The sequence below is a fragment of the Panthera onca genome, chromosome B4 (genome assembly GCF_046562875.1).
Source record: "Panthera onca isolate mPanOnc1 chromosome B4, mPanOnc1 haplotype 2, whole genome shotgun sequence".
Classification (NCBI taxonomy): domain Eukaryota; kingdom Metazoa; phylum Chordata; class Mammalia; order Carnivora; family Felidae; genus Panthera; species Panthera onca.
Window position 1 is genome coordinate 93600981 of NC_138345.1, and position 72089 is coordinate 93673069.

A 72089-nucleotide genomic window follows, 5' to 3' on the forward strand; every position below is an offset into this window, starting at 1 on the left:
ATGAAAATATGCACTGAGAAATAGGGTAAAGTCACACAAGGATAATATATATGCATGAAAGTGATACACAAGAATATTTGATATAAAAAGACATTTACATTATATCATTGGGCAAAAATGGGGGCACACATCATGACACCATTTTTTAAATGTATTTATTACTTTTATTTGTATTTTATTAAAAAACTTATTTATTTATTTATTTATTTATTTGGAGAGAGAGAGAGAGAGAGCGAGCACAAGGGGGGGTGAGGGGCAGAGAGAAGGAGAGACAGAATCCCAGGCAGGCCCCACGCCATCAACGCAGAGCCCGATGTGGGGCTCAAACTCATAAACGGTGAGATCGTGACCTGAGCCAAGGCCAAGAGTCAGATGCTTAACGGACTGCACCACCCAAGTGCCCCTATGTTTATTTTTAAGAGACAGAGAGAGAGAGAGAGAGCGCACGCACACACCAATGGGGGAGGGGCAGAGAGAGAGGAAAAGAGAGAATCCCAAGAAGGCTTTGCACTGTCTGCACAGAGCCCAATGTGAGGCTCAAACCCCTGAACCATGAGACTGTGACCTGACCTGAAATCGAGAGTCAGGTGCTTAACCGACTGAGCCTCCCAGGAACCCCATCATGACACCATTCTTTAAAACAAAAATGTATATTTCTGCATGTGCATCAAAATCTCTGGAAAGATACACATGAAATGGTAATAGGATTATCTCTAGTTATAATGCTAATTTTTATTTTCCCCTTTTTACTTTTAAGCATTGTCTAAATTTTTCTATAATTATCATATATCAATTTACTATGGCATATAAAAAAATACACAGTCACTTCCAGTCAGGGAGAGAAGCAAAGGAAAATATTCAAAGAAAATACCCAATATGCAAATAGCAGTTGCCTCTACACAGTTATTTTTTCTTTTACCTGTTATTATTATTATTATTATTATTTTTACCCTTTACTTTTTTACTCATTTCAACATTACTTTAAAGAAGATACATTGTTAGGTACAAACTTCCGGTTATGAGTAAGTACTGAAGATGTAATGTACAACATGATGACTATACTTAACACTGCCGTATGGCATATTTGCAAGTTGTTAAGAGAGTAGATCCTAAGAGTTCTTGTCACAAGAAACAAATACTTCTTCTCTTTTATTAGTATCTATATGAGATGATGAATGTTAACTAAATTTATTGTGGTAATTCTTTCACGATATATAGAAGTCAAGGTATTATGCTGTCCACCTTAAACTTATACAATGCTGCATGTCAATTGTATCTCAATAAAACTGGTAAAAAAAAAAAAGACATTGCTACCATTATTTTTATTAATGGCTAAATTCTCTTAAATTCTTTGATCTGATATTAATATGCCAACTTTTTTCTGCTATGTGCTTGTCACACTTTTTGGTATCCCTTTATTTTTAATCTCTCTGTGAGTCTTTGTTTAGGTGTATCTCCTATGCGTTCTCAAAATCATATTGACTCTGATAATCTAGGTCTTTTAACTGATGAGTGTAGTTTGATATACAATGGTTGTGTCCTCATGTAAACTGTCCCGATATAAACTACTATCTTAATTTGTGTTTTCTTTTTATACTTCTGTTTTTCTTTCTTTCCTCCTTTCCTGGCTCCTGTTAGATTAGCAAAAGCTTTCCATCTCCCCACTACCTTCTTCTCCCTGGTGTGAAGGCTATACATTGTTTTTCTGATTTTGGAGGCTACCTTTAATTTTTTTTAATAACATATTTAACATATATAACAATTTACTTTTTTTCTCTGACAGAGTCTGAAGTTATTCAATAGTTCTATCATACTCCAGAACAGAACCTTAGCATGGGCTATTTCTATTTTTGCGTCTTTATCATGCAGGCTTTCCCCCACATGGCTATTTCCTCATGGTTGCAATATGATTGCCATAACTCCATTAGGTATCAAGTTTACATTCAAGGCAGAAAAAAAAGGAGAGGAAGAGAAAGGTCTTATCTATCCTATATGTTAAGAGAGCAAAAATTTTCCCATATTCTACCAGCTAAATTTCAACTAAGTTGTATTGCTATCCAACTCATGATGCTATCTTAGCTGCAAAGGAAGCTGGGAAAACTAGGGCAACAAGGTGTTTGCCCATAGATCAGGATTCTGTTCTTACTTTAGGCAAAAGTTGAAAATGGCTCTTAAAGAGGGAAGGAGATGCATCCATTACACCATGATCTAGAGCAAGTCACTTTCCTACACTGTAAAATTAGCACATTGGATTAGATTATCTCTGTTGATTATTTGTAGGGGTGACGGTCTGGATCAGGATAGTAATAGCAGCATAGAAAGTATTTAAGAAATATTTAAAGGAAAATTCAACAAGTCTGAGATTGAATGAACCTAGGCTTTTCAACAATTCGCACTGTTTCATTTTCTGTCCACACCATCTAGTAAACCCCTATATCTCAGTTCCAACTGCTTTTACTTGTTTATTCAAAGATTTGTGTGGTGGCACTGTTTTACCACCAACCTGTTTAGGATTAGGTTTCCTCTTTTGTAAAAAAAAAAAAAAAAGGTGGGGGGGGGGAACTTGGATTCTGTATCCCTTGACCTCAAGGAATTCACAGTAAAAGTGTGATATAAGGATTTATCATCATTATCATCACTACTACCATCATGACCACCTATGTTCTCTTTCTTCAGGCCTGCTTCTTCCAAGGTCGATCTTAACACTGTTGGAGCCTAGTGGAGAGACAGTTTGTAACTCAACCCTAGGTATTTCTGTTCCTGGATCCATGTAATTGGGGTTGTTGTGGATTTTTTTTTAATGTTTATTTATTTTTGAGAGAGTGTACATGCGTGCATTCAAGCAGGGGAGGGAGGAAACACAAGATCCCCAAGCGGGCTATGTACTGACAGCAGAGAGCCCAATGCGGGGCTCAAACTCGTGAACTGTGAGATCATGACCTGAGCAGTTGGGTTTGTTTCTTGCTGAAGGAAGACAGCCTACAGAATAAGGAGTGAGTGGCAGAATTAATTTCATTTTGGGAGGGTCTAGGAAAATGAGATGGAGTTGCGGATACAATAGCTTGATAGTCAGAACCCATGCTCCATAATAGCTTACCTAGTTATTAGGGGTAAATGAGATGAAACATTTCTTCTTGACTCTGAGTGAAGAAGAGGCATTTTAAGAAACTGGTTATGCTCACCACTGAACAATTTAATCACTGAATTGGCCATGTGGAAAGCTTACCCAGAGTTGACTAATACACTTAAATCTCATCACTTTTGACCCAGAATTTACAACAAGGCTGGTTCTGAAGTAAGACTGGCCCGAAGTTCCTGCTCTTCAATAAGGTGGATTACAGCTTTTTGATACCATAAGTGAACATACGTGGGAAGCAACATTTGCTTATTTCTATACTTTCTTTTTTAATGTTTTATTTTTGAGAGAGTGTGCAAGTGGGATAGGGGCAGAGAGAGAGGGAGACAGAGGATCTGAAGCAGGCTCTGCACTCATAGCAGCAAGCCCAATATGGGGCTCAAACCCACGAACCACGAGATCATGACCTGAGCAGAAGTTCGACACTTAACTGACTGAGCCACCCAGCCGCCCCTCATTTCTATACTTTCTGTGCTAGATACCCTCCTTTGCTTCTCCAGATCTGCTTTCCACCCTTTCTACCCTGCTGTCTGCTCCAGTGGGTGACCTTTTTTGACCATACCAACGGTACCTCTTACTCTCTGACTTCCAGTTGGGTTCAACCAGTGGGAGGCCCTACCAAATCTAAGGTCAAGGGAGATGTAATGTCAGGACTTATTTTCCAGACTCTCCCCTGTATGCCTGAAGGCTACAGCTGATTCAGGCAGCCTTCACCAACAGCTACAGATCTCCCTGTCTGAGTTTGAGTAACTGATTGTTCCCTTTATCCCTTCGGGCTTGCCCTACAGTGCTTCATCATCTTCCATTAGTTTCTCTCAACCTTGTCCAAACTGTCATAAATGGTTATTCCATCACATCCTACTCCATTTCCCCGTTGTGTGTGCCATCTCTTTCCTGCCAGGTTCTGACTGACACATATTCCCAGAGATTCCAACGTGATATCTGTACTCTAAGGATTACCAGCTCACCCATCTCTCACACTGTACCTATACTTTCTAATTTGAGTTGATGTATATAAAGTATATATCTCAGGGACTGGCACATAATACTATGTGCACAGTAATTGTTGGATTCTTTCCATTCTTCTATTTTAGGTGGATATTATTATCTCTATTTTTTGCAACAGGTCCCATTGAAGTTCAATAACTCTTGCCCAAAATGACACAATTGAGTCTCAACCGAAAGAAGTGGGTCTCAAACCAAGATCTGTCACGTTACACCTTACCATGCCACTTCTCACTACTCACTTCTCACTTCTCACTTTTCACGATAGTGAAATCTTATTTACATTTGTATCATTCATTCCTACCTATTACAGTGGCCGCCTTGCAGCAGTTGCATTAAAAATACTTGTTGGTGGGGCGCCTGGGTGGCTCAGTCGGTTAAGCGTCCGACTTTCGTTCAGGTCACGATCTCGCGGTATGTGAGTTCGAGCCCCGCGTCGGGCTCTGTGCTGACTGCTCAGAGCCTGGAGCCTGTTTCAGATTCTGTGTCTCCCTCTCTCTCTGACCCTCCCCCATTCATGCTCTGTCTCTCTCTGTCTCAAAAATAAATAAACGTTAAAAAAAAAAATAAAAAAATACTTGTTGGATAGTAGAATGAATAAATTTTGTCATCACTTATACATTTATTTAGCTATTGTAGAAGTTGTAGGAAAAAAACCTGTATGATTACTAATTTTAAGTCCCATTAGCTCCATAAAAAGTGGTTTTTGATGTTGAAAAATACTTTCACTCATATTAATGTTATTGTATTTTGCTCAAGTCCAGCTCTTAATATGGATTTTACATTCATTTCACTTTCAGTAATTTCCAGAAATAAATCATTCAAAACACAAAGACTAATGCATTTTACAAAGCACAAAAGAAAGACCACTTGTATCAAACAATACACTTTAAAACCATGGTGAGAAATGTCTGTTTTTAAAACACATTTTCACACAAGTGCTAAAAAAAGTAGTTCATAGCAAACTACAACGTAGCCTTCATATGTTTTTATTTTTTTTAAGTTTATTTATTTTTGAGAAACAGAGAGAGAGAGGAGAGAGAGAGAGAGAGAGAGAGAATGCACCAGCAGGGGAGGGGAAGAGAGAGAAGGACAGAGAGAATTCCAAGCAGGTTCCTCTCTGTCAGTGCAGAGCCCGATCCAGGGCTCGAACTCACGAACTGTGAGCTCATGACCTGAGCTGAAACCAAGAGTCAGATGCTTAACCAATTGAGCCACCCAGGTGCCCCAATGTGTTTCTTTTTCTTTCTTTTTTTTTTTAACGTTTTATTTATTTTTGAGACAGGGAGAGACAGAGCATGAACAGGGGAGCGTCAGAGAGAGGGAGACACAGAATCTGAAACAGGCTCCAGCTGTCAGCTGTGCTGACAGCTCAGAGCCCGACGCGGGGCTCGAACTCACAGACCAAGAGATCATGACCTGAGCTGAAGTCAGACGCTTAACCAACTCAGCCACCCAGGCGCCCCTGTTTCTATTTTTCAATCAGATATGTGACTCGTTATTATTACAAGTTTCTAAATGTTGGGGCACCTGGGTGGCTTAGTCGGTTAAATGTCTGATTCTTGGTTCAGCTCAGGTCATGATCACACAGTTCATGAGATTGAGTCCTGTGTCAGGCTGCACTGACAGAGCAGAGCCTGCTTGGGATTCTCTCTCTCCCTCTCTCTCTCTCTCTCTCTCTCTCTCGCTCTCTCTCCCTCTGCCTCTCCCTTGCTCTCATGTGTGTGCTCTCTTTCTCTCAAAAGAAATAAACATTTAATAAAATTTGTAAAAAATGTCACGCTCCTTCCTGAGTGCAAGGTATGGCCATACTGCATAAAAAAATCTTAATTCTATGCTTTTCTATTTTTTAACATTTTATTTTTTTTAAGTAAGTGCTATGCCCAACGTGGGGTTTGAACTCATGACCCTAAGATCAAGAGTCCCTTCTCTACCAACTGAGCCAGCCAGGTGCCCCTATGCTTTTCTATTTAAAAATGAAGTTGAAATTTTTTCTTGATTGTAAGGTGAATAAATACAGGTGGTAGCAATATTAAAAACACACAAAAAATGTATGAATTAGAAACTAAAAATATTCATAATCCCACTGCCCAAAAATATTAACATTAGAACATGTTTCTACGCAATAGAATATAGACAAAAGTCTATATATAGCTGAGGTGAACTTTTTTTAGGTCAGTAGCTGATCACCCTGGCAGGGTGCACCTGACCATGTGCTGTAAGTTTTATTTTGCAGTTCTGGACTTTGAACCTTGAGGGAATGCACAAAAGAACACTTAGATTTGGTTATGAGGCGACTGGAGGTGATCCAAAGGTGTGGCAGTCTAGCAATGAGCTTAGCAACCATCAATGGTGGAGTTCAGCAGAGTGATAGCAACTGTCTAGTGGCAACAATGCCAGCAGTAGCTTCCGAGGCAGTTGATCTCTGTAGCGTGATCCTGACTCGATTTTGCCATCTTTGGTTTCTGCCTGTTTTCCAAACGTGGTTCTCAGGCCTTCAGTCAATTGTATGAGTTCACGGATATCCTCAGAATACATTTCCTTATTGTTTAGGTCAATTTGAGTTTTGTTTCTCTTACTTGAAGCCAAATGCGTTCTAAATGATATGTTAGGGTGACTCTATGAATTTGCCAATGTTAGACCATTTATGAACTATAAAACCTACACCTTGATATGGTTCAGTCTAACAAAATTTGGTAATAGGAAATGCAGTGCTTGAAGTGTGGAACTGGGGGCGCTTGGCTGGCTCAGTCATAGAGCATGCGACTCTTGATCTCAGGGTTATGAGAGCAAGCCTCACGTCAAGCATGGAGCCTTCTTAATAAACAAAAAAAATGTGGAACTACCTGATTCAAGGAGGGACAAGCAGAGAGTGTGATGCCTCACTTCTCTGGGGTTGAAATAAGTCTTTCTTATTCAGCATCGCAATTGGTTTAACCAATTGTTTCTGGAGTGTGCAAATATATGTATAGGCATATGGAAAGATAGAGCATAGTATTCTATTTTTTTGTTTAAAAAGTTGAAAAATTAAGGTTAACTAATACTTATTACATGAATTGACCCTAGTGTCCTCACTCAATTCATATGTCAAATGATTTCAAGTTACTAAGGTATGTGGCAGGCATAAATCTAGGCTTTCTGGGGATTGATATACCCATATTTTGAAAGCTTTCTTAAAGAAAAATAACAAAAAATTATGAATACAAAATAAGGTATGAAAGCAAATTGTTATCGAAGACAAAAGACACAGGGATTTCAATTTCATGTGATTTTCTCATTAAGAGAATATATGGTGAGTTGATAATTCTAAATGCCTCATTATTTAGTGTATTCCTGTCAGGAGAGACTTCCATTTTGACTAGGCATTAATGAGAACCAAATCTTTCACATGTAATTTTGCATGTCTCTTTAGACTAATTTTCTAAAGAATAATACCTGACTTCATACATTTCAAACTTTGTTTCTCTTCCACTACCCACATACTTCTAGTGCCTAGCACAACTGGACACACTCAGATCACAATATGACCTCTGGCTTTGCATTTTCACGTCACAGAAGCTGGATGAGTTGGCATAGTGGCAGTAAAGATGTTTCTGGAAAGCATTCCTATGTCAGGATGGTTACCAATAACTTATACATAAATATTTTCCATTAAATCCAAATTAAATGTAATCCCCCTCATTCAGCTTCTCATTAGATCCAAAAAGATGGCTGCTGCCACACCACACACACCTATCCAACACAAAGTGGGGGATGTATGACAGAGAGGAGAGAGGAGTGGAAGGGAATGATGGCCTTAAACAAGTTACGGAAAGAGCCCATGAATGAGAGGGACTTTGAACCATTAACTTTTTTTGCTTCTCACATAATTGCCCCTATTGGGGGCAGTCCTGAGGAAAGAGGGGGACAATGCAGAGGATTCTTTTTATTATTATTTTTTTTAATGTTTATTCATTTTTGAGAGAGATAAAGAGAGAGACTGAGCACAAGCGGGGGAGGGGCAGAGAGAGAGAGGGAGACACAGAATTTGAAGCAGGCTCCAGGCTCTGAGCTGTCAGCACAGAGCCTGACGCAGGGCGCGAACCCATGAACTGTGAGATCATGACCTGAGCTGAAGTTAGATGCTTGACCAACTGAGTCACCCAGGCGCCCCTGATACAGAGAATTCTAAAGGGATTCCTTCACACAGGCACTTACTACACTTCATGTGTAGTGTATTACGATACTGTTTATGAGAGCCCAGTTATATCGACTTACAGATTACACTTTCTCACTTTAAATTAACCATCACAAAATGCCCGAGTCTTTTTTTTTAGAAGTATGTCAGATTGATTGATTGATTGATTGATTGATTTAGTGCAAGTGAGCAAGGGGCAGAGAAAAAGAATCCCAGGAGGAGCAGAGAAAGAGAGAGAAAGAAAGAGAGGGGGAGAGAGAAGCAGGACTCATGCTCACTCAATGTGGGACTCGAACTCACAAACCATGAGATCATGACCTGAGCTGAAGCCAGATGTTTAACAACTGAGCCACCCAGGCGCCCAAAGTGCCTGAGTCTTAAAAAGGAGATTCTAAGAAACTATGGCTCATAGTTAATACTAATAATGAAAGTGATAGACAAGAAAGTGTCTGAGCCAACACCTATGTATTTCTAGTATAAATTCTTGTCAGTCCCATAAGGGATGAAAATAAGGATGATGTAATCAGATTTGACAAGAGCAGGACCAAAAATTTCAAGACTATTTGAAATATGGATTTATATCCACTAATGATAAAATGAGGCATTTTATGATATCATTGTAATGATATCATAGCCAGACATTTAAAAAATCTTTATTTCATCCTTCAAAATGATATATTTTATGTGTGTTCATGGTATTAAAATGTTAACATGAAATAATATTTGCATTTATGTATACTATGGCTGCATTTTTTAAGTGTTAGGGGTATAGGGGCACCTAAGTGGCTCAATCAGGTGAGCATCCGACTCTTGATTTTGGCTCAGGTCATGATCTCACAGGCTGTGGGACTGAGCCCTACATAGGGGTCTTTGCTGATGCTGAGGAGCATGTTCAGTATTCTCACTCTCTCTCTCTGCCCCTCCCGGGTCATGCTCTCTCTCTTTCTCTCTCAAAATAAATAAACTAAAAAAAAAAAAAAAAAAAGGATTCGTTAAAAAATAATAATAATAAAATAAAATGCCAGGGATATTTTTTAAAAGTTTGGGGAGCATAGGGCTAAACTATGAGCTGTAGTATGTTAGAATCAAACTCACGTTCCTACAGAGATTACGGCATTGACTGACTTGAATGAAGTAATCAAAATGACAATATGTGTTAGTATTTATGGATTTGGATTTGCCTTCTCCAACCATAAGGTCTTTGTCTATGTGTTGTCATCCAACAGGTGGAATGTGTTAGACCACCTTTGGGGTATCACATTAGTTCAAAGCAATCATCTTTCACTGATAATTCTCCACCTTTTCCTAATTCACAGAGTAGATTTTGTAAACTACGTCTTACTCTGTGACTCCACCCACTTAGACAAACTTGATTGGACTAAAAGTAGACTCCTATAAAACCTGAGCTAATCAGTTGCTTTCTTTTTAGATTTTGTAATTGAAACTAAGACAGATAGCCATTTTCTTGAATGGTGCCTATTTGAATGCTGGAACTGAGGTTGCCATTGCTGCATACACGTGTGTATGGAAAAGGACGGAAAGTTCTGTATAGAGAAGAAACAGATGTACAGAAACCTTAGAACATTAGTTACCTCCTTTCCAACCTCTTTGTTACTCTTTGAAAATATCTTGATTTTATATTGTTTATATTGTTGGAGTGATATGATTGTGGGAAGGGAGGGTAACAGACAAAGAACATGGACAGCCTCTAGAAGATGGAAAAGGCAAAAAAATGTATTTGCCTCCAGAGCTCCCAGAAGGAACGCAGACCTGCCAACACCTTGATTTTGGCCCAGTGAGATCCATTTTGGACTTCTGATCTCGAGAACTATAAGATAAGGAATTTTTATAGTTTCAAGCTACTACATTTCTGGTAATACCATTATCAAATTCCTCTCAAGGCACTCTGGACTTTGAATTCTGTATAAATTTGAATAATAGCATTTCAAAACTGAGAGGGACCTTCATTGGGGGACTTGAGGTAAAGAACTTGCCTAAGGTTACCTGGCTGGTCAGTAATGTCGGGATGAGAACCCAAGTCTCCAATCTTTCATCTATGTACACTGATGACTATAAAATGTCTAACAAAGAGGTTGGTATATAAAAGTACTCAATAAGTGGTAGAGTTTTTGCTTATTGTTTTCATTATTATTATGCATTTTCTTTTGTAATCTACAATAATATTTCATTTCTTGAACATTGCTAAGTAAGCAGGTACCCTGTAACAACCTGTTAAAATCATCAAAAAGGCTAACCAGGAAGTAAGTGAGGAATTAGCTGGTCAAGAAGTAGAAGAGGATAAGGCCTACACATTCAGAGAGCTTATGCACTTCAGATTCCAAAAGAGATGGCTGCAAGGTTGAGCTGCACTCTTGACATGCACGGAAACACAATATGGAACTTAGGAACTGTTAGTGACTCTGGTACACCATATTTTGAGGTGGTCTTCAGAAGGACAGCACCCTGCGAGGTAAAGGAGGACCAAACTATATCCATCCCCATAAGGTTCCAAAGTCTAATATAAAAATCTTAAAAGCAGCCGCCGGGGGTGGGGGCGGGAGAGGGGGCAGAAACCAATGCCCTTCAAAGAAACAGTCTCAATGGCAGTTGACTTTTTGTAGGCAACAGCAGAAGTCAGGCCCTGGAATAATTTTTAAGTGTACTGAAAGAACCTAAACCGCTTCTCTCATCACATCTCCCCTACCCACCTCCCTCTTTCACTTATAAGGACCCTTGTGGTTACTTTGAACCTACCAGGAAATCAAGGATAATCCCAGATCCTTAATGTAATTGTACCTGTGAAGTTCCTTTTCCAACGTAAAGTAATATATTCACAGGTTCCGGGCATTGGGATGTGGACATCTATGATGGGCCATTATTATCCTTACCCTATTACTAATCTAAAAAAAGGTCTCACCCTTTATCATGAGTAGCTCTTTCCTTCTATAAAGCCCCATGGAAAAAAGAAAATCAGTATTTTCAAGAAGAGGATAGGGCATTTTGCATATTACCTCATTTAAAACACCATCAACTTTCAACCTTGGTGAGATAAATATTATTACCTGGAGTTTACAGATTCTGCGATTGACCATGAAAGAGATTAGGTAACTTGACTGAGGTCATCTAGCTGGTAAAACTGTCTGACTAGTAATTGTATCCACAGCACCAGATTGGTCTATCAGACTCCAACTAAGCTTTTTCCACCATACCAAGTAGAGGTGGAATGTATACTGTTTGGCTTACCATTGCGTGAAAGGTTTCTGTATCTTAGCAAGCACACTCTAATTTGGTGGGCTTCGAACTGGGTGAAAAAGAAATAAAGAATGGAGTAAGGTTTCAAACTGGAGAGACATCTTCGACTAAAGTATTTATGACAAAAGCTCTTTGGGTATTGACCATGTGATCACGTTTAAATCACTTACTTTGTATTTGGCCTCAGTTCCCACATTTGTAAGATGAGATATTTGGACCTAATGACACCTTTTCCAGTTCCCTTCTCGCTCAGACATTCTATGGTTCTAAGACAGAAGCCACTTTCCTCAAGATGCCTCCACGTTTTGGGGGGGGGGGGGGTGGTGGTCTCTAGAATGACCGCATTCAAGTTAGAAAACCAACTGCGATCTAAGGAGGAAAAAACGGCGGGCAAAGAGCGGGGAAAGAGATGAAAGGAGCCGGTGACAGGAGATAGAGATGCAAACATAAACAGCATGCAAAAAAACCTAAGTGGCTTGCAAATTACTCAAGATAACAATCCGCGGGAATCCAACGTTTACTAGGCAAATAAAACTGCGGGTCTCTGAGGATGCAGGGTTAAGAACGCTGTTTTCACTCTCAAGGCGCTCACAGAATGCTGGGTTACACTTCGTATTTAATCGTGGACATAAAACTTCCACCTCTCTAGAAGCCTTGGCCGTGAGAATTGTAAGAAAAACTGAGAAATGACAATATTACAAAACGGTGGAGTGTGCTAGAGGCAACGTGAAAACACAGTCTCTGGGAACAGCTGGGACGTGCCCCCAGACCCCAGGCCTAACACACAAAAGAAGCCGCGTCTGCCCGCAGGGACGCAGGCTTTTTACTCCGCGCTGCCGAGCGGGCGGGCTGCAGAGGCGACCGCCGCCCCCGACCGCCCCCGGTCGCCCCCGCCTCGTCTCTCGGGCCTCGGAAGTGACGCAGCGCGCCCCGCCCCCGCCGCTAGATCCGCTGCTGCTGCCGCGGCGGGCAGACCTGCAGGAGGCGGCGGCGGCCTCGGCCGAGGGAAGATGGCGGACGGTGTGGACCACATAGACATTTACGCGGATGTAGGCGAAGAGTTCAACCAGGTACGTGAGGGCCCGGGCCCACGCCGCCGAAGCGGGCGGCGCTGCGGTCCGGACGCTGACCCTGGGCTCGCCGTGGGCTGTGAGCCGGCGCGGCTGCAGACCGTGCGCCCTTGCCTCTTGTGGGCCGCGCCGTCCGATCCCGGCTCTGCGCCCCCCTCGCCCCTCGTTCTACCGCATCGTTTCGCGGGCCGCGGGCGCTGCGGCCCGCCACGGGGCCCGGAGCGCGGACGCGGGCCGCCGTGCAGCCGCCGCCGGCCCCTCCCTCGCCGCCGCCACCAGCTCCATTGTTGGCGGCGGCCGGCAGGCGCTTCCCGCCGCGCTAGGCCCGGGCGGTGGGGCCGCGTGTGCGCGGCGGGGAGAACGGGCCGCCGCCGCGCCCCCTCCCCCGCCGCGGGGTCGAGGAAGAAGCCCGGCGGGGCGCGCGCCGGCCGCCGCCTCTTCCCCGGCCCTGCAGCTCGGGCTCCGATTCCTCTCGTCGCTCCATTTTGTCTCCCCGGCCGCGCACGGTCGCCTCATGGAAGGCCGCATTCATGGCCCTTTGTATCCCGCGCGCCCAGTTTCCTGGGCTCCTGCTCGAGTTTGCGACAGGTTTCGGCTTGGCGCCTTCCTCCTCCTCCCTTCACACTTTCTGAAGGCGGCTTAGGTGTGGGCACGTTTGCAACAAGTCGTCGTTTGACTTTTGGACCATCGAGCGTGTTTAAAAATCGGTGCGTGGGCCGTGCTTCGGTGGTTCAGGTCTTGCAGTGCCGTTGAGGCCCAGTTGTTCTTGGCTTTGTGATGAAAATACGTGTGAAGATAGGTGGCCTGAACCAAAAGGAAGACTTGGAAGCGTAGTGGTTGGATGGGAAAATAAGATGGTTGCTCACCAAGAAATAAGAGGAGTTGCTAAAATGAAGAACGTTCAGCCGAAATTCTTTAGTACGGTGTAAAAATAAAGGGTTGTAAATAAGACCCGATTTTCAAAAAGCAAAATGTTAGATGTCTTCCCAGGGATTTGCTTTACGTTTTGAAAGGTAGGAGAAAGTGAGAATGCAAGGTTTTTCCGGTATCTCACAAGCCACAGTTGACTAGAAGAACTAGCCGCGGAGCTGTGATGTCTGATGTTGGGCATCTTTGCAAAAGATCTCGTTTTTTACTAGAGTAGTGACGTGTAAGCTCTAAACCTGCTGTTCACATCTTTGCTGCCTTTATGTAGTAACACATTTTTAAAAATTAAATTGTGCCTAACTGTAGTGCACCTAAAAGCTTGTTTTTTTATGTTTTCCAGGTCTGTAAGAGAAGCTTAATACAGTGCTATTGGTTAATGTGTTTTTCTTTTTTGTTTTTTTTTTCCTCCTACATTAGAGACTTATTTTTTTTTAATGCTTATTTATCTTTGAATGAGAGAGAGAGAGGGAATGAGAGAATATCCCATGCAGGCTCCCTGCTGTCAGCACAGAGCCAGATGCGGGGCTGGAACTCAGGAACCTGAGATCATGACCTGAGCCTAAATCGGAGGCTTAAGGACTGAGTCACACAAAAGCCCCTACATTGTTTGTGACTAGGGGCTGAAGAGTATTTAAAAGATAGGGAAAGCTAGAAATCCTTACTGTTCTTGTTTTCACTAATGACTTTGTGCCCCAGGTTTAAGTATTAGAAAAAAAAAATTTTTTTTTCAAGTAGCTTTAAATGTGTGCTACTCCCTTAAAAACTGGTTAGTGTAATCAAACGTTATGTTTTAAATTCTTCGTGCCTTTTATTGTGTTTATATTTTGGACATGTGATGCCTGAGTTGTGTCAGTGACAAATTAGAAAATTATCTTGAGTGCTACAGTCAGATTCTAATGCTTTTAAGGTCAGTAGACACAAGATCTCTAGGAAGTTTCTTTTTATTTATCAAATGGGCATAACATTCCATCTAAAAGAGGGCCATACCCACAAGTAAAGGAACAATTAAATGTTCAAGATTTCTTCATTAGCTTTTCCTACAAGAAAATACATTTGCTTTGCCTTTTTCCTTATGATAAAAGAAGAATTTGGGTACAATTTTAGAAACTGAACTTTCTTCAGGACCTCTCCATGAGAGATTTTTTTTTTTAGGCGTTCACATACTTAATTTGGGATGGGCATTTCTCTAATACATATAGCTGGAAGGAGTGATAGATACTTGTTTATCCCTGTGCAGTAACTAGTGCTGACTGAGCAGGAGGTAAGAAGAGATTAAAATTTTGTGGCCCTGATGAGGAACTATTTGTAGGGTTCTCTTAAAAATGTAGCTTTTTGTTGATTTGAACTTCTAGCATTTTATTTCACACATAGTTGTATAATTTTACCAGTAAATTTTTATACAGTACTTTTGAATACATTAATGGGATTAAATAGAGGCTTTGTTTTTGTTATTATTTTGCATAGCATTGACCTTTGTTATCTATTGCTTGCTGTGGTAATTCTTGCACAAAAAGATGGTTGGTCGTTTTCAAGGTTAATCCTCTTTTTGAAAATGTTACTGTCGTTGAAATATTTTTCTGAAATTTGATCAGAATCAGATGTAATACAGAATTATTCCTGATTGATTTTTCACTTTATTGTGAGCTGGCAACCTTCTTTCTACTGGTTGCTAAAGTAAATTATGACTCTTATACTGACTAAAGTGTTTTACTAAGTATAATCAATCTTGACTTATTTTGGCTTCTAAACTGCTGTAAACCTTCAAAAAAAACTTTATTCTTCATGTGAGGTGCAGTTTTAATTGCATTTGTATACTTTAAAATTCTCTGTAGTCTATTTTCCATTTTCTTCTGTTTGAAGTGATACTTATGAATCCTTTTTCAGGTGTATTTTATGAAGCTTTCTTTCTTTCATATTTCAAAAAATAGGAGACATCCAAGTGTCTTAGAAGAAACTTCAATTTGGGGATGGGGTTGAGAATAAGTTTAGTGAGACTATCGAGTTCCTTTCTTCACCAGATGAATTTAAGAATGGAAAATAAAGTTGGAGAAAGGGAGAAGGCATAAGGGACTTTGCTATTTTATGGGTGCTCTTTAGTTCTTAAATTGAAGGTCTTTGGATGTAACCAAATTGAGAACAGTTGCTCCAGTGGAAAGAGAATTTGAACTACTTCCAAACCTCTACATTACTTGATCTGGAGTTGAGAAGAAAGCAGTTCTGTTTCAGTCTCTATAGTATATGTCAGTCCAGTTTGAACTGGGATTTGTGTTCTAATGTGGTAGTTACTAGCCTACTATTTAATATAATTATAGACTTTTTTATTTTGACCAAGACTAAATAAATTTTTAAACTCGGTTGTTCAAAATACATTTCTTGATTATTTGTTATATGCCAACAAGGAGGGTTACAAAGTTCAGTAATCTCTACCCTTAGAATGCTCTGTAGTGGGGGTGAGGGACTCTACATAATTATAACACTCTGGCAGGTCATGTATTGTAAAACCCACTCCTTTATGTGTATCTTTATAGCTTGTTTGTTGGTGGGGGGGGGGGGGTAAAAAAATTCTAGAAACCTCAGGAAAGTTTACACTGTATACATTGAAGTGTGTGTTTTGCTTGTTTGGAGATCAAAACCTCAGTATAGAATTTAGTTACTGATCTGTCTGCCGGTAGATCACTGATAGCAGTGCTTATTTAGTAATCTGACCACCCAGCTTTAAAATGAAAATGTATATAGGTTGTGGCTAGGGAAAAATTCGTGTAGAAGTTAAGGACCTAGACATCCTCGTAAGTCAACTTGCCTTCATTCATGAGTCATTATACTTTATATTTAATCATTGTGTATCTGCTTTAGCCAGTTGTTTAGCCCATTTTGAAAAATAAGTTTATTGGACAAATGTCAGTGAAATCTTGTCTCTGATAAATTTATGTTTAATAGAATATCCTCTGAGATAAAACTGTGGTTGAGAATGAGGTAGGTAGAGATTGAGAAACCATGGGAGAAATATTAGGGGAACTAGAACTCTTAGTTTTATTATTTATCAGTGTAGTTTATCTTTACTTAAAAAAAATTTTAATGTTTATTTTTGAGAGAGAGGGACAGAGGATGTGCAGGGGAGGGGCGGGGGGGGGGGTGTGTGGGGACACAGAATCTGAAGCAGGCTCCAGGCTCTGAGCTGTCAGCACAGAGCCCCGACCCGGGGCTCGAACCCATGAGCCTTCGAGCTGTGAGATCATGACCTGAGCTGAAGTCGGCCACCCAACCAACAGAGCCACCCAGGCGCCCCATTTTATCAGTGTAGCTTTATCAGCTGCCTGTGAACTGTCCACTTTGTGGTTTATGTGGCATATTTTTAGTACCAAGTTGGCTTCCTTACTGTTAGTTGAGCTTTTTACAGGGATTACAGACGAATTTTCATATCTCCTCATACCGTAAGTAGATAAAAATCAGAAGATGATGTATTTTTTATAAAGATAAATATGTATTAGATTATCTGCTGTTGGATTTTGCATGCTAGTATTTTTCTTCCGTGGTATGGGATACATTTTGTAAATACGAACTGTAAACCTCTCCCTCCTTTATATTTCTCCAAATGGAAATGACTATTAAATTCCTTCCTTTTTGTTTTTGTTTTTTTAATAGAGGGGCTTTGAAATAAGTGGCTCTTACTGTACCATGACTGGTATTTATATAATGCAGGAAAGGTATTATTACAATTTCAGATCACCAAAGGCCATGTTGGGCTTATTAGGGAGAGTGAAGAGTGTAATACTGTTATTCCATGGTCATCCCAGTAATAGTATATACAGTATATACATAAAATTAAAATTTTATGGGAGGTGATAAGGAAAGTATGTCTAAAGATAAGTCTTCGGAAGGAAGAAGATGGTGGTAATGAAAAAGTTAAGAAACATTGCCTTTAAAAAGGACCTAATAGAATTTTCGTTATTTTACTATCCATGTTATTTTAATGTTTTCACTGATGTGGCAACAGCTACTTGTATATCACGTAGACTATAATCTTGAAGTATAAAATCTTGAAAGGATGCCTTGCCTTTATAATGCTTGCAGTAATTTAGAATGTAGGAAATGGAAAAAAATCACTTGGATTTTTTAACAAATCCGAAGAACTTTTATTTTACTGGAAGTTATATATAATGTGCAGCTCTGTTAGTAGATTAATTAGTATGAAAAATAGATAAAGACTGGGCAGTGTTTGGCATCTGAAATATTTCGAGGGGTTGTGTTGATTTGGGTTGGTTGGTTGGTTGGTTGGTTGGTTTTTGAATGCCATTAAAACTCGCTAAAGGTAATAATTTGAAAAGATTCTTTCCATAGTGGAACTTGACACTGTTGACCATTTCTCTATGACAAAGTAGAAGCTATTTTTTTTTCAGTAGACATTCAGAGCTCACCTTTTTTTATATGACCTGTGATATTATGTTGCATAGTTACAGAATATGCATGCCCCCCCCTTTTAAAGTGGGAACAGAAAGTAGATGTGGTGTTATCTTTTTTTATAATGAGGATAGATGTGATATGCTGAAGCTGAAGGAAGATTACTGACATTAAAAGAGTATATGCTGAGTTGCATTTTTAGTAATGGTAGCAAATGTATTTAGATTCATTAATATTTTTTCACCACATTCAAATGCATACTGTTGGGGCTAGAAGTACAGGCTGTGGCCTTGAAACAAAGTGAAGCTAACTATTCCACGTGGATATCAAACCCCAGGACCCTGATCTCAATTAGCATCATACTTCAACCAATTGGAAGCAGTCCAACTACCAGACAAAATGGCTGATCCTAAATATTGATAGAATCATATCAATATGGAAAATTGGTTGGTGTCAACATAGCAATTTGTGGATGGACAAAAATAGTAAGTGATTGTGATTCACCAGGTCAGTGTAGCTGCGATTATGCTAATAAATTATTGTCTACTTAAGTGTGTGTACATTTTCCAAGATTTACAACTAATGAAAAATCAAATAATGTGTTTATTTCATAACCCTTTAAATAATCCTTGCATTCTTTTTGACTCTCCCTCAGACCATATATTGTGACTATAGTTTCTGCTAAGGAGGATGGAAACACAGCTCCCTTTGAATAATAATAGTAATAATAATAATTCCATTTGATAAAGTACAGAACCGGATTGCAGGAGTTTAAAATGCCCACTACCCCTTGTGGGAATCTTTTTAGTATCTTAAGTGTATGGAACCACTGCTGCCACCAAGCTGCCTGAAGCTTCAGCTACACTGAAACTTGATAACAAAAATTCATCCTCTTTTTTTCTAATTTTCACTGTCACTGCAATTGGAACATGTTACTTTAAGAAAAACTCAGTTAAGAAAGATTATTTTGATATTGCTGTACAAACAAAATAAAATTATGGCATAATTTAGTGACTTGTGGTCTTAGTTTCTGCCCATTGCTAAAGATGGCTTTGTTGTTTAACTTACCTTGAGATCTTGGATTCTTTATTAAGTAAGTCTTAGAGACATTGTGCCTCATAACAAAATGTTATGTAAAGATGCTGTTATATAATTAGTAAATTGGTTAACTCGGTTATGCAGAAGGTTACCTGAAGATGACTTTGTAAATTTCAGATCCCTTTGACTGTGCGTATAATTGGTATTTCCCCTTTTAGGTTTTTTTTCTTTTTCTTTTTCTTTTTTCTTTAAAAAAAAAAAAATCTTAATTCTGATGCCCTTCTGAATAACAAAACAGCTATTGAGCTCTGTTCCCATGGGGCCTATGATAACAATATTTTGTTGATCTGTTTACAGTCATATTACAAATCCTGTCTGTGGGTCATTCTCTATTCTTGTAATAGTCCTTAAAACTATTAGAACTATTAGCTTCTCATTATGTGCCATTTATATAACATTTCATCCTTAATAAGTTATATTAATGAGAGCATATAGCTTATGTAGCTTATATCTGAACTCAAGTTTGTTGTTTTATAATTGTAATTGCTTCTCTTTTTATTATCTCAAATATTCTACCTCCTAAGAAAGATAAAATAGTTCACATTGATTTAGATACTTAGTGTTGGAAAGGAAGGAAGATAATAGTTTTTCTTCGGATTCTGGCTAGTCAAGCCTGTGGCCTTTACTAAAGGCAATTTAAGTGGGGATGAGTGTTCTGCCAATGTCTGCATTTCATTTTTCTTGTACTTACTTAGGGTAGAACCTGCTTTTTTCCTTTTCTGCTATTTACATATGTTTTTTTTTTTGTTTTCTTTTTTTTCTTACCATTTAGGCTTGTAAGGGGCATTCTGTTGGTGACACTCAATGGCAGAGCTTTACTAGATCCTTGTTCATATCACTTTTCTCTTGCTAATTGACTAGATATCTTTTGCTAAATTGACTGCAGATCTAAGAAGTCTAGTAAGCATTAACTCTTTATTGACTGAGAATAATGGAACTATCACTAGATACTAATTTGAATAGTCTTACTCATTTTATTTATAGTTTCTCTTTTCCTGTTGATTTGTTATGATTTTGGAATAATTTAGGTACCCACATTTCTTCATCCCTTCCTGTTGGCTTAGCTCAGTGTGCTTTTTTCTAAAACTAACATCTTTCACAGAGTTGAAAAACAAGATTCTGAGTATCATAGAAAATAATAGTTGTATTTTTCTGCAGTTAAAGATTTATAATGGATTTAAGTTTGTGATATTTTTGTATTGTTTTTTAAAGTCCATCTATTTGCATTTATGTATTGTTATTTCTACTTTCAGAATATTGTACTTCCAAGAAAAGTTTTATATTGTTACTGTATTTTGTCTACGTATTCTTTTCCCTGAGGAACGTTATTTCCTGTATTATAACATATATCAGTGGGAAAATAGCATTTATTGTGTAAAAATTCACTTTAGAGGCACCATTCAAGATTACATCTATGGCCTAAAGATTTGTACAGAGATCTTTGGGGCTTTATTTTCTACTGGATTTTTAAAACAAAATAGTTGAATGAATTTGTATTCTTATTATTTAGTGGTAGTCTGACTGTTGTATAATCTAGGGCATTATTTCTGTGTCTCAGGAAGCTGAATATGGTGGGCATGATCAGATAGATTTGTATGATGATGTCATCTCTCCATCTGCAAATAATGGAGATGCCCCAGAAGACCGTGATTACATGGATACTCTCCCACCAACTGTTGGTGATGATGTGGGTAAAGGAGCAGCACCAAATGTTGTCTATACGTATACTGGAAAGAGAATTGCATTGTATATCGGAAATCTGACATGGGTAAGTAAACTTAATGTATGAATTAAATTTATCGGTAGTTGGTTTTGAATTGTTCACGTAGTTAATCTGTTCCATTTTTATAAAATAAAAATTTGTAGGGGAGCGTGGGTGATGGCATTGAGGAGGGCACCTGTTGGGATGAGCACTGGGTGTTGTATGGAAACCAATTTGACAATAAATTTCATAGTATTTTAAAAAATACTAATAAATTAAAATAAAATAAATTGTTGATTTGTTGCTCTATATACTTGTTTATGCAGTGAGGAGGGAAATACAAATATGTTTAGAACGTTATAAATTTTGTGGGTTTTTTTGGTGTTTGTTTTTTTTTATTAAAAAAATTTTTTAACATTTATTTTTTGAGGGAGAGAGTAGGAGCGGGGTAGAGGGAGAGAAGGGGACAGAGGATCTGAAGCAGGCTCTGTGCTGACAGCAGAGAACCTGATGCAGGGCTCAAACTCATAAACTGTGAGATCATGACCTGGGCCAAAGGCAGACTCTTATCTGACTGAGCCACCCGGGGGGGGGGGGGGTCCCTATTTTTTTTTTTTTTTTTTTAATATTTATTTATTTTTAGGAGAATGCAGGCCGGGGTGGGGCACAGAGAGAGGGACAGAGGATCTGAAGTGGGCTCTGCACTTACAATCTGACAGCAGTGAGCCTGATGTGGGGCTCAAACTCACAAACCACGAGATCGTGACCTGAGCCGAAGTGATGCTCAACTGACTGAGCCACCCAGGTGCCCCTAGAACATTATAAATTTTAGATCTAGTTTTGAATTTTGTGGTCATTCAACTTGTTTTGGTAGAGATTCCAGTTAAATATAGTTCAGTTGTCTTGAGTTTAAATGTAATATTCTATTACTACTATACTTACAGTATCCTAGTTTTAGAAAGAAGAATACTCACATAAGGTCTGAAATCAGGATTCAGAACTGTAGGGAAAAGCACAGTACGACCCTGGTTTTTAAAAGCTTTCATTATTAGGGTCTCCTGGTTGGCTCAGGTGGAAGAGCGTGCGACTCTTGATTTTGGGGTTGTGAGTTTGAGCCCCATGTTGAGTGGAGAGATTACTTTAAAAAAAAAGTTTTCAGCATCTAATTTATATTTCAGGCTTGTTGAGTTTCTTTCCTGCTTTTAATGTTTATTTATTTTTGAGAGAGAGCGTGCGTGTGTGCGTGAGCAGGGGAGGGGCAGAGAAAGAGGGAGACAGAGAATCTGAAAACAGGCTCCAGCCTCTGAGCTGTCAGCACAGAGCCCAACATGGGACTCAAACTTGGGAATGGCGAGATCATGACCTGAACCAGCCAGGCTCCCCTCATCTCTCTTAGAAACATTTACTGCATAATTTGAAAGTTCAAAAATCGTCTATAAATTAACATTTGTCACCCTTCTTAAGTAGCATTTTATTTTTAAATGTTCACATTTTTAAAAAACGAACCCATCTCCATAATCATTCAGTCTGAGCAATTTTATAATATTGGAGACTGTAGCAGTGTAGTTGTGAGGAGTGTGATTGCTAAATAAAACTGAATCTTAGCTCCTCCATTTATTACTTTTGTGATCTTAGACAAGCCTTTTAACTTTTGCACCATGTGTGAAATGGGAATACTAACAGGACTTAATATAGGGTTGTTTTAAGAGTTAAATATCTGATATAAAGTACATGATAGGTACTCAATACATGTGCCCCCTTTTTTTTTTTTTTTTTTTTTTTTTTTTTTTTTTTTTTTAAATCTTATACTCAAACATAAGGTGGACTTTGTTTCCCAAAGTAATTTTCCTTTAGGGAGAGAAGTGATAAGTGAGATTGGTTTTATTAAAAATGTAATGTCATAGCAGTTTGAAGTTGGGAGAGACCAGAAATTCTTTAAAAGTAAAAAAAGTCTATTTTATCTCTAAGGATATATACCTTCTAATTTCTGAAACTTACCAAAGGATGAAGTTAATGTCCTCAGGTGCTTTTGTGTCATTTAAAAATTGGAGACCAACTGGCAAAATTGCACTTAGATTTGCACTGTTAATGGTCTTTTGTTTGTTCTGAGTTTACCCTTAAAAACTAAATTGAAACAATAAACATCTTGGTTATATTTCGATGGTTAATGAGGGGGAAATATCTTGCAGTGGACAACAGATGAAGACTTAACTGAAGCAGTTCATTCTTTGGGAGTAAATGATATTTTGGAGATAAAATTTTTTGAAAATCGGGCAAATGGCCAGTCAAAAGGGTAAGAATCTTGTTTTCATTTTTTTTCCTAATACGTTAGAAACTAGAGATTGTAATTTTGGTAGTAGCTATTCTTAATGTTAACCATTCACACGCTTTATTATCCACATTGGCAGAGGGTTCTTGGGCAGAGATATGTACTGATTTTACTTACCTTGTGATCTAGGTCACTAAAACTAGTGAAACTGGAAGTGTGGACAGATTAGGTCTATTTAATTTTCCTGAGTTTTCTCTGTGGTTGAAATGATTTTTGAAATGACAGTTTGAAGAAGCATTATTATCCTGTGATTAAGGGATGGAGAAAGATGGGCAACTGGAAAATAATGTAACGTAAATGTTTTGCTCAATTTTTTAAACTATTAAATTATATGAATGAGATAGGATCATTATAGGAATATTATAAAAAACAGATACCCAGAAGTAGGAAAATAAAAAGCTACAAGCTCACCATCCATAGATAATCACTCTTAACATTTTAGTGAATATACTTGCAGGTTTTTTTCCTTGTGCTTATATTTTTAGTGGAAAAAGAAGGAACAGGATTACAATTCACAGGTTTTAGAACATGTTTGGTAAAATGAGTTAAACGTACTTATCCATAAATGCACATCCTCTCTAATGTCTTAATTCTTTCCATCATACCTTGTGTGTTACAGTAATTATTTTACCTGGCCCAAGCCATTATTATCTCTTACTCGAACTTTTGTAATAGCCTCCTACCTGTGTTCTTGCTTTCACCCCAAATCCCCTATGGCTTATGCTATTAAAAAATGTAAATATTGGAAAAAAGTGCCATCAATATTTGCCTTTTCAGATCTTCTAATGGCTCTCTATCACTAAGAGTAAAAGCCAGAATCTTAACTGTGGCCCTATAAGGCACTATATGATCTGTTTCCCCACCACCTGCCTGACCTTATTCCTACCACTGTTCACCTTCCTTATGCTGTTTCAGCAATGTTTGTCTGTGCTGTTCCTCAAAAACACTCCTGCTTAGGAGTTTTACACCAGTTGTTTCTTATTTTTGGTTTGTTATATCCCCCAAATATCCACATGGATCTCTTTCTTTCTTTTTTTTTTAATATGTTTGTTTACTTATTTTGAGAAAGAATCCAAAGCAGGCTCCACACTCAGTGCAGAGCCCGATGCAGGACTCAGTCTCAAGACCATGAGATCATGACCTGAACTGAAATCAAGGGTCAGATGCTTAACCAACTGAGCCACCCAGGCACCCCTCTTTCACTTCATTAAGGACTCTCCTGAAAGAATTCCCTTCCCTCATCACCCTATGCAAAATATTAGCTTCTGCTCATATCACTATAGGGTAGGAGCAGATAAAATTGAAATTTTATCCCCAGTTTATTTCCTTTCTTTATTTTTCTTTATTATAGTGTATTTTACTTATTTGTCTTGTCTCCAATTAGATTGTAAGCTCCACAAGAGGAAGGATTTTTGTTTTGTTCACTCTTGTATCCCTAGCCCTGGATTGTGCCTGGCATGTAGGAGTTGGTGCTCAATACATATTTGTTAAATTAATAAATACATTAAATTGTAAAAATATCCAATCTGATGATTTTTAGTATATTTACAGTTATCACTAATTCCAGAACATTTCATGACCCTCAGAAGAAATCCCATACCCATTAACAATTTGTCTCTATGAGTTTGCTTATTCTGAATATTTTCTATAAATAGAATAATATAATATGTGGTCCTTTGTGACTTCTTTCACTTAGCATAATGTTTTCAAGATTCAGCCATGTCTCAGCATGTATCAGTACTTAATTCTTTTTATGGCTAAATACTATTCCATTATATGGTTATATCACATTTTTATTCCATCCATCATCTGATGGGCATTGAGGTTGTTTCCATGTTTGCTTTTGTGAATAATGCCCCGTGAATATTCTTGTACCAGTTTTATATGAACATATGTATTCCAATTCTGGTAGGTGTATATATATACCAGTAGTGGAATTATTGGATTATATGTTAACTGTATATATATATTACATATACGTATATATGTATTATATAAGTATGTATGTAAGTATATATATAAATACACATAAATATATATATATATCTTTAATTTTTTTAATGTTTATTTTATTTTTGAGAGAGACAGAACATGAGCAGGGGAGGGGCAGAGAGAGAGAGGGAAACACAGAATCTGAAGCAGGCTCCAAGCTGTCAGCACAGAGCCAGACATGGGGCTCGAACTCATGAACTGTGAGATTGTGACCTGAGCCAAAGTCGACGCTTAACCAACTAAGCCACCCAGGCACCCCTATGTTAAGTCTATATTTAGCCTTTGAAGGAATTGTCAGATTATTTGTCAAAGTGACGTACCATTTTACATTCCCGTCAGTAGTGTATGAAATTTTCAGTTTCTCTACATCTTCAACAGCACTGTTTATCTTATTAATTATAGCCATCCTAGTGGGTATGAAATGGCATCTCATTGTGGTTTTTGACTGACATTACCCTTCTGGTCAGTGATGTTGAGCATGTTTGCACAGTGGCATTATTCATAATAACCAAGAAATGGAAACAACCCAAATGTCCATCAACTAATGAATGGATTTTTTTAAATGTGTTGTATCCATATCGTGAAATATTATTCAGCCATAAAAAGACATTGAGTAATGATGCATACTACAACATGCATAAATTTTAAAGCCATTATGTTAAGTGAAAGAAGCTATTCATAAAGGACCACATATTGTATAATTTCATGTATATGAAATGTTCAAAATCGGTAAATTCATAGAGATAGAAAGTGAATTAGTGCTTTCCTAAAGTTGGGGGTTGGGAGGAAATGGAGTCACAGCTAATGAGTATGGGCTTTCATTTTGAGATGATGAAAATGCTCTAAAATTGTGATCGTTCTAAAACTCTGAATATACACTTATTGTACACTTTAATTGAGTGAATTGTATGGTAGGTTGTTATTTTGAAAAAGCTAAGGATGAAAGTGTGAACTTGTATAGTTTTACCTTAAAAAAATATTTTCATTTTTCTTAAAGGTAAATTCGTACTATTTCCTTTTTAATAACAGTAGCTTTGTTAATCCCTCCTCACTTTCTGTCTTTGCCCCTTTAAACATCTTTTAGGTTTGCCCTTGTTGGTGTTGGATCTGAAGCATCCTCAAAAAAGTTAATGGATCTGTTGCCTAAAAGAGAACTTCATGGTCAGAATCCTGTTGTAACTCCATGCAATAAACAGTTCCTGAGTCAATTTGAAATGCAGTCCAGGAAAAGTAAGCAATCCCTCAGAGGCCTTTATTAAAAGATGTGCATTTTTAGCCAATGTTGCTAGCATTTGTTAGATGTTACACTAGAGAAGTCATTTTAATGTTTAGTTCATTGGAGAATCCATTTTAGAAAGTTTATCCCTTAAATTTGATTTGATTACTGGTTTATGGCTATGGTCCTATATACTGGAAACTTATTCCCATTTTTCTCTAGATGTCACAGACCCAATATTATACAACAGTGTGCAAGTTCTATAGCTCTGCCAGTCTTGTCCTGTCATTCCCATCCTAGAGAAAGGAAGAAACTACATTCTAATCTTTAGATTGAAGGGAAGTTATGTGGATGTGTGTTATGGTGGGGGAGAAACCACTGATAACCAGAAAATATTCATTGATTTTCTGCTTGGCACCAAGATCTTTCACCACTTGGTAAAGTGAATATAGAAAAGATTGGCCATTAACAACACTTAGAAATGCTCTCACTTAAAGAGATAAGGTGGATAATCGTGTAATTAACAAATTCAAGTGGCTGTTTTTCTTTTAATGTTTTAGCAGTTAAGACTTAACTGAAGAATATGATACGAAATTTAAATAATCTGTGCTTACTGAAATTCAGATTTCTGTTGGAGAATTTTAGTCTTGGCTGCTGCTGAGTATTGGTATTTTGAAAGTAACTCATATTTACCCACTGGAAATACATTTAACTCTGGATATTTTGAGACTTCAAAAGAACTTAAATAGATGTGAATGTTTCCATCCAGTACTTCTCATGTAGTTTGGACAGGCCCAAGACATCTGCAAGTTAGTATATAGCATATGTGAACTTTGAAGTAGAGTTATTTCTAAATAACAGTGGTTACATTTCAGAGGACTATTTTAATAAATGCTATTTATGAGTATTTGGATATTTACAGCTACACAATCAGGACAAATGTCTGGGGAAGGTAAAGCTGGTCCTCCAGGAGGCAGTTCACGTGCAGCATTTCCACAAGGTGGTAGAGGACGGGGCCGTTTTCCAGGGGCTGTTCCCGGTGGGGACAGATTTCCTGGACCAACAGGACCAGGAGGGCCACCCCCACCTTTTCCAGGTAAAATTTTTCTTAAATTACCATGGATAAAATGTGTCTACCTTAATACCTCTTTTCCTTTTCTCTCTTTTTCAAGTAATGCATTATTAATGTGACTTACTCTCCTTGTTATGCTATTTTTGGAATCCAGGAAATTTGATCAAGCATCTTGTTAAAGGAACTCGGCCTTTGTTCCTGGAAACTAGGATTCCATGGCATATGGGGCACAGCATAGAGGAAATACCCATTTTTGGCCTAAAAGGTCTTTATTTTTCTCCAAACTTGCTTGACTTATATATAGAATATTTACATCCGTCTTATTTTCTTACCTCTTAAAAAATCCTTTCAAGACCATTTTTCCTTGTTTCACTTTCTAGCTTGGCATCAGAGTAGAATATAAGGTGGGTGATTTCACTGTAAGAAGTGTGTGTACACTGAAAGATGGAAACTATCTCTAAGCATTGTAATCTTTATTAACGTTTTTTGTTTCAATAATTTTTCTTAAGCATAAATTGAGCTGGTTAAAATTGTAAAGATGTACTTCACTTTCATAGTTGTTAGTGTAGCATTTACCATATGGGTTTCATTTAAAGAGAAAGAATCTTGGTCTATGAGTTGTGTTTTAAAAGTATAATCTTGGCATTAAGGTTAAAATACCTTATTGAAGTGGTTTTTTTCTCTCTCCTTCTCTCTCCTCTATTCTATAGCTGGACAGACTCCACCACGTCCACCCTTAGGTCCTCCAGGCCCACCTGGACCACCAGGTCCTCCACCTCCTGGTCAGGTTCTGCCTCCTCCTCTAGCTGGGCCTCCTAATCGAGGAGATCGCCCACCACCACCAGTTCTTTTTCCTGGACAACCTTTTGGGCAGCCTCCGTTGGGTCCGCTTCCTCCTGGCCCTCCACCTCCAGTTCCGGGCTACGGCCCCCCTCCTGGTCCACCACCTCCACAACAGGGACCACCTCCACCTCCAGGCCCCTTTCCACCTCGCCCACCTGGCCCTCTTGGGCCACCCCTTACACTTGCTCCTCCTCCGCATCTTCCTGGACCACCTCCAGGTGCCCCACCACCAGCTCCACATGTGAACCCGGCTTTCTTTCCTCCACCGACTAACAGCGGCATGCCTACATCAGATAGCCGGGGTCCACCACCAACAGATCCATATGGCCGACCTCCACCGTATGATAGGGGTGACTATGGGCCTCCTGGCAGGTAAGTCAGTATGTATCTATGACAGTAGACTTGGTGTGTTATTTGATCGGTAAAAAATACTCTACGTTTCATCGCCGAGGTTTGTTTTTGTTTTTGTTTTTTAATTATGGGCTTTTCCCCAGATATTTAATTTTCTGTATTGTTTGCTCTTCTTAGAAGAGGCAGTATCATATGATGAAAACATACTAAACAGCGTTGGGAATAATCCCCTTCCACCACTTACATAGATGTGTGATTTAGAGCAAGTCACTAATTCATGGAGATTCCTTTCCATTATTTCTTAAGTTAAAAGAGGTTAATAAAGATAATAATAAAGATAATTTAAGTGAGCAAATGGGATCCTCAAGCTACTTTTAAGATTTTAAAGTGAATCTCATTTACCTTTGATGATACTACTCAGAGCACTAAAGTTTCCTTCTTCGTTTTAGGAATTCGATCAATTTGTTGGATAGGTACTATTGATTATCTCGTTGCTGATCAGGAGTCCCGACTATCAAATTACTAACTTTTAATTGAAATGGAAACATTAAATGATACACAAGTATATTTGGGTAGACAAACACTTGTAAAACACAGTTGTGGAAATTAAAGTAATTAATGGTGATCCTTGGAGAAGAGCTAGGTGAAAACCATTCTTTCTTTTTTTTTTTGAAACCATTATTGAAGTAAATGATCTCTTAGCCCCCTTCCAAAGTAATTTAAAAACTATCCATACTCAAAACATAATTTAGAGAGCTATATTTATAATCTCTAAGAGCCATTTGAATTTGTCCTCTTTAATTACTTCTGAGTTTGTCATTTGATTTTATATTTTTAAACTATCACTGTTAAACTACTTTGTACTTTATTTTGTCTGAAAATGTCCTGAAGGAATGGATTTGAGAATCTGCCTAATTCCATGCAGTTGCACAGGCACATGGCAATAAATTTGATGTTGTAAACAAAGCACATTAACCATTATCTGTTCATAGAGGTTGCATCTTTATGACTGCCAAAAATGGCTCTGTTTTCTTTAGAAAATAACTACTGGGCTAGTATAACTTCTTCTGTTCACTTTAATTCCAGTTAGTGACTTCATATTAAGTGTTCACCTTTAGAGGACAGGCGTGGGTTAGGTGACTTGGTTTGACTATAAAATTTGAGTTTCGTATCTTTTTCCTAACATAATAGAATTTTGATAGTATTAGGTTTTCAAGAATTGGAGGGTGATGGTTATTTATGACTAATTTTTTATTGAAAATTGGAGAAAACTCTTACACGGGATTTCTTTTTTTAAGAGGGATAGAATGGGCACAAGTCACAGCATTTAGTTGAAATTATACATGGATTTTGAACAACTTATAATTTGGTCAGGATGTCTATAAAGTTTTGGGAATGAGAGTAATACCTTAAAAGCATGTAAAAAGTTAGATTAGCTGTTTCCTCATTGCATTGGAATGAACTGCTGCTGCTTCCCTCAACTCAGTGTCCTATCTTGTAACTAGTAACAAAGATGGAAGAACGCTTACCTTTTCCTGTACTGTACATGTACAGGTTTTTTTTTTTTTTTGAAGTATAGTCGACATGTAATGTACATGTACAGTTTTCAAAGTTGTCCAGCAGCTTTAGAAAGTTTTGGCATTTAATTCACTTTTTTCCAACAAATGTTTACACTTACTATCTTTTATTTGCCAGATACTCTTCTGGGGATTCAGTGGCAAACAAGATGATCTAAGATCTTGTCCCCGCCTGAAGTTCTTTTAATTAATCAGACATTTGTTATCCTTCCATTGTGAGTTGGGCCCTGTGCCTAGAGGATCCAAACAGAAATGTAACCAAATTCCTTGATTGTGTAGGGCTGTAGTTTTTGCTGTCAACATTTAAATGTATGTATATATAAATAAAAGAGCTAATAATGTGTAACTACCTTATGTTATAACATTCAGGACCGTTTATTATGTATGTTTTTGTATGACTGAAAAATATTATAGATCTATAAATACATTATCCCTGATCTCCAGAAAGACAAGGTTTCCAAGCTGCTACTTTATTTCAGCTGAAAGGTAGTGTTGTAGAATTTTGCTTAGACTTGCTCTCTTTGTAAGGTAAATAGCATGCTTCAGTCTGGAAAAGTAACTACTAGCTCTAAGACACTTGTCACAAGCAACTAGTATGAATTGTTTTATACTGTTAAAACTAACTGAAAAATGTGTTGAGTGCAACTTAAGGTTCGTTTTTATTTTAAAGGGAAATGGATACTGCAAGAACGCCATTGAGTGAAGCTGAGTTTGAAGAAATCATGAATAGAAATAGGGCAATCTCAAGCAGTGCTATTTCAAGAGCTGTGTCTGATGCCAGTGCTGGTTTGTATATTTCTTCCTATATTAATATTTCTTATGTATGTTACTAGGAATGACCTAAAACTATGTGCAATCTTGAGGACTGGTAATTTATATTTAGTATTTATGTTCGTATTTCCAAATCATTACCTGTATTTATTTAAAAGAAATTGAGGGAAGTGATATGTCACAGTGCAGTGAATAGACCCATAATTTTAAATTCTTATATATGGATTTAAATTTTAGTCCTGACATGTAATGTGTTGGGGACCTTAAGGCAACTGATTCTCATATTTACAAATTAATAACCTGTGCTTCACATGTCTGTAATAATAAACAAACTGTGCTAATTTTACTAACATAAAAGCTTTTTACAAATGGTGAAGCCCTTAAAAAAGAAATGAAGATGTCTTCTGTAGTTACTTTAGTGTTCTTCTTTTATAAAATGCTTTATCACTTTTATCCCAAATGATTTGGGGGTATTTTGGGAACAAAATTTATTTCATTTCAACCCCTCTCCTTTGCCTCATAGGTGATTATGGGAGTGCTATTGAGACATTGGTAACTGCAATTTCTTTAATTAAACAATCCAAAGTATCTGCTGATGATCGCTGCAAAGTTCTTATTAGCTCTTTGCAAGATTGCCTTCATGGAATTGAATCCAAGTCTTATGGTTCTGGATCAAGGTAAAACTTTCCTGCGTCATGTCTATTTAAAACTATTATGTTACAAATAGAAAAAATACCGTGTGGGGCGCCTGGGTGGCTCAGTCGGTTAAGCATCCGACTTCGGCTCAGGTCATGATCTCACGGTCCGTGAGTTCGAGCCCCACGTCGGGCTCTCTGCTGACAGCTCAGAGCCTGGAGCCTGTTTCAGATTCTGTGTCTCCCTCTCTCTCTGGCCCTCCCCTGTTCATGCTCTGTCTCTCTCTATCTCAAAAATAAATAAGTATTTAAAAAAAAAAAAAAAAATACCGTGTTTGAAACTTTAAAATAGGACTTTGATTTTACTTATTACTGTTCGTATAGCAGCTAGAGTTAGATTTTCTTTTGTTTTGAATATTAAATCAAATGTCAGGTGTTTGCTTTTAAAACCCTTCAAAAGGGGCGTTGGGGTGGCTCAGTTGGTCACGTGTCCAACTTTAGCTCAGATCATGATCTCATGGTTCATGGGTTTAAACCCCAGTTCGGGCTATCTGCTGACAGCTCAGAGCCTGGAACCTGCTTTGGATTCTGTCTCCCTTTTCTCTCTCCCCTTCCCCAGCTTGTGTTTTGTTTCTCTCTCAAAAATAAATAAACATTAAAAAAAATAAAACCCTTCAAGAAGTTTTGGTTACTCTTAGAATAAGACTGTAAAAATTCAGGCACTGTGTGATTCCTGCCTGTCTTCGAAGCCTCATTGTGTACTTTACTCCTTGCTCACTATTCTGTAGTCACAATGGTCTCCCTTCTCTTTTCCTTGATACATTAGCTCTTTACCACGTCACTGTTCTATACCGTTTTTTTTTTTTTCCAAGTTTATTTATTTATTTATTTAGAGAGAGCATGCGTGAGTTGGGGAGGGGCAGCGAGGGGGAGAGAGAATCCCAAGCAGGCCCTGCACTACCAGTGTTGAGCCAGGCTCAGGGTTCAAACCCATGAACTGTGAGATCATGACTTGAGCCAAAAATCAAGAGTCAGACACTTAACCCACTGAGCCACTCAGGCACCCCACACTTTCTATACTTGATATTCCTTCTGCTGGGAGCCCTTTTTCCTCACTCTTCACAAAGCTGACATCTTATCCTTCATGCCTCAACTCAGTCTAACTTCCAGGAGAGATCTTCTCCAGGTTACTCTGTCATGTTGTTCTTTTTATTTCTTTTATAGTACTTACGGTAATCTATTTTTTATTGCACATTTCTCTTCTCTAGAACATATGTTGGAAAAGGGAAGGGCCTTACCTGTCCTGTTCACTACAGTATTTCTAATGACTAAACAGTGTTTGGTACAAGATGGGTGCTAAATAAATACTTCTTGAACAAGGAAGTTAATGAATGATCTGTTCGTATTTTTAATTAGGTAATTCCTTTTTTTAGCAGTGCAGTTAACCTTGAAATTTTGCATATATTTGAAAGGTAGATCTTTAATCGTGATGTAATATTCATAGGTCTGTCTTTAGTGTACTCCAGTGTTAGAGTCTTCATTAAGATAAGAGAAGGGAAAAAAAAAAAAAAAAGATAAGGGAAGGGAGCTTGTCTTTGTCATGATACCCAACTTCTTAATTACTACCTTCATGACCCAGTGTAAGTAAGGATCTTTGTATCTGAACAAATGTGTCATAGCTAAAGTCCATATCTTACCTAGTCTTCTTTTTAATTTTTTAAGTCCTAAGTAAGAATTGCTTTCTTGATCAAGGAGCTTAGCATCTAATAATGTTTGCTAAGTCTAGCTGTCTATTACAAAAATACAAAATAGATGGTTCGACTTACAGGCAGTTGGATTTCCTTATTGTGAATTTCAGAACTTAGCAGAATTTCTAAAAGTATTTTAGGAAACATACTTTGATTAAATTACCTCGTTTTTATTCTGTTGTTTTTTTTTTTCGAAGGTAGCTCATAAAACGTTTCTTTTTAATAACAATGTGAATTATTTCCCAGTCTTTTCTAGTGGTCATAAGTACTAAGTTTTGAATTCTGTTTCCCACCATGCCTTCCAGCCGCCTCCACCCCTGAAGCAAACATATGTATTATTAGAAAGTTTCTGGGGCACCTTGGTGGCTCAGTCAGTTAAGTGTTTGACTCTTGATTTCGGCACAGGTCATGATTGCACAGTTTGAGTTCAAGCCCCACATCAGGCTCTGTGCTGACAGTGCGGAGCCTGCTTGGAATTCTCTCTCCCTCTCTCTGCCCCTCCTCACTTGCACTTTCTTTCTCTCTCAAAATAAGTAAATAAAAACCTAAAATATTAAAAAAAATTTCTTAGTGGAGTAGCACTCATGGTAAATCATATGTGGGTTAGTTATAAGTCTAAAATCGATACTACATATAGGTTTAGGTAACCTGTTAATGGGTGGTAATTTTATATACTTATCTCATTGTGTATTGAATAGTTTCATGAATTTTATGCCTAAAAAAACTATCTTCTATGCAGTCTTCAGTTTGAAACAAGTTGTCCTTTGAAGTTGTTTTCTCCCTTTACCTTTCTGTGTTCCTTCAGTAAACACTACATGTCTAATGCAAGCTATTAGATGTAATAGATGATAAGATGTATTGCCCTGGTGTGTCTGGATCCCAACTTGGGGTGAATATTTTTAAAATTGAAATTTCTGTTTGTGTGTGGGTGGGGGAGTTGTTGGTTTGTTTTTGGGAGAGGGAGAGAGAATCTTAAGCAGGCTCCATGCTCAGCACGGAGGCTGACATGGGGCTTGATCCCACTATTGTGGGATCATGACCTAAGCCAAAATCAAGAGTCTGTTGCTTAACCAACTGACCCACCCAGGCACTCCAAAAATGGGATTTCTCATTCATGCTTACAGGTGAGTCAGTAAGTCATTATTGGAAGTTCAGGATATCCTAAGTCTAAACTAGATTTACAAGGAATTTTTTGCTTTAGGTAGTAAATACTGCTATCCACTTACAGAGAGCATTAATCCAGTAATTTCTTTTAGAAGACGTGAACGATCAAGAGAGAGGGACCATAGTAGATCACGAGAAAAGAGTCGGCGTCATAAATCCCGTAGTAGAGATCGTCATGATGATTATTATAGAGAGAGAAGCAGAGAACGAGAGAGACACCGGGACCGGGACCGAGACCGGGACCGAGAACGTGACCGAGAACGCGAGTATCGTCATCGTTAGAAGGTGGGTATTTCTTGTTCCTGTTATATGTAGCATATGTGTTGTTAACAGTAATTATAACTCCAAGGCTATTGTTTATACAGTATATACCTACATTTTAAATGGTCCAACTACTTGTTCTGAATTTAATCTTCTGGAAACCTCTCAGAGAAATGACAGGTAAGTAATGACAGGTAAAAAAAAAAATTTGACCTTTTACCCTTGAATATTGCTGAATTCAAACTTTTAGATTGTTAATGGCCTTGCTTTAGCAAGAAAATAATCAAGAGGACTCATGTCTACTTCTAAAATCTAAAAATGGGAATTGTCATAATTACATACATAGTTTGCATGTAATTTGAAATATAAAATACAAGGAGTTAATCCATACACACACACACACAAACACACACACACACACACACACACACACACAATGTGCTTGGGCTTTTAAATTGAAAGTTTCTCTCCTTGAACTAACTCTATCCCTAAAACTTTTGAAGAAAACCTAACACTATAATAGTTTATAATACAGAAGGATGATTTCTTAGCATTGAAAGCGCTTTTGTACTTAAAAAAGTATTCCTTAGAAAAGACATTTTTCCTGGCATATAGTTTTTGTTTTAAAATAAAAAAAACCATATCCTTTAATTTGCAAAGAAGATACGAAACTTAATTAAAACGGGTTCAGGGTACTCCATATCTAAGAATTTTAAATTGTATCAAATCATGCATCCCAGGTTAGAATAACCTTGAAATAATTTTCTTTGATGTTTCATTCATAAATCATAATCATTGTGTCTTTTTTTCTGTATTTTAAAACTATTTCTTGTGTACATTTTTCATAAAGCGGGAAGTTGTCTGTTTATACTTCATTTTCACGTGTAATTTTATTTTTATATTTGTGAACAGCATTTATTCATGTGAAAAGTAAGGGCAAGGCACTATAAGGTTTGTGCATGTGACACAGTTTATTCTGTAAACAAAAACTTTTTCTTTATGTGTTGGTGGCATATCCAAATTAAATTAGGTGAAAACAAACCCCTTATAGGTAACTGCACTTTACACAATTATTTTCCATAGTCATGGGAAACACTGAAAATTTACTCATGCAGTTGTTAGTATTTACATTGTTATGGGCAGAATCAAAGACTAAAAGTGTATGTAATTCTGTGACAATAGCATTTTCTTTAATAGATATATTTTAGCAAACGAGATTCTTTTTAAATAATACAATTTATAAAATAAGCATGTAAGTCTTTATGGTATGTAAGCTATTACATTATTTACAGATTAAGGGCTTTATGAAGTGAAAAGATCAGTTTAAATACTTTTCTAGCATTTTGAGTATGCATCTTGAATATCTATCAAAACTTTAATTTTAAAATAGTTTTCCATGTATGGTATTATAGAACTTAATAAAATCTCGAAACATCTCTTTAATAGCCAAAGCATCTTTCACTTTTAAAACTGAGCTTATTGAAATTAATACTGCTTTTGGATGTAAGGATTAAGTGTTGTGTCATGTAAGTCTAAACACTAAATTTTAAAAATGTAGTTTTTTTTTCCCCTTGGCCAGAATAGATCTTAATACCATCTTATGAAAAAATTCTCAGTCCATCTGTTGCTTAAGGTGAATTATAGCCAATTTATTACTTGAAATGCTTAATTGTATCAACCATTTCACTTATAGTAAGATACAGTTTCTACAAAGAAGTTATGCTTTTACTTAGACTTTGTTAGTTCTCAACAAGCTTCTAATTCCTGAAGGCATGATAAGCAAAGCTTGCATACATCTTTAGTCTTCTCCAAGATTGGATGTGCCCATCAAGGACTTCTGAACCAGATTAGACTCAAAGTTAGTTTCTTCCTGGTTTTAGTTAAACTAGCATAGTCAGCCAAGTAAACTCCTTGAAAAGTCCATTGTTAATTTTAAATACTTTGAATTAACTAACATTACATTCCAGTAATGGGCACACCTAACTATACCATGGCTTGAGTTTCATTACATTCAGACATTAACTATGAATTCCTAACTTGCAAACTATTGTTGACATTTTTCTTAATCACTGATGTGTACCATACCAGAATTCCCATGTTTTGTTTGTACATTAATCAGAATTGAGTTGTAATATTGTTATGTGCCTTCATCCAAGCAAAATTTTACATAAGCATTTCTAGAGCAAAAAATTCTGTTATCCTGGATTACTGTACCTTTATTACCAAACAGTATTTATTGCGGATGTAGTTGTGAATCAGAGGGGTGGGGTCTAGGATTAAATATATTCAAGTGAAAAACTTTTAAACAAACAAACCTGCACATTTAATTATTACCATAATAGGGTCTGTTGACCTTTTTAGAAGTTTTAAAATATGAGTCCTTTTGAGCTTTCATGTAAATCTTAAACGGACTAAATGGAATACAAGTAACTTGGAAGCTAACGTGAATGTCAGTAAGCAAGCGTGTATATAAATAAAACAGTAATGTAATTTATTATTAAATTGATGAATGGCTATAAAAGGGCAAGTTCTTAATTTAACTGGAAACTTAATGATGTTGGTAAGCTGTTATTGTCTGTCCCATCTTAATTTTTTTTTGTGTTTGAATTGTTGGTAATGTTAATTGCATTCTCTCATTTAAAATATGTATTAATTTTTCTGAAAGCATTCAGTATCTAAGTTCAAGTAGGTGATATTTTAATGGGAATATCAGTATTGTAAATTTTCAGTATGTAAATACACTGTATTTCATATTCTGTAATTTCTGCCTCTATTCTCAGACCACTCTGAGCAAAACACAAGTAGTTCAGTGTTTTAAGATTGTACACTTCTTATAGAAATAATTTTACTTTCATGGTTGAGTTATTTTCTTTTAGATTGCATTCCTCTTATTACTTGTTTGGAAAAGTGCCACACAGCAAATTTCTGTTGATGATTCAGTTTTTCTTTGTGTACAAAGAGTGATGAATCCAGATTATTTTTTAAAATACTCTTTATTCATGCTTTTCCTCCCATGAGGTTTTACATATTTTCAAATCACTATCCATTTCTTTGATAAAAATTTTAAGCATCTTGTATGAGATATGAATTAAATAACCACATTTTTGGTAAGATTGCTTTTTTTCCCATATATATATTATGATTTAAGGTTGTGTTGTTATTGCACAAGATTTAGGGTGCTTCGCAGTCTTTAATTGATAGTTTCTCATTAATTGGGGGGGGGGGGGGAAGCCAAAAGATAAAAAGTTTTTTCTTACATGCTAAGATGTTTCATGTCTTTAAGATGTAGTGTTACTTAGAGGCTAATGTGAAAATTAAGTTATCTTTAATTATCTAATGAATGATACTGGTGGAAATGATATTTAAAAATTATTTCTGCAACTCTTAGGTCATCTGAGATCTGCCTCATATTGTCCAGCCTTGTGTTTGTGTTTTCCCATATATCCTAACTGTTCTGCTTCATCTGGATATGCTAGTTCTCTCCTCTTCTTTTGCTCTGAGTTTCCTTGCTTTTAGTATTTGCAGTATGTTACTACATGGCTATCTTAATTGAAGTGACAGAGGGTAGGAAGTAATCCCTTGAATGGATGTGTAGTGTGGTTTTTGCTCATTGTGGTTTAAGAATAGGTTTTGTTTACTAATGATTAATGTTCCCTGTTAAAAGAAAATTCAATGCCAATGTGAGTCACCTTGCTCTCACCTTCATCTCAATGTGAAATATACTACCATTGTTGTAGTTTGTAAACTAGATCATTTTGAATAAGTAATGTTTTGAATGAATATTTAGTTAGCATTGTTTAAAGAAAACCTAATAACCAAAAAGGGGGACGTGTGCCATATATGGTATCCAAATTTACTAATTTGCCTTCTGTGGTAGCTTGTTTTAATCCTCAGAGGAAATTCTAAATCACATAAACAGCTTAATTTGAAAAAATTTGTTTGTGAAATTTGGGGGGCAAAGATGAGTTTTCTTTGTGGTGAAGTTTATTTCCATAGTGAACTGCCTAGAGCAACAATCCTGTATGTTTTATATATAGTGTAATGAAAGACTTTAGTTAAAATGAGGTAAGTACTATGTCCACAGGTAGAAAGAAGGAAATACCAAATGTTGTGGTAGTAAGGGAGTTTTTGTAAATATCTCCAGTAAGCAGAATTTCACATAATATGTTTTAGCACAAGAAGAATTTTATATTCAGATACTTCGTATTTCTTTTGCCCACTCCTTCCCTATTCCTCGCATTAAGGAGAAGTTTTCAGAAGAGAAAAGTGAATTTTATTTCACTGAGTTAATAGAATCACATCTCTAAAACTGTAGTAGAATTCTATTTAGTTAATTCTTTTCATTCAATATTAATGTGAAAATCTATGAAAGATCTGTGTCAAGTATGTATTTTAATCTTACTACAAAGGTGAATTTGCCACAAGTTTAGGAATACTGATGCTAACAAATTTTCTTAGATAAGTTTCTAACAGAAATGCTCATAATTTGAGTTGTTAGTATTGGCTTTATTTTACATTATCTCGTTATACAGGTGCTTCTCTGAATTGAGATTTTACTTAGCGCTTAACTTTATATACTTCATTAAAGAGCTGTAGATTCCATTTGTCTTCTTAATTTCTTATCAACTGTTTACATAGATCTTCCTTTTATAACTGATAGCTAAAACTAGTAATTGTGTGGCTTTGATATTAACATATCCGACTAAATGGTATTCTGAAAACATGAGCATTGAATGTATTTGTCACTCTTTTTTGATATCTTTGTTCATGTAGATGTCCTAGAAATTTGAGAGTATAATATGGGATTGGATTATTGGAAATGGGTTGTATTGCCTTCAAATTTGCTTCCGTTTGAGTTTGTAAAATTTGTATTTCCAAATGGATAAATGTAAAGTGTTTAGAAATAGAAATAAAAACTGTCAGACTATCCCCCAGATTTTATGTCTGTATGGTGAAAACGAGAGACTTATTAATAGTAAAGGTCTACCTATGAAGTATAATCAAGCAAAAGATGAGTGCATTTGTCCTGCATAAAGATGTGTGTTACGATTTCATGAACAGGGTTCTCTACATAAAATGTAGTAAAATTCTCCTTTGGAGTGATTAATAAGATAAAGTTGCAGTGTATGCCATATGCTTTTTGGAAGAATTGGGTATTTTTGTTTTGCTCACTGTGACTTTAAATAATTTTCCCCTCTTAATGACCAGATCTCTCTTCTATCTCTCTCACACCACAACAAAAAGGTTAGGGAGATAACATACTTTGGTAGTAAGATTTATGAATTTCAGAGTAGTGCATCTTTTCAGGTTAGAACATATTTCTTATCTTTTCTTTAATACTTTAATACCAGGGTTTTTTTTATGCATTGCAAGGCATAAAAATAAAACCTATAAAAGCTGCCTTTCTAGATTTTTTTTTTTCATGAAATAATTCTACCTAAAGTTTCATCAACATAAAATAAAGGTATAATAAAAGGTAACATTAGCAATGGTTTAAGTATCTCGTTGAAAAATATGGGCAAATAGAAATTATTTAAAAGAAAAAGTCCAGAATTATAACATCTAGTGGTTGTTTTTTTCTTTTGCAGTTGTAAAATTTAGGTTTTCACTCCTAGGCAATGTGAATGCATATGTATATTGATGCTCTTAAGATGGTTACAGCCTAGTTGGGGAGGAAAGGACATAAAATAAAACATTTATAGTTGTGACAGTATTAATTACTCTTAATTATGGAGCAGAAAGTATTTTCCAATTACTTTTATGGCAAGAATATCACTAAATATTGTGCCCTTTTACCTTTTACTACATCATCTTGCTGAAATGCTCTCTTGGAATTTATATTTTAAATACCTCATGTTTCAGTGATCACTTACATGCAAGTTAATTGAATGCTGCTTTTGTGAACCTCTACCTGAAGTTTGCTATTTATGTATTCTTGAAATTTCAGTTTATCAAATTTATTGGTTTTTTTTTCTTTATGTGAGTTTTCAATGAAATTTATCATTGTAGATTCTTATTTAGTGTGTTTTGGGTTAGTTTATCTAAATACGTTAGGTAACTTTACATTAGAGTGAAAGTAAAGTTAATGTTTTAAATTTGTATCACGTCTGAAGATTTGTACGTGGATGTCATATTTATTTAAATGTGCATATTGAGCTATATATTTATAAATTTTATCTATAAATTTTGTAACATGGAACAGTTTGATTTATAATTTGCAGAAGTTCCTGTATGCTGTCAAATAAATACAACTAATTTGTAAAATAATTTATTGCATTTTATATTCAGTTCACATTTAATTGTTAATGAGTTATATAGAATTGATATGTGGGTGAATGAAAAATATTTACATTAAAATCATTCGAGCATTTCCATTTATTTTTGTAGTATGCATACTTTAGAAAATGACTTATAAATGTTTCCATCATCACAGAAACAGCAGCTGCTATACTTTCCTTTCTGTTTCAGTCATTAAATTAATAAGGCAGTAATAACTAAGAAGAATGAAATGAGAATGTGTCCGTTTTAATCGTCACATAAATTGGGAGCATTTCTCCACCATGAAGGCAGCTACTGTTTCAGTTAACTTTTATTGTGTTAGAATACGTAACAGTGAAGTAGATGCACGACTTGTGTATGTATAGTTAAGCCAGCGTTTTTCTGTGTATTATGGGGAATAGCAAAATCTACATCACAAATTTTGACACATTACAGCTGAAGGAAGAGGAACACCTTCCAAGACAAAACAGTCTTCATGGGGGAAAAATGACGCTTGTCCAGCAGTTTGCTTCTTGTGATTGAACTGAACCCGTAAGGATTCATGGATAAAATGAACAGGAATAGATCTGAATAAAGCAAATCTGCATAAATGGTAACCAGTAGCTCTACTTTTATTTTTTATGTTGCTTAACTGTTTTATTTGAAGGAAACCTGTGTGATTTAAAAAAAAGTTATAGCTTTTGCAACTTTATTACTGGTTATATACATTTGGCCATTCTAATGTGCAAGCAATTGGAAAAAACGTCAAGTAAATGCTTGTTTTTATAGTAGTTTGTTCTTGTTAAAAATGTTCATATGATAATGTCTGTAAACAGCACCACTTTGATTACAATAGATGTAGTGTTGTAATAAACTGTTCAATGGGGCTGATGTGTAAAGCTGTTCAAGTTATTTGATGTTTACACCTCAGGGAAAGTCTTGTGTTCAGCAATATCTAAAGATAATGTTACTATGACATTTATACTGTCCTTTAAAAAAGCATTGCAATAGCGGTTTTGGATATGCACCAATCTAATCTTGCGTTCAGTGAATTAAACATACTAATTAAGTGTCTCTTGCCCTTGATTTTGATATTAGAATAGGTGAATTACATGGATATTTAATATTTCTATATTCTGCTTTTCTAGCTGTTTTTACCTAGTTAGCTTGTGATTTTGCTGAATGGTATGTAAACTTGTAAAGTCTCACAGACATAGCAATCCAGTCGATGTGTTAGGGGTCAAAAAAATTTTTGTGGTTTTAACATTTTAGTAAAAACCCATACATGATTTGCTACAGTAATGCAGCTTAATTACAACACAGATGTACTGAAACGCTTAATTGTAAACTGCTAGCATTGAAGAAATATTTTGACAATTCTGATTTGATGCGGCAGTTATTTGCTGTTTTATATTAATAGTGCTTATGGTTTATTTTTGAAGCCATGAGCAATGTAAATACAGCCGTGCAGCAGACAAATGTGAGTAAGGAGAGCATTTAGTTTTATTTTCTGGTTACTATAGATTTTGGAAGGACGTGATGCTTACTGATCTCGAGTTGTATTCTCCTGTATGTGTAATGGGTGATTATAGGTGTACCCTGTCACCACAGTTTAAGGAATCTTGTGTGTGTTCATGCAGCCTTTTGATTCATGCTAGAGTTACTTAATCAAAGATTTTTTTCAAATCTGCCTTGCATATAGGCCCACATTAAAAGCACTTGGCTAGCATGTGTTCTTAATTGCAAAATTAGCATAGGCAGAGTGTCAACTTGATGAGACACTTGTATAGGAAGGTCATTCCGAATCATTACTTCAGAAATTTGAGTTGGATTCCTAAGCAAGTTAATTTGTTTTTAATGTTTTTAAGATCTGATTATTTGAGAGATCTGGTAATACACATTGGTTATTTAAAAAGATAGCCAAATTTCAGGACAGTGCTTAAAGTATTTAGGTACCCTAGATATGATGTCATGTGCAACTTGTAGAAGCCCTCCAGAGATTTGCACTGCAGTTCTTCACGTTCATTTTGTCCACTATCACACTAGTTCTCACAAAATTACCCGTATTATTGCTAGTTTTATTTTAAAACATTTTGTGATTGGAGTATTTGTGCATGAGATCACTGGCATTCATCAGAACTGTTTGCTCTCAGATTCTTCAAGTGTTCTATCTTGTTGAAAATGCAGTTGCCTTTTTAACATTATTTGAGTTGTATCAAAATCAGTTTTCTTGTTTTGTGCATAGGTGTTGTTTTGTCATTCCTTAGCTTTATTATATTTTCATTACAATGCCCTAATGTGAAGAAGTGTGGACATAAGTATATTACAAGGGAAATTAGTTAATAGTAAGCTTAAAAGGTAAGTAAATGTCCATGAGAATAAGATACTCTCTGAGTTTTTAAATGGAATTATAAAAATCTAACCGCTTGAACTTGAGATGAAACTGGAAATTTTGTACTAATTAAATCCTTCATTTACCTTTTCATTTTTTATCAGTGGAACCCTTTAATTGCTCATTCTGTTTCACTCTTCTCCCTACGTGGCTGATCTCATTACGTGACTTTTGTTGCAGACAATGTGAGTGTACTAGAATTGTTTGCTGCTAGTCCCATTGTTTTTAAATGATGTCAGAAGGAAACAACTTTGGTTTAGCCCATTAATTTTTAGTCTTTTTCTACCTGGTAACACATGAATGTATAGCAGTAAAGGTGAAAATTGCAAGCCTTGTTTTATTCTTCATATCCCTTCTGTTGTCTGGGCTAATGTTATTCAAAAACTCTTTCTTTCTTTTTTTTTTTTTTTTTTTAACATGTAAAAACAATCCAAAGAGATAAATCATTACATACATCACCAAAAAAAAAAAAAAAGACAGAGAGAAAGAGAGTTTCAGAGACCTTTTCATTTCTTAATAATAATTATAGTGAATATGAAAACAGACTTGAGTTTAACTTTGAACCATAGGCATTTATTAGTGCTATGCAGTGACATTCCTTTCAGCCAGTAAAGTTACGAATGACTGATGCAGCACCTCCATGGTATTGCTTCTGAAGCAACACTCAATCGAATGTGCTGCTTTTAGTTAAAGGACATACATTTTGGAAAGGATATTCCATTGTAAATTTGGAAGTGTTTATTTTGTCAGTTTTCATAACCAAGATTTGGAGTAAGTTGCAGTGGCTGTTGATCATAGTTTAGCCCATTTAATGGCCCCTTTCCGTAGAATATTCTTAAGCAGTTAACTACAATTTGAAGTTCACAGATAACTTATGGATTGTAGCTTAAGGTATTATTTTCATTTAATTCTCCTGTGGAGAATATTGCTTTGTTTTTTACTAGTTTAAGGTCAGTTCTTAAAACAAACACAGGATTTTAATGAATGTTGTATAACATTTTATAGTGGAAGGGGGAAATTGTTGGAAGGGTAAAGACGTCTCTTTCCCTTATGTATTTAAATGTGCCAATAACCTAAATACATACTGTTTTATACAATGAAATGCTACTTACTACGAAACTTTCTGTTGGAGTGCTCTCAACATTTTGGTTTTCATACCTGAATGGTCATTGCATTTTTCTGTATTTTATAAGGTGACTCCAATTTTGTGTTTTAAGCTTCAGCCTGTTATTTTAAGAGGAAGTTTATGTTTTGATTCTTTACTGAGAATACAGTATTGAGAGTCTTACTGTTTTACAGATAACTGCCTTTTAAATTTTATTCATTAAGTTCATTTGCATCCCATAGCTGTCTGTAAATGTTTCCTGCAGTTGTATGTACTCAAATGCACGCTTATCCATTGTACATATTAGACATTTTTTGTGCTAAAGTATATTAAGTGGGATTTTTGTAGCAAAGCATTCTATTTTTCTGTTCTTACTCTGTGTGTGTGTTGTTTTTTTTACATTAACCTTCAGTTTAAACACTGGAGTATTTATTTCATTTTTTAGCAACTTGACTCTTAGAAGCCTTAGACTAATTTTTAATAAATATTCAACCAAAAATTATAAATTTAAGATGTGGCCTTACATACAGCATTCCTTGTGTTTGTAATGTGAGATTTTTGATTAGAGAAATCAAAAGATTCTGGATTAAAGTTTCATTGTAAGTTGAAATAGAAAATGTGTTAAAATGTCTAGGCTTCTGGGAGGAAGTTCTTTTACTCTTCTTTCTTGGCATTAGAAAGAAGCAATATGGATTTTTATGAATATTCAGGCAATTGTATCCAGTTTCGATTGATTTAGGTTTGTCTTAACCGATGTTCTTTAAAATTTCAGGTTGTTGGCATTCACTCTGAGTATGCAGCTATTGTGGTTTTTGTATGGGACATACAAACACTTGGTTAGGTATAGACAGATTTTAATGTTTTAAAGACTTCTTGCTATATTAACATATTGTAATAGGAGTCTTTTAAAATATTAGATAGAATTTAACTGAAGTCACACAAATCTTGAAATGGTATTAGCAGATAGTAAATACTACAGAAAGTTTTTCATGTGGGAGCATCCTAAAACTCTGCCATGGGTGTAAATGTTTGCATTAATTTCATAATTGGACAGACCCTGCATTTAGTAAAAACATTTCGTTTTGAAGATGTGGTGTTTTTTTGTGTTTTTTTTTTTTTTTTTTTTTTTTTTTTTTTGTCACACTGTTACTGCATAACACTTCTCAGCATTCTGTAAGTTATATTATTTTAAAACACAATGGTGAATTCATGTTTATTTTTTTACTTTGAAAATTGTAGTACTCAGGTGGTATTTAATGGGAAAGGATCCTTGGGGTAAATCATAATGTATTCTAAGGAATGCATCTATAACATTGATGACTTTAGCCTTAAAAAAAGGTCTATTCTTACTCTTCTTCCTCTTCATCCCATGGTATATTAGCAAAGTAGTTTACAGCCTTGTACAGCCTTATATAGTTGTTTTACAATTTTTAATGGAAAGCCCTTAACAAAAAAATTGTATCATATTCCCAGTATCCATGAATTAACTGAAATCACGGTTTGTAAATAATTTGTCTAATACCAGAAGGCCAAAGAAAGTCTTAAAATTTTAGCTATTGACTCTGGTGACTTCACAATAAGATTTCTGTGCAAAAGGTAAGGTGATATTTGATCAAATAGACATCTTTTTGGTGTCCATGAGAACTAGACTTCCATATTAGCTTCTATTAAAAAGCTCATTCCATTTTATTAAAATGTTTGTAATTGCAATTTTGTGTTTAATGTTTATTTTCTGTCTTTTCTTTCTTTAGCATTTAGGTGACTGTTCAGCAGTTTGCTATATGGCCATTGTTGGCCTTAAACTGCACTAGTAACAAGCATGGTATTTATCTTGTATTAAAAATAAAACACGGTTTTGATAATACTTTACAGTTTGTCCTTTTGTTTGATTCATAATTTAGCCATTGTGTCTGGTTTGAATAATTCATATTTTTTGGCAATACACAGTATGACAGAAGTTGGACTCTCATCTGTATTTTGTCTTTAAGCCAGCCTCCTAGTTGGTGGTTATTTTCTTCTGTATTGACATTTTGATGGTCTCTAAAGCAGATGATTAGGATCCTAAAATTAGGATTTAGAAACCTAAAACAGTTCTAAGCTGTTTTATTCTCAAACCTAAGATTCAGATAACGTTTGTCTAGTTTTAGGGGATTATTGACCTTCCTAGACTCGAGTCAAGTAAAAATGTTTCTAGATCACAGCAAAAATATTTTACCAGCTAGCTTGGAGACAATACAGGGTACTTTTAAACAGTAACAATTGTGATTTCAGTAAGGATTTGTATGCCAGGTATTAGGCCCCAGGTTAGAAAACCTGCATGCGTCAAAGTATGTTGAAGGTAGTAAGTCTATAAACAGTCCTAGCCATATGAGGAAATAAGTTACCATTACTAGGATCCATTTCCATTCCCCTGTTAAAACTGTTTCGGGTTTTGTTAGTTTCCCTATTACTCTGTTACATGTTTACATTTTGAAGAAGATTGCATTCATTGATCATCCTTTCATTCAGTTGAGACTCTTGCAGAGAGTATTTGACTGAAAGAAAGATTGTTAGGAACATTTTTTAACCCAGTGCCACATAAGACTCCGTAGCAGTCAGTCAAGGCTTGATTTAGTGATTTAGTGAAAGGTGGACTTGCGGCCTTTCTTTTTTTTTTTTTTTTTTTTTTTTTTTAAGAACGAGCACGGGAGCAGGGGAGGGTGGGGGAGAGTATTTAAGTGGGCTCCACACTAAGCGTGGAACCTGACATGGGGTTTGATCAACCACGACTGTGAGATCATGACCTGAACCAAAACTAAGAGTCAGACATTCAACCGATTGACCCAGGCGTCCCAGATGGACCTTTTCTTTTAAAGGATTTGTAGACAGAATTTTCCCAATCTAGTTTTATTACCTAACCATTACCATGAAACAAGAAATGTTAGAAATGGTTTCCAGTGCTTCTTGTTTCCATCTTGTCTCCCTTTTATATTTCACTAACAGAGCGGTTGGATTTTTATATCAGTTCCCATCAACTGCTGTTGTCAGTGCCAGATAAGGGATATATACATTATATATCTTACCTTTCAGAAATCTATATGTAGCTTTATACGAAAACTTTAGAAAGTAGGGTTTACTTCCTTAATGTTAACACTGAGACCTGAAGAACGAATAAGACTTGGTGAAGGGGGAAAGGAGATCCCTTCTGGTCCAAGAGGTTTGCACAAAAGGGCTTTTGGCAGGAGGGAGCAGATTAGTAGGAATTGGAGGAATGCCAGATTGGTGCAAGTGGGAAGTGAGAATCATTAGCTTGTGTATGGGTTTCAGGAAAAAGGCAAGAGCCAAGACGATGGGGTTAAATCACAGTAAAGATTGCCCTCTTCCCCCCACCCCCCCCCCCCAGTTGGTTGAGCATCCAACATTGGTTCAGGTCATGATCTCGCTGTTTGTGGGTTTGAGCCCTGCATCAGGCTCTGTGCTGACAGCTAGGAGCCTGGAGCCTGCTTCATGTTCTGTGTCTCCCCCTCTCTCTCTCTGCCCCTCCCCCACTCACACTCAGTCTCTCTCTCAAAAATAAACATTAAAAAATTTAAAAAAAGAAAAGATTGCCCCCCCCCCCAATGATGTGGAATCGTTGAAGTTTGAAGTGTCCCGTCACTAGCATTTCAAAACTTTTTGGCTATAAAATTAAATCAGTAAAAGAATAGATCAGGTAAACCAGTGAAGCCATTACAGCAATCTTCAACTACAGGGAGATAGGATAATAGAAGTAGAGAAAAGTTGATTTAGTGAAAGACTTAGGAAACTGAATTGATATACTTAGTGGATGTTTAGATAGGAGGTGAGAAAAATGACTTTGACAGCTTATGTAATGCTATGTCATTGCCCAAGTCAGGAAGTTTTGGAAAAAGATGTGGAGATAGTATGAATTTAGTGCCTTTTGAGATCCAAGAAATAGCAAGAGTAATTTGTTACATGGTTTTGGAGTTTTGAAGACATGGGTTAAAGCCATAACTTTGTAGTAAGTTAAATAGAGAAGAAACCATCAAAATGGGATGAGTCTGATACAACTTCAGGTTTCTGGTTTAGGAAATGATGCTCATTGAGATCAGCAGTAGGAGAGGAAGTAGCTAATTTTTGTTGTTAAATTTAAGCTCTGTACCCAGCACGGGGCTGCAGTCATGACCCTGTGATCAAGAGTCCTGTGCTGTATCAACTAGGCCCACCAGGCGCCCAGAGGAAGTAGCTTTGGATTAGAAGAGAAACATTCCTTCCTCAGGAGGGAAGATAACAGATAAAAATAGGGGCGCCTGGATGGCTCAGTCAGTTAAGTGTCCTACTTTGGCTCAGGTCATGATCTCACGGTTCGTGGGTTTGGGCCTCATGTCAGGCTATGTGCTTCGGATTCTGTGTCTCTCTCTCTCTGCCCTTCCCGTGCTTGTGCTCTGTCTCTCTCAAAAATAAACATTAAAACACACAGAAGTTTGGGGGCTGTGTAAGTAGGTGGTATAGATTTTAAGACCTGTCTAGTGACTTCAAAACAGTTGAGGACATTGTGCAAGGGTTTGTGGTTTAAGTTTGGGAGAATAAACTGATGTTGATAGGTTTGTTGGGACTTAGTCTAGCTGAGAGCAGGTTCCATTTTTGTGGTGGCAGTCCACTTAATAACACATTCAGTCACCCATAAGGTAGGTAGTTGGGTCAAGCTCTGGGATGGGAAAGGCATTAATAATAGTTTTTATCACTTTTCTGTTTAATGGTTGTCAACCAAGCTACAGAATAGAGTTACCCTCTTGATGGTTGGTTGGTTGGTTGGTTTGATAGGGGGAAAGGTGCCATCAGCATTTTTAGAAATGGCTCTAGTACCTATTCTCTTAGTTTATTAAATCACCGTAAAAGATAGATAGTATTCTTTTTCAAGTGAGCCAGTAGGCTCTGAAGAGTTACCTGACTGCTAGCAGAATGGTGAGTCGAAGTTAGGATGTGTTTATGATTTTTCGGTCATTTGCTGAATGCTATCAAACTATGCCCCAGCTCTGCCATTAGTGCTAATTTAAAAAGCTTTATTGATACCTGAACTGTAAACATTTAGGAACATACTTCTTTAGGGGCTCCTGGGTGGCTCAGTCAGTTAAGTGTCTGACTTTCTTGATCTCAGCTCAGGTCTTAATCTCAGGGTTGTGAGTTTAAACCCTGTCTGTGTTGGGCTCCACACTGGGCATAGAGCATGGAGCCTACTTTAAATATATATTTATATATATTAAATATTTATGTATGTGTATAATTTGGGCATCGACTAAGAAATTGAGCTTCACCCCAGTGCAGAATAGAAACTTTGGTACCATTGTGTATCACTTTAGTTTTTTTTATCCCCCAAACTGACTAAGTCATTTTACATTATTGCCTCGTCAGATTTCCACAGGTAGGGGATGGGTTGGGTGGGGAATCACCTTAAATGAAAATACAAACTAAAGAATTTTCCTAATCATCTAATCTAAGAATGTGCTCAATTTTCTAGAAGGTGATTTGCAGAATGTGAAGGCTAGAGCTAATTATTACTGAATTTAGTGATGGCTGGTTTTCAGTTAGTAGTATATCCATTGTAAACACTTGTCTGTTGCAGTTATTTTTATGCAACTCAAATTATTCCAGGATTTGTAAACTTTAAGCTCTTTCATATTTCACATTACTTGTGAAAATGCTATGTGTATCTGTGCCCACTGGGAGACTGCCTACCTATAAGCTTCCATAGCAGTCTGGTATATGCTGCCCTGGGCTTTCTAAATGATCTGAGTATGTGAATGGACACTAAAGGGAGGATGGTGATGGAAGGAGCAACTTCTCATCTCCGCTGAGGATACCTGGTAGTGATCCTACCTAGAGTTACCTTCTACCAGTTGTTACCCCTGCTTACACAAATACTGAGAACACGCCCTTTTATCAGAAGTTGATCTGTTAGCATAAATAAGCAAATAAAGCTGGGAATCATAAATGGAGACTTTCATTTAAATTTTATTACTCCCTACATTCTTCCTAGTCTCTTGCTGTTTTTCTTCCCTAGACGTTTAATTGGGGGTACTCCGAGGATGTTTAGCCTCCCTGATGTCTCCTGGCTTTGGGTATTAGTATGCTGTCAATTTCTAAATTTAGATTTCCAATTCAAACTTCAAACCTTTTCCCCAAACTGTCTACTAGACACCTTCAATATCTAATAGGCATGTCCAGCAACATGCCAAAACTGAACTCTCCACCACTCCCCCACCATCTGCTAAGCCCTCAGTCTTTCTCAACAGCTAACACCCAATACCATCATTTCCATTGCATAGGTGCAAACTTTGAAATCCGTGTTCTACCTTACATCCAGTATATCAGGAGATCTTTTTGTCTATAGTCAGAAAATACCAAGAATCTGACCACTTACCACTTCCACTGCTTTCGTCATTTGCCTGTATCACTTCAGTAATTCCAAGAGGTCTCCCCGCTTTCTGTTCTTGCTTCCGTACAGTCTTTTCTCAGCACAAATGTCGATTTTTTATCGTGTCTCTTCAAGATCTACAGTGTCTCCGTTTTTATCAGGAAAGCTCCAGTCTTTATATAAAGTTTCTCCACGATTTGACCCCTGATACCTCTCTGACCAGATCTCCCAATACTACTCTGTACTCCCTGCTCATTGCATCCCAGCCACTTTGGCCTCATTTTTTCAGATAGGCCAGACATGCTTCTGCCTCTCAGCCTTTTTGCAGGGGCCATTTCCCCTGCCTGGAATGCTTTGAATATCTGCAAAACAGTGTCATCTTAATGAGGTTTATTTTCACCTTTCTATTAAAGAACAGAAACCTGATAACTCTTTTACTCTGCTTTATTTTCCCAAGCATTTATTAACATATGTTCCCTAACACACTACATGGTATGTTTGTTCATTAGAATATAGAAGCCCACGAAAGCAGAAATCCTCATTTTAGTTCCAAGTTCTTAGATCAGTGTGTGGCACATAGATGTTTAATAAATGTTTGAATGAATTAATGTCTCAAGTGTAGGTCTACCACATTACCTTGTTAGCCAAAGCCTAAATAGGTATCCCCCAGTTTGCAAAAGTTTGCATTTATGCTGCTTCACTGTTGTGAAAGACCTACATTAGTGCCTGTTTTTGCTAACCTAAGGAAATCTGAAGATTTTTGCTTTGATGAAAAAAGGCAAAAGGTGAAAATAGTGTTGAGCGTTTGTTTTACAAGCCATTAAAGAGGCTGCATGCACCCTGAGCCGCTGAGTGGTACTGCAAAGCTCCTTCCCGGGGAACTACACTCCACAGCGAACTGCCAATGCTTTGAACTGTGAGCATCTGTGCTTCATCTTGATTTATTTTGTACATCCTCTAGCAAAACGTGTCCTAAGCCTGAGGTTATCTTTTGGGCCTGGGAATGCTCAAAAAGTTTCCCATATAAATTAAAGGTAATTCCTTCACTTTATGCCATCTTACCTCTATTTTTGGTTAGCGGGGAAACCGGTAATACTAGTTGTAAGAGCTGATTCAGCAGCATCTTTCAAATTGTAGGACAGTTTTCAAAATCTCATTTTAGCCATTTTCGAAGTGTACATTTCAGTGATAGTAAGTACACTCACAAAGTGTAGCTGTCACCACTATCCATTCCCAGAACTGTTCCATCATCCCAAGCAAACAGTGTACCCATTACACGAAAACTCCTCGTTCCTGCTTCATTCCAGCCCCTGACAACCTCTACTATATTTTCTGTCTATGAATTTGCCTATTTTAGGTTCCTCACATAAGTGGAGTCATACACTATGTGGTCCTGTGTGACGGGCGTATTTCACTTAATGTTTTTTCAAAGTTTTTCCATGTTGTATCGCATGTATCAGAATTTCATCACTTTCTATGGCTGAATGATCCATTGTATGTATATGCCACATTTTATTTATCCATTCGTCTGTCGATGGACGTTGGGTTTTTTCCACCTTTTGGCTACGATGGATAATGCTGCTGTGAATATTGGTGTACAAGAATCTGAACCCCAAAACTTCCACACTAGCTGCACCATTTATAGTCCTACCATCAATACATGAGACTCAGTTTCTCCACATCCTGGCCAACAGTTATTTTTTGTTTTTCTGATAATAGCCATCTTAATGGGTATGAAGTGGTGCGTCTTTGTCAACTGCAGTTTTGTTTTTTTTTTTAATTTTTTTTTTTAACGTTTTTTATTTATTATTTATTTTTGAGACAGAGAGAGACAGAGCATGAACAGGGGAGGGGCAGAGAGAGAGGGAGACACAGAATCTGAAACAGGCTCCAGGCTCTGAGCGGTCAGCACAGAGCCCGACGCGGGGCTTGAACTCACGGACCGTGAGATCATGACCTGAGCCGAAGTCGGACGCTTAACCGACCAAGCCACCCAGGTGCCCCTGTCAACTGCAGTTTTTAAAGTGACTCATCTTTATTGAGTCTTCCCAAATTTTAAACTTAGTTTTCATTGAACCAATTCTATTTGCACTCAACATTTCATTGGTTTATATAATACAAGGTCATGAAGTCACAGGAAAAAGTATTAATTGACATAGTCTAAAAGCGAACACAACTGATCCATAGTAAACATATAATTAGTAAGAGCAGAAATTCTCCAGTGCCTGACTGGCTCAGTCAGAAGAACGTGTTACTCTTCATCTCGGAGTCATGAGTTTGAGCCCCACATTGGGTATAGAGATTACTAAAAAAAATAAAGTTAAAAAGTAGTTGGGTTTTGGACATCTATGTTCTGTGAATAAGTCTTTTGTAGAGACAATGTATAGGTGGGTTATATGGGGCCACTTGAGTGTTTTCACAGTATCAACATTTTCTTATTAATTGGTCTAAAAGTAATCTACAGACTACCGATGTCAGCATCACCTGAATAGGGAACTTGTTCCAAATCTGAATCGGGCCCCACCCCAGACTTAGGGAATCAGAATCTGCATTTGGACAAGATGCCTAAGTGACTTATGCACAGTAATGATCAATAAATTGGGTTTTTAAACTTTTAATGCCTGGCTGCCTGATATTTCAACTTACAGTTTTAATCGGTTCTTGTGGTTGGATATTCAGGTTATTTCCCTTGATTTTTTACTAGTATGAAGGATATGGCAGTGACTCTCCTAAGTAAATCTAAATGTGTATCTCTGTTTTCCAGAAAGTTGTTTATTAGAATTCTTGATTCAATGAATATGAACATTTGAGGTTTTTTGACACATGAACTTGCCCTCTGATCACCTTCACTCCATCTGTATATGAAAAATCATATTTCTCCACATACTTTTCAATAATGGTTGCTTTGAAAATATATACCCATTTTGGAAGTGAAAACTGATGTCTTATTTTTAAGTGTTTGGTGATTTTTACAGTGACTTTAAATGTTTAAGTTTTAAACTTAAAAATATTTTAAAAGGTTAGTGTGCTGCCATCTAGTGATAGCTTTATATAAGGAAAGAATAAGTCATAATTCAGTAATTCCATTTTATACTTGAATACATTTGTATGCATTCAGACCCAAATACAACCAGTAAAGGGCAGACACAAGAACTGAGAGATCCAAGCCAAGTTCCAGTATCCAAAAGAGAGCTAAACGATTCTTTTCTGATCCAATATTCCTGTTAAGTTACAGAACTACAGTCAAACCAAAATGAAGTCATAAAAATAATACCCTTATTTTTCCTGTGGAATCGACTGAAACCTTTTTTATTTGCCTTTTTAGACAGAAAAAAATTTTTTTAATTTATTTTTCAGAGACAGGGAGAGGCAGACAGGCTTTGAAGTGGGCTCTGTGCTGACAGAGCCTGATGTGGGTCTCGAACTCACAAATTGTGAGATTATGACCTGATCAAAGTCAGACACTTAACCAGCTGAGCCACCCAGGTACCCAATACTGAAAATATGAATTTGCCCAATGCACACAATACGTCATTTGAAGGGAAGGTATTTTGTACTTAACAAATTTTGTAATTCTATACATAGACCATTAATTAGAGAATATATTTAACATTTCTTTGAAGAAGTGTATAGTATCCTAATGTTATTCTGAATAGAATTCTCATGGTAGGTATAAGAGTGGGCTTAATTTTATTTAGTTATTTAATACTGTATTTTGTTTTTAACCCTAGGTGAAAGCCTATCTTTTTTAGCATTTGAATGCCAACTCTGTACCAAGTATGGGATTCAGGAATGGGCCCATTCTTCCTGTTTTTGGGAGCCAGGAAATAGAATAATTTCTACTCAATGAATACTCAAAATTATTGCAGTGTGCAAAATACCTTGAGCATACAAAGAAAGAAAGCAATGGGCTGTCTCGAAGAAAAGAGTTGATGAAACTAATACATGCTGGCCACTTTCCCATGTGTTATTTCATTTAGATGTTGAAACAATCCTATTGGAGTACTTCATTTCACAGAGAAACAAATTTAGAAAGATCCAGTAGCAGCAAAGTAAAGTAATCCACTTTACTATGGAATCAGAAGAGCCACCCTAGAGAATGTGATAGTGGGTCTTCCTAGTGGCCATTGTTTACAGATGGTAGGAGATAATATAGACTAATGAAAAATTATAGACTAATGAAACACCAATGATAAATTATTAGAATTAATAGATTAGCAGGCTCTGTGAACACAAAATCAATATAGAAATTAGATATAAAGTAGCTAGTATTAAATTTAATAAAAGATGTGCAAGTCCTCTTTGGAGAAAGTTTTAAACCATTATTGGAAAACATTACTATAGCTCCAACTTAATGGACATACCATGTTCATGAACAAAAAGTATTATAAATAGAGCAGTTCCTCCAAACTGATCTAGCATTAATGCAAATTCAACTAAAATTCCAAGAGATTTCTTTTTGTCATTGAACTTGACAGTCTGTTTCTAGACTTTATGTGGAAGTTAAAGGCAAATGATAAACAAGAATGAGATAGGTGAAGATGCCCTGTCAGTCAAGAATTGTAAGATAGTGCAGTGTAGTAAGTCTTAGAGTAGGAATACATAAACTATTGAACAATATAGAGAGACCAAAACCACAAATATATAAACTGGATTTTTAGAATGGAAACTACTATGGACTATACTGAGAAAAACTAGATTTTTACCTAATGCTATACATAAATGTGAGTTCTAAGTGGATTAAATGTGGACTGAATGGGAGAGGCAAGGCCAGAAAATGTAGGAAAATATAAGAAACTGTAGGAAATAATTTCACGACCTTGAATTAGAGAAGACTTTCTTAGGGCAAAGTATAAATCAAAGGGAAAGATTGATGAAGGTGAATACGTGAAGTACATCTCGTTAGAAGATACCACAAAGATAGTGCAAAGAGAAGCTCCAGTCTGGAAAAGGAACTATCAAGAATATAAAATAAATACCATTAAAAACAGTTAGAAAAAAAAAGGCATGTGCATGGCTCAGTTGGTTAAGTATTAACTTGGTTAACTTGGGCTCAGGTCATGATCTCATGGTTTGTGAGTTCGAGCCCCACATCAGACTCTCTGCTGATAGCTCGGGACCTGGAGCCTCCTTCAGATTCTGTGTCTCCCTCCCTCTTTCTGCCCCTACCCAACTCACACTCTGTGTCTCTCAAAAATAAACATTAAAAAAAATTTTTTTTTAATTTATTTATTTTTGAGATAGACCGTAAGAGGGGGAGAGAGAGAATCTCAAGGAGGCTCCACGCTGTCTGCATAGAGCCCAATGTGAGCTTGAACCCACGAATCATGAGAACCTGAGCCAAAACCAAGAGTTGGACACTTAACCGACTGAGCCACCCAGGTGCACCCCCCCCCCCATATTTTAAGAATATAAAATAAATACCAGATCTATTAGAATGACAGAAACCCAACAGGAAAATGGGCAACAGACATGAACTGACATTTCACAGAATGTCCCATAAGTATATGAAATGATATACTAACTTCACTAGTAATCTAAAAAATGCATATTAAGATTATAGGTGTCATTGCAAAAAAATTTTTTTTAACATTTATTTATTTTTGAGAGAGGGACAGAGCTGGGGAGGGGCAGAGAGAGAGAAGGAGACAGAATCTGAAGCAGGATCTAGGCTCTGAGCTGTCAGCACAGACCCCGATGTCAGGCTCGAACCCACGAACCACGAGATCATGACCTGAGCCAAAGTCAGACACTTAACTGACTGAGCCACTCAGGCGCCCCTATAGGTCCCATTTCATATATACAAAATTGACAAAAAATATTTAATTGGTTCTAAGTATTGGCTAGGATATGAAGCAATAAAAAATAACTGCTGGAAGGGGTGCAAATTGGTATGACCACTTTGGAAACCAGTTTAACGTTACTTTGCAAAGTAAATGTGCATATATACCCCAGGGAAATTTGTATCTTTGCACTAGGAGGCATTTACAAGAATGTTTTTTGCAACATTTTTAATAGCAAAAAACCTCGGAACAGCTCAGATGTCCACTGAATACACAAATAGGACATTTGTACAATGAAATAGCCTGGCCTAAAAATACAAGAAATCTAGGTGCATGAAGCGACATTAAATGAATTTTAAAATTATGTTTACTGGAAGAAGCAAGTCACAGAAGAATCCACACAGTGTTCTTCCATTTATATAAAGTTCCCAGACAGGCAAAATTGTGAGTGAGTGAGTGAGTGAGTGGGAGAGTGAGTGAGTGTATTAGGGATTCCTATATTAAGGAAACAACAGAAAAGTAATACAAGGAAATCATTACTAATATTCAGCATGGTAGTTCTGGGGGCAGGGAGCTAGAGGAATACAATCAAGGGAAATATCTCAAGGGGCTCCTAAGGTGTCATATTTGTTCATCAGAATGGTTGCTTTGATATGTTCTATTTTAAAATTTCAGATAACATCAAAGGAGAGCCTAAGGTTTATATTATCAGAAGTGAGTCCATGACACCACTTTCCCTTGAAACAACCTTAAAATTCACATGGTACTTCACATACTACTGGGTAAAGGAAGCCAAATGCCTGGTCACCCGTGTCAAGGGTACTGGAGTGGGTGTTGGGAGAAGTACAGTTACCAATGATGGTCAGTAACAAAGTAAACATTTTGAACTGCACATGAGGCTACACAAAAGTGCATGTATTTGTTGTCTTGGATGTGATGCAATGATAAATAAATGTAATGTACTTAGATGTAGTCTCAACAGCCATCCTTCCCTCACTGAGCAGAATGTTTAGAATTTTATGCTTTCTAGAGCCACTCTGGTGAGCCTGTATCTCAGCCCAAATTGGACAATTCTCTGCCTGTGCCAATCCATTTCTGCTCTGCCTCCAGTTTTCCAAGTACTGTTTTGAAAAATAGCTATTTGTGCTAACATCTCCCAAATCTTGGAATGTTGACCTTATTTGGAGTCTGCTTCCTAAAAAAAAAAAAAAAATTGGCTAAGATGGAAGTCTCAGAACCAGAGTCTTCATGGGACAGAATGGGCCCTACCTAGCACAGTGTTAGAAGCAACTACCATTAGGTGGCAGGCCAGGCTGGGTTAGGAAAACTAGTATTGGACGGTAGGGAATAGTGTCTTGCAATACTTGAAAGGCCTTAATTACCAATGGGTTCCGTGCATTCATTCTTAACAGGAATTACCGAGTTGCCAACTAGATGCCAGGCACCATTTAGAGCCAGACTAAAACAAAACAAAACAAAAAAAAACCTTCATCTCAAAACTAGTGAAGAGATGAGCAGTTAATTTTTCCATGAAGCAATGGGATATTTGGGATCATCAGTTTGGAGGGTTCCCAATCTACTATGACTGAGTTCTTGTTGATTATGGTTGAGATACCTTGGTTGAAGAAGATACAGCTCAGGAATTTCACTTTTCAGGTGTTTTTATATGTGTACTTTTCAAGGTTAGCTCCAGAAGAGGCTGTGCTTCAGCACTCAGGAAGTCTTAGAATAAGGATTAATGTGAGGTCAAAATGGTGTCTGAATCAGCACATTTTATGGTTAGCATCTCTAGGTCGGATTCATTTGTTCATAGAACAAATGTGCTGGCCACCCATGTAGGTGCTAGAAATGCAGCACTGAATGTAACTAACAGACAACATCACTCTTGGAGTTCACTTTTGTTGAGGAAAGATAAGTTGGTGTTAGCATTATTATGTGAAACAAAGTGTATTTTTGTAGGGGTTCATCAGGGAAGCCCCTTGCAAAGTGCAGTTTGGACAGAGATCTGAAGATAGAGAGGAAGTCAGTCAGGTAGAAGGTATCAAGGAGAAGACCATTGTAGCAGAGGAAATAATAAGTGCACATGCCCTGAAGGGTAACTGAGGAAGCAAAGGCTGGTAAAATGAGAAAAGAAGAGAATGGTAGGAAATAGATTTAGGAAGGTATTTGGGGACTTGTGTAGGGCTCTATAGGGAATGATAAAAATTTTAGTTTTTACTCATGGTGTGACAGGAAGCGTGGAAGAGTATGAGCAAAAGAACAACATAATCTTACATTTTATCACTGATTGCTGTCTAAAGAATAGGCCGTTGGGAGCAACTGCGGAAGCAGGCTGACCGATTGGAATGATGTTGCATTAGTGTAGGTGAGAAATTATAGTGATTTAGACTGAGGTAATAGCAGTGGAGAAGCAGTAGATCTTGAGTATATTTTTAAGGTAGAGCCAATTTCATTTGTTGATGGACAAGAAGTGAATGTGAGAGGAAAAAATCCAGAGATCTCTAAAGTTTTTGACCTAAGAAACAAACAAGATACAGAGTTGTCTTCTACTGAGATGAAGAAGACTAGAGGATGGGGGAACAGGAATCGAGAGGTAGAGTTTGAGGAAACTTAGAACTCTAAGTGGAGACATCAAGTAGTCATTTGGATATACTTATCTGGCATTCAGGGACAATATTAGGGCCAGAGATACAATTGTGAGAGATTTCAGTGTCTGAATGGTATTTAAAGCAGTGGGGCCAGGTGAGATCACCAAGAGGGTGATGATGGCTGAAGAGAAAAGGTGAGCAGACTGAACTATAGGGTGCTTCTATGGCTAGAAATAGAGAAAATGGGATGATGCAACATGGAATACTAAGAGGGGGCAGCCTGTGAGGTGAGAGAGCCAAAAAAAGGAAGGGTGGGAAGGGGAGCGAAAGGGAAGGGAAGGGAAGGGTGAAGGGAGGCACAGAGGAAGGAAGGGACAAATAGGAAGGTGTCTCAAGCCCCGTTTCATAAAAGAGGCATGAAGTGTGTCACATGCTACTGAGGGGTTCAGCAAGATGAAGACTGAGCTGACCGTTTGATTTGACAGTCTGAAACTCATTGGTGACTTTGAATAGTATGATTTAGTGGGGTGGTGAGCATAAAAATGATTGGAGTGAATTTGGAAGGGAATGGGAGGGGAGAGAGGCAATAGTCATTAAAAGAATACTATGAAGAGCAAATAAATGGGAAAGTAGTTGAGAGGGGATGTTTTTATTAATCAGTAGATGTTTGGACTGTTGCACAAACCAGGTGTCGTGATGATTTATTCAGAGTGTCCAAGCCCTCTGCACTTGTTGCCTTATATAAAGTTGGAAGCCCCCACGAAGTACACAGTTTTGCAACATAGCTATTTTCCAGTGAGCTACTGATGGTTAGGGAGTAGCAGGAGTATCTAACGGTCTGGAGTAGTGACCTCACTGAGGCCTCCGCAGTTCTAGCAATGGAGCTTCCCATTTCTCTCACATAGCCTGTGTCTCATATGGGACTTCGAGGACATAATGACTTTTACCAGAACTTATTGTGTATCTACTTATAGAGAACCTTTGTTCCTAACAGTGCAAGCACTTAGCTTGCGGTAACTCAAAAGTCTTATATATTGCAGTCATACTTATACTATGGAGAAGTTCCTTTGCCTCCATGTAGGAAAATACCCTTTATATATAATTATTCAGGATCCTTTATAGGTTAGTGTATGGAATAGGAGCCCATTCCTTTTGGGGTAGTCAGGTAGGCATTTCTAGTGACAGAATCTTTTTGTAAATGTGGAGGATGGTAGGCAGTGAACTTCGTGACAGCTTAGATTCAAAGTTCCCTCCACCTGCTAGACACCAACCAGAGCCACAAGTGGGCAGGAGAGCACCCTGCATGTTATTTTCCTAATGCTGCTGTAACAAGGTACCTGCAATACAACAAATTTATTGACTCACAGTTCTGGAGCCTAGAAGTTCAGAATCGAGGTGTAAGTAGGGCCATGCTCCCTCTGAAAGCAGTAGGGCGGTCCTTTTCCTAGATTCTGGCAGTTGCTGGCAGACTTCAGCACTCCTTGGCTTGCAGTTGCATAGCTCCAATCTCTGTCTTCATTACAACGTGCATTCTTCCTGTGTGTCTCCGACTTTTCATAATTGTTTGTTTATGAGGACACCGGTCATGTTGGATTAGGGACCCACCTTACTCTAGTTCGACTCAGTCTTAACCAATTACATCTGCAGTGACCCTATTTCCAAGGTCACATTCTGAGTTACTAGGAGTTAGGACTTCAACATACCTGGGTTTTTTTTTGGGGGGGGGGCACAAAATTTGACCTGTAAAACTGGATTATAGATCAAAATCCATAAATGACAAAATATGTAAGTGGTATTGAAAACAAGTGTGAACAGACAAGACTATTGGAGTCGTGGGGGAGGAGGGATAGAAAGTTTTTAAAAGAGCTACTAGCAAGGATATACGGTGTGAAGTATTTGGCATTCCACTGATACAAAGATACTAAAGAAAAAAAATGCAAGGAGAGTGGTAAAACTTGGCATCAGACAAAAAAAGTAACCAGAAAAAAATTTTGTAGAGAAGATGAAAATTATAACCAAATTCCAGTACCACCCTTAGACAAAAGGAGCCTCTGCTGTGGATCCTGCACTTTAGAGGAACTCACGTATCATTAGCACACAGATTTCTTTTTTTTTTTTTTTTTCAATATATGAAATTTATTGTCAAAATGGTTTACATACAACACCCAGTGCTCATCCCAAAAGGTGCCCTCCCCAATACCCATCACCCACCCTCCCCTCCCTCCCACCCCCCATCAACCCTCAGTTTGTTCTCAGTTTTTAAGAGTCTCTCATGTTTTGGCTCTCTCCCACTCTAACCTCTTTTTTTTTCCTTCCCCTCCCCCATGGGTTTCTGTCAAGTTTCTCAGGATCCACATAAGAGTGAAAACATATGGTATCTGTCTTTCTCTGTATGGCTTATTTCACTTAGCATCACACTCTCCATTTCCATCCACATTGCTACAAAGGGCCATATTTCGTTCTTTCTCATTGCCCTGTAGTACTCCATTGTGTATATAAACCACAATTTCTTTATCCATTCATCAGTTGATGGACATTTAGGATCTTTCCATAATTTGGCTATTGTTGAGAGTTCTGTTATAAACATTGGGGTACAAGTGCCCCTATGCATCAATACTCCTGTATCCCTTGGGTAAATTCCTAGCAGTGCTATTGCTGGGTCATAGGGTAGGTCTATTTTTAATTTTCTGAGGAACCTCCACACTGCTTTCCAGAGCGGCTGCACCAATTTGCATTCCCACCAACAGTGCAAGAGGGTTCCCGTTTCTCCACATCCTCTCCAGCATCTCTAGTCTCCTGATTTGTTCATTTTGGCTACTCTGACTGGCGTGAGGTGATATCTGAGTGTGGTTTTGATTTGTATTTCCCTGATGAGGAGCGACGTTGAGCATCTTTTCATGTGCCTGTTGGCCATCCGGATGTCTTCTTTAGAGAAGTGTCTATTCATGTTTTCTGCCCATTTCTTCACTGGGTTATTTGTTTTTCGGGTGTGGAGTTTGGTGAGCTCTTTATAGATTTTGGATACTAGCCCTTTGTCCGATATGTCATTTGCATTCCCATTCCGTTGGTTGCCTTTTAGTTTTGTTGGTTGTTTCCTTTGCTGTGCAGAAGCTTTTTATCTTCATAAGGTCCCAGTAATTCATTTTTGCTTTTAATTCCCTTGCCTTTGGGGATGTGTCGAGTAAGAGATTGCTACGGCTGAGGTCAGAGAGGTCTTTTCCTGCTTTCTCCTCTAGGGTTTTGATGGTTTCCTGTCTCACATTTAGGTCCTTTATCCATTTTGAGTTTATTTTTGTGAATGGTGTGAGAAAGTGGTCTAGTTTCAGCCTTCTGCATGTTGCTGTCCAGTTCTACCAGCACCATTTGTTAAAGAGACTGTCTTTTTTCCATTGGATGTTCTTTCCTGCTTTGTCAAAGATTAGTTGGCCATACGTTTGTGGGTCTAGTTCTGAGGTTTCTATTCTATTCCTGTGTGTCCACAGTCTATGTGTCTGCTTTTGTGCCGTAGCACACAGATTTCTTAAAGAACACATAGACAGCACTGTCACTTTGAATCTGATGCTCAGTGCCAACACAGTGCACTTAGTAACTGTAAACTTCTGTTCTTGTGAATAAACCCATTAAGGGCCTAGGGAAATGCTTTCCCAAATCCTCTGCCTAGTATCTTCAAAAGACAAGTGTGCCCAAATACCGTGCAGGTTGTGGATCGTGCTACTACTGACATTGCTTCATAGAGCAGGGAGGATTTGAGTGTCAGAAGTATGGGGACACAGAAAAGACTTAACTTGTCAAGTTCCCCCTTCGCACAAATGCAAAAGATTCCCCCATGACAAAGCATTGATTCCCCCTAAGTGCCAAGCACTGATTTTCTTCTCTTTATGACCAAAGTGTATACACGTGTGTACAAATTTGATATACTTTGAATAAGATTATGTTCAAATTTGTGATCTTGTAGATCATTACTGTCAATGGAACACAAACTATGTGAAAATAGCATAACATTATTAAGGATTGTGCTGAAATAAAGGCAAAAAATAAAATTCATGGGATAAGTGATAGAACTTATGAAATATGCTGTATGCAAGAATTCCTGGTCCCTCAAGAGAACACCTAGACATGTACAGTAATAATTACATTTACTTATCTGATGTTTACTGAATTTCAGTTCATATTAAAACCATAGCTTTACACATCTTTCTTTGATGTTTTGAAGGTGTATTTGTCAAATAGAAGAGTTGAGTATATTTAACAGTTTTAATGTTTAACCTAATAACTTTTAAATTTAGACATACGGTTTGGGGCTCCTGTTTATATTCCTGCCCCATACCCTGCAAATGAAAGGAATCAACCTGTCAAACATTTGCCATGGACTAAAAGCTACAGTGAAGCAGTTATTGCTATGGTAGAAGAAAGTGTCAAGATAAAAAATATAAGTGGCCACATAGCAGAAGAGGATGAAACTTGAAATGACAGACTGAGGAAAGAAAAGAAAAAGCACCATATGAAAATGGAATGAAAATAAAAGTGAAGAGCACAATAAGTGGGGTTTTTTAAGGTTTAAGAACTATTGTATTGCTTTCAAAAAAGAATTTTTAAATTGCGGAATTAGAAAGGCAGGCAAAAAAAAAAAAAGCCTAACATTCATAATGGAAGTTCTAAAAAATGAACATAATTTTCTGAACTGAAGACTCAAATCTGTGCTTTGAAAAGGCACACCGTGTACTGGGTTAGTACAAAGAGAGTCCTATTTCCAGCAATGGCAGAATAAATGGCCGAGGCCTACTTTCTCACTGAAAACAACTGGAACAGCTGGAGAAATTGTGTATCTGTTTGAAAGCATCAAAAGCAAGCATGCATGAAGAATTGCAGGGTTAAAATCTAGAAAAGGAAATATGAGTCTGGCATTTGACATTCTGAAAAGTATTCTAAAATTTCAATTCTGAAAGTAGAGGCCAAGAGGTCTGGACGCTAAACACAATTTTTAACAGATGCACAGGGCTAAGGAGACACAAACTAGAGTTGAGGGCTGCAAAGAAAAAGTATACACATCAGGTTTTCATTTGGGACCCCAAAGGGCTCATCCAGCTTCAAATTTTCTCAATCCCTGTTTGAATTAAAGGTACTGCAAGTGATAGTCTACCTGCCTGGTAGAAGCAAGAGTAGTTATCTGGAGGAAGATGAACATCGTCCAGAGTTTCAAACTATCTACAGTTCTTCAGGTGCAGTTCTGGCACTCAATCAAAAATAATGTGATTTACCTACTAGAAGACAAGATACAGACAAACGTTTACAGAAATGACAGGTAATGGAAACAGGTCTATAAGAGATCAAATGATCTAAGCAAGGGGTCAGCAACATAGGTCAAATCCTGCCCCCTGCCTGTTTTTATAAATACAGGTTTATTGTAACAGACCTACACTCATTCATATAGGCATGTTCGTGGCTGCTTTGGTACTCTAACAGCATAGTGGCAACATACTCTATGGCTCACAAAGCCTAAAGTATTTACCAAAAGTATTTATAGAAGTTTGCTATCCCCTAATCTGAGCTATCTTGATGATATACCAAAACAACAGGAAATTTTAAAAAAATAGAAGGAAGACAATTACAGAGATAAATGCAGAAATTAGTAAAATACTAAGCAGAGAATCAACATAGTCAACAGTTGGTACTTCCAAAACATAATTTAAAAGCTAAGCCCCTAATGAGATTGATACAGATTGAGAAAGACAAGGTAAAAATAACCAACATCAGGAATGAAAAAGGAGAAATTGATAGAGGTTCCACAGGGCAAAAACCAACTTACCAAAACTGACATGAGAAGAAAAGTGGGTATACCTTTTTGTCTATGAAAGAAATTGAATTCCATAATTCCCACAAAGAAGCCACCGGCCAAATTCTTTCAAACATTTAAGGAAGAAATAACACCAGTTACATAAAACCTTCCAGAGAATAGAAAAGGGTGACCTGGCCTCACCTGAGCAGGATGAAGAGGGAGACTGTGCAGGTAGCTGGCCCAGTGTGTGGTGCAGAGCCAGGCAGGGTGATGAGGCTATTGGAGCCCAAATGGAGTTAGCAGGGTGTCAGTATGGAAGGAATAGCCTGGGTGGGGTGTGTGTGTGGTGCAGGGGGGTGGGTTAGGGAGAATAGAGGCCAAAGTATCCACATGAAGGAATAGCCTTTTAGAGGATTACAGCCCAAAGTAAATGAGGAAAAGGTTCATGATGGGCTGTACGTTGGCATGGGGAGTCAGATCCTGAGTGAGGTCTTCGAAGAATGCCTGTTGTGGGTTGCCACAGCCTCCAGGGTTGGGGGGCATCTGTGTATGGGAGTAACCCAACATGGGGAGTCAGAGGCTAAGCAGGTGTGAGGACGGTATCCATGCAGGAATGTGGCCTGGCATGGAGTGGCAGAACTCAAGCAGGGAGAGGAGAGATCTGTGTGTCTAACAGGGTTGCAATGGAGAAGGGAGGTGGGTTACATATGAGGGAACTGACTAAACAGGAAAAAGGAAGATAGAAAATAGGTTTTCCACTGTCTGAGAAGAAAGTTAAAAGTATAGAAAGGATGAAATATGGAATGAATCCTGAGGGGTTTTTTATTGGAGTTTTATGTATATATAATATCAATGAAGATATCTAGTATTTAGATCTTGACTTCTAAACGCCATATCCACTAAAGGAATTAGGGCTTCTTAGAGAAATGGCTGATTTTGAGTCTGCAACAGGCAAAGTGAATAATAACAGAACGTCTTGTGCCATAAAGCAAGGAAGCTCTCAAAAAATGGAGACATACCAAGATGACCCAGAAGCCATCTAGAATGGGTGCTCCCCTGGCCAAATTGGGGACAGTTTAGGCAACAAAAAAAGTGATAGTACAGGCAAATTGACCAATGAAACAGAATGGAGAGATCAGAAGTAAATCCTCGCATATATGGTCAAATGATTTTTGACAGTGATGCCTGGACCACAATAGGGAAAGGACAATCCCTTCAACAAATGGTGTTAGGAAAACTAGATATCCACCTGCAAGAGAATGAAGCTGGACTCTTATCTTACACCAAATAACAAAATTTAGCTCAAAATGGATTAAAGACCTAAATGTAATACCTAAAACCATAAAACTCCTAGATGAAAACGTAGGAGAAAAAATTGATAGCATTGGATTTGGCAATAATTTCTTGGATATGGCAACAAAAGCAAAAATATTAATAATGGGATCACATTGAACCTAAAAATTTCTGCACGTTAAAGAAAACAATATAGTAAAAAGGCAACCTATAGAATGGGAGGCAACTGTAAATCATATATCTGATAAAGGGTTAATATCCAGAACAAATAATCCTAACAAGAACAAAAAATCAATTAACCCTAATAAAGAATGTGCAAAAGGGTCGCCTGGGTGGCTCAGTCGGTTAATCGTCCAAGCTCAGGTCATGATCTCACGGTTTGTGTGTTCAAGCCCCACATCAGGCTCTGTGCTGACAGCTTGGAGCCTGGAGGCTGCTTCAGATTCTATGTCTTCCTCTCTCTCTGCTTCTCCCTGCACTCACACTCTGTCTCTCTCAAAAATAAATAAACATTCCAAAAAATTAAGATAAAAAAAAAAAAAAAAGAATGTGCAAAGGATCTGAATAGGCATTTCTCCAAAGAAGATATACACGGGGCGCCTGGGTGGCGCAGTCGGTTAAGCGTCCGACTTCAGCCAGGTCACGATCTCGCGGTCCGTGAGTTCGAGCCCCGCGTCGGGCTCTGGGCTGATGGCTCGGAGCCTGGAGCCTGTTTCGGATTCTGTGTCTCCCTCTCTCTCTGCCCCTCCCCCGTTCATGCTCTGTCTCTCTCTGTCCCAAAAATAAATAAAAAACGTTGAAAAAAAATTAAAAAAAAAAAAAGAAGATATACACGTGGACAACAGGCATATGAAAAGATGATCAACATCACCAATCATTAGAGAAATGCAAGCAAAGTAATAATAGAATATCACCTCATACATGTTAGGATGACCAGTATCAAAAAATACAAAATACAAGTGTTGGTGAAGATGTAGAGAAATAGGAACGCTTGTACACTGCTGGTGGGAATGTAAAATGGTATGGCCACTATGGAAATCAGCATGGAAGTTCCTCAAAAAACTGAAGATAGAAATACCATATGATCTGGCAATCCCACTTCTGGGTATATATCCAAAAAATTGAAAGAAGGATTTTGAAGAAATATTTGCACACCCATGTTTATTGCAGCTGTATTCACAATATCCAAGAGGTGGAAGCAGCCCAAATGTCCATCAACAGATGAATAAAGTGTGGTATAGATACACAATGGACTATTATTCAGATCTTAAAAAGAAGGAAATTCTGTTATATGCTACAACATATGAGGACATTATACTGAGTGAAATAAGCCAGTCACCAAAGGACATATACTGTATGATTCCACTTACTTGAGATATCTAGAGTAATCCCCAATCACAATCGTGATTCCAAATTTCCAGTTAAAATTGTGGAAACAAAGTAGAATGGTGGTTGCCAGGGTCTTGGAAGAGAGAGAAATGAAGAGTCGTTTTTCAGTGGGTATAGAGTTTCAGTTGTCTAGTTTTGCAAGATGAAAAAATTCTAGAAGGGTGCCTGGCTGGCTCAGTTGGTAAAGCATGTGACCCTTGATCTCAGGGTTGTAAGTTCAAGCCCCACATTGGGCATTGGAGCCTACTTTAAAAAAAAAAAGGAAAAAAATTCTAGAGATCTGTTATACAACAATGTGAATATAGTTAACCTCTACTGAATTGTACAGTTAGTTAAATTTTATATTATGTATTTTACCAGTTCTTTTAAACTGCAAAAAAAAAAGTGACAGTAAAAGATTTTAACACATTGTAAAAATAAGAATGAGCCTATACAGATGAAAACAAATAAATTGAAGGTTAAATTGATAATGAATGGGATATTTGCATAGATTCAAAAGCTCCCCACAAATTACTTACTAATTATAAAGGGGAAAACATTAATTTCATAGTGAACCACTATAATCAAATGATCAAGTGAATATTTTTAGTAATGGGGCAAATGGATACCACGTGCTACCTGATAGCATGCATGGAGAAGAACACAGCCTGATATCTGTAATATTCCTGCCGAGATACATAACCCGAATCTAGTCATCAAGAAAAATCAGACAAACCAAAATTGAGAGACATTTCTACAAAATAAATTACCATGATTTCAAAATTGTCAAGATCATAAAAGTCAAGAAAGGACTAAGGAGTATTCTAGCCTAAAAGGACTAAAGAGATGCGACAATGAAGTCAATGTGTTATTGTAAATTGGATTCTTTTGCTCTAAAAGACATAATTGGGATAATTAGTGAAACTTGAATGGGGTCTAAGGATCAGATAGTAATAACATATTAGTGTTAATTTTCTGATTTTGTTCAGGGTGATGTAGGGGAATGTCCTTGTTTGTAAGAATACACCTAAAGTGATGGACGTCAGTTCAGCAATTTATTCTCAAACGATCCAGGGAAAACAGTTTTTATAATATTCTTTCAACTTTCCTGTAAGTGTATGTAAAAGGAATTAATGATGTATTTGAGCTTTATCAGCTTTTAGAAGAGAAAACATGTTCCATCTTCTTCATGGTCCAGCTTCTCTTCAAATCCTTGAAAATATATTTCAGAGTCCTTAAAATGTCTTTGAACCCATTTTGCAAAGTTTGAACAGCTTCATCATGGGCAAATCATCTAGTTGGCATGTATCTTTAAAATACATCCTCCATGAGATGTATCTGAAAAGAATACAAGTAATAGTTGCGAAATATTGAATCCACGTCAGCAAATCCTAGTGAAGAAGCCATATTTTCTCCCATGAGATTTACAAAAAAAATAGCTAGACAGAGCACATATTGTGTACTTATTCCAGTTTTTATTCCTGTTCACACCTGTCTTTCCAGCTGTGTTGTTACACAACTGATCACAAATGTCATTCAACAGCAGGTTCAAGTCATCCAGAACTTGCTTCACTTGATTGAATAAAGCCACAGCTCAGTAGCTAAAAATTACACCTGGGATTTTCCATCATAACTATATTACACAAGAGTCAGCAATCAACCAAAGTTGTCATATCTGAAATAAAATCTCCAATAATTACCTATTAATTCCTGCTAATTTGTTTATTTTAACTAGCTAATCTTATATATACTCTCCCATTTTTTAAATTAACTCTTAATAAAGCTTTTTGGATAAATGGTAAATTTGCTTTTCTCATTTTAATATTTTCTCAAGTGCTTGTGGATTAAAAGGAACAATTATTTTGATGACTTTTATGAAATGTTTGTTACTTAAGAATACTACTGTCCATTATGAACTCTGAAGGGAAACCCTCTGTTTTGCTTTTAAATATTAATAGCCACAGCTATTAATTAGCACTTCAGAAGTTCTTCCTTGTCTCTGTTATAAGGCTTTGGTCTAGTGCATTTTTATTTGATTTGTATGTAAATCAAAGAAACATAAGAAGACATGAAAACAAGTGTAATATGGTTTCCTGGGTTGGATCCTGGAACAGAAGAAGGATGTAAGTAGAAAAACAAGTGAGATCTAAATAAAGTCTAAATTTAGTTCATGGTAATGTACTAATATTAATGTTAACATCTTACAAAACTCCAGTTCATTTGCCAAAACTAAGATATTAACATTGGGGAAACAGGGTGATAGAATTCTCCGTTCTATCTTTGCAGCTTTTCTGTAAATATAAAAAATTTTTTAAGGGCACAACTGCAACGTGGAGAAAGGATAGCCTTTTAACAAATGGTGTGTTGGAACAATTAAGATATCCATGTGCAAAAAAATTAATTCGAATCCATATATCACAGCCCATACAAAAAATAACTCAAAATGGATCACAGACCTACATGAAAAACCTAAAAGCATAAAATTTTTAGGAAAAAAAATAGACAACCTTTGCGACCTAGATGTTAGGCAAAGATTTCTTAGATACAACACCAAAAGCACAATCAAAATCACAAGAAAAGCACAAATAGATAAATTGAACTTCAACATAGTTTAAACATTTACGATGCTTTTAAAAGACACTGCTAACATAGTGAAAAGACCGGGAGAAAATCTTTGCAAGGCATATATATATGATGAGACACAAGGACACTTTTGGAGGTGAAGAATAATATGTTTACTTTCAACTGTGGCGATGGCCTCATGGATATATGCATATGTAAAAACTTAACAAATTGTGTACTTTTAAAAATGTGCAACTTATTGTATGTCATTTACACCTTCACAAGGTAATTTTTTTTTAAAGGAAAAGGAACCAAGGGGCGCCTGGGTGGCTCAGTCAGTTAAGCGTCCAACTCTTCACTTCAGCTGAGGTCATGATCTCAGTTTTGTGGGTTGGAGCCTCGCATGAGGCTCTAGGCTGGCAGCATGGAACCTACTCTCTCCCTCTTTCTCTGCCCCTCTCCTGTCTCTGTTTCTCTCAAAATAAATAAACTTAAGAAAAAAGAAAAGGAACCAAGACAAAATTCAGATGAAAAAAATAACAATACGAAACAAAAATGATACTTAAAAATGAGCATATAAATGAAAAAAGTATTTTGACAGCGGCAAATTGTAACACATATTTTCAGGTTATACTAAAGCAGTAATTATTAAGAGAAATTTTTAATAAAAATAATAGGCTTTTGGATTCTCTGATAATATAATTAAGAGGAATTATGTGAGAACACAGTGGAAAAAAATACAAATTTCTTGCTGGTTTGACACAAAACAGTGATATCTACAAAGATAACACAAAACGTATGTCACTGCAACATGGACATTAGTGAAAAACTGGTTATTGAGTATTTAAAATTAGTTGTTGCACTGTGGATGGAACTGGAGAGTGTGATGCTAAGTGAAATAAGCCATACAGAGAAAGACAGATACCATATGGTTTCACTCTTATGTGGATCCTGAGAAACTTGACAGAAACCCATGGGGGAGGGGAAGGAAAAAAAAAAAAAAAGAGGTTAGAGTGGGAGAGAGCCAAAGCATAAGAGACTGTTAAAAACTGAGAAAAAACTGAGGGTTGATGGGGGGTGGGAGGGAGGGCAGGGTGGGTGATGGCTATTGAGGAGGGCACCTTTTGGGATGAGCACTGGGTGTTGTATGGAAACCAATTTGACAGTAAATTTCATATATTAAAAAATAATAAAATAAAAAAAAATTAATTTGAAGTAAATATAAAAAAAATAATAAAAAAAATAAAATTAGTTGTTGCACAAGAAAATCTTGAAATGCCTTGAAACCTGACAGTTCATTTATGAAAAGAACTTGATAGAAGTTGTGTCAAATTTAGGCACCACTCGAATCATCTACCTGAAATTATTGTGAAAGATGAAACTTTTTTGATATCTTTAATAGCAAAAAAATAAATTTTGATCAACATTTTAGAACAAAGACTGGACTCCCTTTCATTTCCCATAGGATATATTACAAAATCTCTGTCATATGAAGAAGTACTCATATGATATACACCATGAAATTATAGGGGGGGAGGGAAAGTATGAGAGCTTTTAGCCAACATGGACACATCGTCAAGTATTACCTATTCAAAAATAAAGTAAATGCATCAAGTATGTTTGCATAAGTATTAAGGATTTTGAAGGGCTTTCTCTCCCACTTACAAAAATTTTTTTTAAATGTTTATTTAGTTTTGAAAGAGGGAGAGACAGAGCGTGAGCAGGGGAGGGGCAGAGAGAAAGGGAGACACAGGTCTGAAGCAGGCTCCACGCTCTGAGCTGTCAGCACAGAGCCTGGTGCAGGGCTCAAACTATCGAGCAGTGAGATCATGACCTGAGTCGAAGT

The 72089-nt window shown here is 37.1% G+C and overlaps 1 protein-coding gene across 4 annotated transcripts; it reads left to right on the forward strand.

Annotated features, from left to right (window-relative positions):
* The first annotated feature begins 12507 nt into the window (after positions 1-12507).
* On the forward strand, positions 12508-46348 carry CPSF6 (cleavage and polyadenylation specific factor 6). 4 transcript variants are annotated; one of them, XM_060657012.3, is made up of 11 exons: positions 12508-12640; positions 20622-20831; positions 22955-23058; positions 26171-26316; positions 27225-27398; positions 27529-27639; positions 28085-28589; positions 30816-30931; positions 31440-31593; positions 34556-34748; positions 41439-46348. In XM_060657012.3, exons 1-10 carry the CDS (start codon positions 12581-12583, stop codon positions 34743-34745), a joined length of 1770 nt encoding a protein of 589 aa, XP_060512995.1. In that variant the 5' UTR covers positions 12508-12580; the 3' UTR covers positions 34746-34748; positions 41439-46348. The 4 variants fall into 4 exon arrangements, with proteins under 4 accessions (XP_060512995.1, XP_060512996.1, XP_060512997.1 ...); XM_060657013.3 differs by having other exon boundaries at positions 34559-34748; XM_060657014.3 differs by lacking the exon at positions 27529-27639.
* The last annotated feature ends 25741 nt before the right edge of the window (positions 46349-72089 follow it).

Coding starts and splice junctions, on each gene's coding strand:
- CPSF6 (XM_060657012.3), top strand. CDS start 12,581: ATGGCGGACGGTGTGGACCACATAGACATTTACGCGGATGTAGGCGAA. Junction 28,590..30,815: donor GACTATGGGCCTCCTGGCAG/GTAAGTCAGTAT, acceptor TTTATTTTAAAG/GGAAATGGATACTGCAAGAA. Junction 31,594..34,555: donor TCTTATGGTTCTGGATCAAG/GTAAAACTTTCC, acceptor AATTTCTTTTAG/AAGACGTGAACGATCAAGAG.